This window comes from Crinia signifera, chromosome 6 (genome assembly GCF_055691185.1).
Source record: "Crinia signifera chromosome 6, ASM5569118v1, whole genome shotgun sequence".
Lineage (NCBI taxonomy): Eukaryota > Metazoa > Chordata > Amphibia > Anura > Myobatrachidae > Crinia > Crinia signifera.
In genome coordinates, this window is record NC_139222.1 from 291,736,943 (window position 1) to 291,809,031 (window position 72,089).

The 72,089-nt window shown below is 50.0% G+C and overlaps 1 protein-coding gene across 1 annotated transcript; it reads left to right on the forward strand.

Annotated features, from left to right (window-relative positions):
* Window positions 1-4,073: 4,073 nt before the first annotated feature.
* Window positions 4,074-29,989, forward strand: CACUL1 (CDK2 associated cullin domain 1). Its single transcript, XM_083149932.1, has 9 exons — window positions 4,074-4,358; window positions 5,577-5,703; window positions 5,800-5,902; window positions 6,927-7,022; window positions 9,587-9,689; window positions 10,233-10,322; window positions 12,298-12,436; window positions 13,067-13,110; window positions 28,233-29,989. Exons 1-9 carry the CDS (start codon window positions 4,205-4,207, stop codon window positions 28,250-28,252), a joined length of 876 nt encoding a protein of 291 aa, XP_083006058.1. The 5' UTR covers window positions 4,074-4,204; the 3' UTR covers window positions 28,253-29,989.
* Window positions 29,990-72,089: the final 42,100 nt, after the last annotated feature.

Sequence of the window (72,089 nt, forward strand, 5' to 3'; positions counted from 1 at the left end):
ACGCTGTAACGGAATCTGCTGCGCTATATAAGACACTGTAACAGAATCTGCCGCTCTATATAAGACACTGTAACGGAATCTGCTGCGCTATATAAGACACTGTAACGGAATCTGCTGCGCTATATACGACACTTTAACGGAATCTGCTGCGCTATATAAGACACTGTAACGGAATCTGCTGCGCTATATACGACACTTTAACGGAATCTGCTGCGCTATATAAGACACTGTAACGGAATCTGCTGCGCTATATAAGACACTGTAACGGAATCTGCCGCTCTATATAAGACACTGTAACGGAATCTGCTGCGCTATATAAGACACTGTAACGGAATCTGCTGCGCTATATACGACACTTTAACGGAATCTGCTGCGCTATATAAGACTCTGTAACGGAATCTGCTGCGCTATATAAGACGCTGTAACGGAATCTGCTGCGCTATATAAGACACTGTAACGGAATCTGCTGCGCTATATAAGACACTGTAACGGAATCTGCTGCGCTATATAAGACACTGTAACAGAATCTGCTGCGCTATATAAGACACTGTAACAGAATCTGCCGCTCTATATAAGACACTGTAACGGAATCTGCTGAGCTATATAAGACACTGTAACGGAATCTGCTGCGTTATATAAGACGCTGTAACGGAATCTGCTGTGTTATATAAGACGCTGTAACGGAACCTGCTGTGTTATATAAGACGCTGTAACGGAACCTGCTGCGCTATATAAGACACTAACGGAATCTGCTGCGCTATATAAGACCCTGTAACGGAACCTGCTGCGCTGCATAAGACACTGTAACGGAATCTGCTGCGCTATATAAGACACTGTAACGGAATCTGCTGCGCTATATAAGACACTGTAACGGAATCTGCTGCGCTATATAAGACACTGTAACGGAATCTGCTGCGATATATAAGACGCTGTAACGGTATCTGCTGCGCTATATAAGAAACTGTAAATAAATAAGGTGGTGGAGGTCCTGGAACGCCACGGCTGGATCATCAATTGGCCCAAATCCTCCATGCTTCCAGCACAATCCATAATCCATCTGGGTGCTCAGTTGGATACTGTGTGTCAGCGGATATATCTGCCAGAAGATCATCGCAGGACTTTGCAGTTCCAGGTCCGGCGTCTCCTCTCCCTCAGGTGGGTATCCATTCATGCCTGCATGAGGGTCCTGGGATCGATGGTATAGGCCTCCGACATGGCGGAATATGCGCAGTTGCACTTGCGCCCTCTCTTGCAGGAGATACTCACCAAATGGTCAGGATCCTACTCCAATATCCATTCCCACTTGATTGTCTTATCACCGGCTGCAGAGATCTCCCTGTCCTGGTGACATCTAGACCAGAACCTCACAGCGGGGAGACCGTTTTGGGCTCACCAGTGGACTCTTCTCACTACAGACGCCAGCCTCCACGGTTGGGGAGCGGAGACTTGCCAACGATCTTTCCATGGATTATGGAATGCACAAGTATCCTGGCTTGCTATCAATGTCCTCGAACTGAGGGCTGTCTTGCGGGCCTCGGCCTGGCGGAACCTTGGCTCCGACGTCACTCTGTGTAGATCCAGTCGGACAATGCGACGACAGTGGCTTATATCAATCACCAGGGGGGCACTCGGAGTAGGGTGGCTATGGCAGAGACTTCCCGAATCTTTCAATGGTCGGAGGGGAAGATCCTTGCTCTCTCAGCGATCTTTATCCCGGGAGTTCTCAATTGGGAGGCGGTCTTTTGAGCCGTCAGACTCTGGATGCCAGCGAATGGGCCCTCCATACGGAGGTGTTCCAGATGTTGGTACACCGTTGGGGCAGACCCAAGGTGGACTTGATGTCAGCCCCGTGGCCGTTTGCTCTGATGTACGCCTTTCCCCCCCCACCAATCTTGCTCCTCCTCATAGTCCGAAAGTTGAAAGAGGAAGGTGGTAGATTGACACTGGTGACCCAACATTGGCCCAGATGGATCTGGTTCTCGGATCTGCGGCCACTGTCAGTAGCGCCTCTGATCCGTCTACCTCTATAGCTAGCGCTAAACACTGGTACTTAAAAATAATAGCATATTTTAATCAAATTATATTAAAATCAGTACATACTAAATGTTAATAATAATAATAATAATTAAAAGAATAGAAAGTATATATTCACCCACTGGTTCCACATATGATTGCTGTAGTGTAGTTCTTGTGTAGGAGTCTGTTCCATTAGAGCCAAATTTTGTAGGTCGACAATGGTGTATCCAGGTACCTTGTGACTTGGAGCCACGTGTGTGGGGGGGGGGGTGTTGCACCCCTTATGCAGTGGTGAGAGTCCAGATCCTCAAACCGGATGCCACAGGGGGATAGCACACCCCTGTCCTCCGGAGATATGCACAGTTGGAAAGTGACCAGGTGATTAAGGAAGTATCCGGGTGCGCAACGTTTTGAGGGCCGCGGGGAAATTACTCAGCCCTCTGACATATGGTCAATGCCAGGGGGAATGCCACCACAAGAGTAGTGTATCAGCACATACATAACTGCATTGGATAAACTAGCGGGTGCGGAGATGCTCGGGAGCACTAGAAGATGCAGGGATAAGTTACAGATGACTGATGTCCAGGTGGTGGTACCTGCCCTTGAGTGGCTCTGTGATGGAGCGGTGGCAGTTGGCTACAGAGCTGTGACGTAAAGCCAACGCCAGCAGCTCATAGCCTGGACAACAAGGTGAGGTAGTAAGGACAGGACGTGTAACCCTGCTGCCAGCGGCACCTTCCCGGCTGCCTGTAACAAAGCAGGTTCCTACATGGTAGACAGAGAAGTAATCTCAGCATAACCAGTAGTCTATCCCCCTATGTGCCAGTGATGCCCCACAATTACACCAAACCTTTACAAGTAGAAAGTACAAGTGACCGGATGCCTTCCCTGCGCTCTGGCTACGTCCCCCGGGTCCACAGATGGTCTCACGGGACCTGGCCAATAGGGAATTCCCTGTTAATGTCAATAACCGCCCATTACTGACTCCACCCACTACGCAGTGGGTGGGGATATTACTGCCACCACCACCAGACTCCTGGAACCACAGATTCTTCGTCAGGCCCACGCGCTGGCATCTGAGTACTTTCTGCTAGGGTGTATGCGTCAACACGCTGTTGACACCCCCTCGCGCAATTGGCCTCAGCTGGTGCTCCACTTTTCACTGACCTCTGTAGCAGGCAGAGTGGAGCGGGGAGATGCTGGAGGTCCCTGGGGTCAGAGGTTATATTGGTGTAGTGGGTAATGTATACCCCAGGGGTCAGTGTAAACTTGGTATGAGGGTATAGGGGTCACTGGGACCAGTGTAATAATTATTCTGGGTTAATAACAGGAAATAAACAGTTCACAGAAGCAGGGTAACAATTGTATAGTGCTAATAGATGTACAGGGGTAATAGGGGTCTAAGGGGAATAGGGGTACAGGGGTTATAATGGTATAGGGGTTCAGGCAGAGGCAGAACTCTAGGAGGCAATGGAGTCATCTGCCACAGGGCTCCTGCTCCCAAGGGGGCACCTCTCCTCCCCCGTGAGTTTGAATTAGCTAATTGAAAGCTGCTGATATGGCTTCTGTGGCTGTCTCCTCCTCCTAGCAGGACCATAGACGTCACACTCTTTATTCTAATCATAATATCCATAACATACATCCACGTATACATATATTTATATAAGATGGTGTGTGTGTTGGGGCGGCACCAATATTTATCTCGCCTCCGGGCAACTGGGACAAACTTACGCCACTGGGTACAGGGGTAATAAGGGAATAGGGGTCTAATGGGAATAGGGGTAATAAGGGTAGAGGAGTAAGGGGAATAGGGTCTAGCAGTAATATATGTAGAGTGGTAATAAGGGCACAGGGGTAATAAGGGCACAGGGGTAGAGGAGTAAGGGGAATAGGGTTTAGGGGTAATCAGGGAATAGGGGTACCAGGGTCCACGGGAGCAGACAGAGGTGAGTCAGCAATATGGAGAACATGTGGGAGGAGCCAGAGGGTAGGACACGTGACCCAGAAGACTACAGTTCCCGGCATGCCGCCAGTAACTTGGTCGGAAGCTCCTAAAGGAAAGCGCGTAAGGGCGGAAGTTCCCGGCGTGCTGCGCGGTGAGGGCGGAAGTTCCCGGCGTGCCTGTCAGCTGCTGGAGCCGGGCTGAGGATGCTCGGAGTCCGGGGAGAGCGGTGAGGGAGCCGGGTAGATGGAGGCGGAGAGCATGGAGGAGGACCCCAACCACAACCACTGGGAGCTGCGCCCCGAGTCCCCCCCGGACCCCGAGTACTGCCGGAGAGCCCGGGACTGCGGCCCCGGCAACAAGGGGCTCCTGGGGATCAGCTCCAGCACCTCCAAGTTCTGTGAGTGGCCCTCATCCGTGTTATCTATGTGACCCCTAGGCTCCTGTGTGTGTATGTACCCGGACCCAGCTGTCTGTACATGGTGACATTAGCTGCAGGTTACTCTCAGGCACAGGAGTACCTCCCTTTATCCTCAGTGTGTGTATATGTGGCCCCCGGGGCCCTGTGTGTGTACATACCGGGCCCCAGCTGTCTGTACATACCAGGCCCCAGCTGTCTGTACATGGTGACATTAGCTGCAGGTTACTCTCAGGCACAGGAGTACCTCCCTTTATCCTCAGTGTGTGTATATGTGGCTCCCGGGGCCCTGTGTATATATACCGGGGCCCTGTGTCTGTACAGGGTGACATTAGCTGCAGGTCACTCTCAGGCACAGGAGTACCTCCCTTTATCCTCTGTGTGTGTATATGTGGCCCCCCGGGGACCTGTGTGTATATACCGGGCCCCAGCTGTCTGTACAGGGTGACATTAGCTGCAGGTTACTCTCAGGCACAGGAGTACCTCCCTTTATCCTCAGTGTGTGTATATGTGGCTCCCGGGGCCCTGTGTGTATATACCGGGGCCCTGTGTCTGTACAGGGTGACATTAGCTGCAGGTCACTCTCAGGCACAGGAGTACCTCCCTTTATCCTCAGTGTGTGTATATGTGGCCCCCGGGGCCCTGTGTGTGTGTATATACCGGGCCCCAGCTTTCTGTACATGGTGACATTAGCTGCAGGTTACTCTCATGCACAGGAGTACCTCCCTTTATCCTCAGTATGTGTATATGTGGCCCCCGGGGCCCTGTGTCTGTACAGGGTGACATTAGCTGCAGGTCACTCTCAGGCACAGGAGTACCTCATATATTTTGAGTTGTATAATTCTGTAACTCCCCCGGCCCACCGCGCCTGACCAGCGATTCGGACCATCTGTCATTCAAATGCAATTAATCACCACAATCACAGGGAAAGCTCCCAAATTGCATGTGAATTTCCCAGTATATTGGGGCTCTTCCTCGGACCCCAGTGATGACCGCATACCCCCCAGTGTCCCGTCCCCTCGCACTGCCCCGGTGATGACCACATGCTCCCCAGTGTCCCCTCCCCTCGCACTGCCCCGGTGATGACCACATGCTCCCCAGTGTCCCCTACCCTCGCACTGCCCCGGTGATGACCACATACCCCCCAGTGTCCCGTCCCCTCGCACTGCCCCGGTGACTATCTCCTGTCCTCTCTCCTAGTAATGAATGTGATTACCGTGGACGATTACAAGAGCACGTACTGGCCCAAGCTGGAGAGCGCCATTGATCAGCTGCTGACGCAGTGTCCTGGAGACTATATACCCATTTCCTATGAGCAGATATACAGGTGATACTCCCGGGACTGAATGTGGGGTGGGATTCTGCCCCTGAGGATATAATTTGTCATACAATGTCAGTGATGGTGTCCTGTGTTTCCTTTCAGCTGTGTATATAAATGTGTCTGCCAGCAGCACTCCGAGCAGATGTACGGTGACCTCATGTGCAAGATAACTGGTCATCTAGAGAGGGTTTCTCTAGAGCTCCAGGTGAGTAACCCCATAATCCTCTCCTCCGCTCCAATGTCTGTCTCCTCCTGGTGACTGGATAGGCTGCGCTCTCAGTGATGTCACTGGCTCCTAGTGACTGGATAGGCTGCGCTCTCAGTGATGTCACTGGCTCCTAGTGACTGGATGGTCTGCACTCTCAGTGATGTCACCGGCTCCTAGTGACTGGATAGGCTGCGCTCTCAGTGATGTCACTGGCTCCTAGTAACTGGATGGTCTGCACTCTCAGTGATGTCACCGGCTCCTAGTGACTGGATAGGCTGCGCTCTCAGTGATGTCACTGGCTCCTAGTGACTGGATAGGCTGCGCTCTCAGTGATGTCACTGGCTCCTGGTGACTGGATAGGCTGCGCTCTCAGTGATGTCACTGGCTCCTGGTGACTGGATAGGCTGCGCTCTCAGTGATGTCACTGGCTCCTAGTGACTGGATAGGCTGAGCTCTCAGTGATGTCACTGGCTCCTAATGACTGGATAGGCTGCGCTCTCAGTGATGTCACTGGCTCCTAGTGACTGGATAGGCTGCGCTCTCAGTGATGTCACTGGCTCCTAGTGACTGGATAGGCTGCGCTCTCAGTGATGTCACTGGCTCCTAGTGACTGGATAGGCTGCACTCAGTGATGTCACTGGCTCCTAGTGACTGGATAGGCTGCGCTCTCAGTGATGTCACTGGCTCCTGGTGACTGGATAGGCTGCGCTCTCAGTGATGTCACTGGCTCCTGGTGACTGGATAGGCTGCGCTCTCAGTGATGTCACTGGCTCCTAGTGACTGGATAGGCTGCACTCAGTGATGTCACTGGCTCCTAGTGACTGGATAGGCTGCACTCAGTGATGTCACTAGCTTCTGGTGACTAGATAACTGTACGATCTGTGGTGTAGCTAATTGTAAGGGTCCATGTATTTGTGTTCTGCTTCGTTCGTCTCCCCTCGCTCTGAGCCAGTATAACGATATAGTTAAATTAGTATATATTTCATACACTGCAAACACTTTATTCTCCCCTTTGTTTCAGGCGAGTTCTCCTGATCAGTATATTGAAAAGTTTAACCTTGCCCTAGGCCAGTATATGGGGGCACTGCACAGCATTGTCCCACTGTTTATCTATATGGTGAGTATGTGCGCTGACTGCGCCTATATCCTAGTGACCTCCCGCTGCTCAGGGTGCATGACGGCATCACTTCCTTGTGGGCGTGGCATAATCTACATCCTGGTGGCACTGACTGGGAGCAGCAATGATGTGGGCGGGGCAGTCTCCTGCACTGGCGCAGAGGAGAGGGAGCGGGGCAGTCTCCTGCACTGGCGCAGAGGAGTGGGCGGGGCTGTCCCCTGCACTGGCGCAGGGGAGTGGGCGGGGCGGTCTCCTGCACTGGCGCAGGGGAGTGGGCGGGGCTGTCTACGGCGCAGGCGAGTGGGCGGGGCTGTCTACGGCACTGGCGCAGGGGAGTGGGCGGGGCTGTCTCCTGCACTGGCGCAGGGGAGTGGGCGGGGCTGTCTACGGCACTGGCGCAGGGGAGGGGGCGGGGCTGTCTCCTGCACTGGCGCAGGGGAGTGGGCGGGGCTGTCTCCTGCACTGGCGCAGGGGAGTGGGCGGGGCTGTCTCCTGCACTGGCGCAGGGGAGTGGGCGGGGCTGTCTCCCGCACAGGACGGGATGAGCAGGTAGTGTGTGACGCACAGAACCCTTCCCTTCATCTAGAGAACAGTCGCACAATGTCATCATCCTGAGGACATATTGTGGCATGCTCACGGGATAATACAGCTGGATCTGCTGCTTAGGTTGCAGTAATATTGGTGTTTTTGTCAATCACCAACATAAAATAAATAGGTTTTAGTAAAAAAAGTATTCTGCAACCACTAGCGCTGTCCTTCGTTTCCATAAGGTGCACACCACATATGAATACATGACCTATTCATAAGGTAATCAGAAGTTCAATGGCCCATAGAGTTTTAATGAGACCTGAAACAATCCAAAAATCGTCTCCAAACACCCTCAAGCAGTCTGATGAAGGACCAAGCAGTCCGAAACGCGTTAGGTGTGTGACTCCTCACTGTGGACCTTGCTGCTGTGTCCCTCCTGAGGTTGGCGATTCCTGAGCCGGCATCTGGACCTCCCTGATACCAACATGGGTGAGAAGCAGAGATTTGTGGCAGCATTTGCCCAGTGGGATTGTTTTAGGCCTTATATACTTCAATTGTTTGTGAGTGTATTTTTAGGAATAAATGACTTGTGCTTTTAATCAGACGACGTGTCTGTATTGTCTCCAATCACCAATATCTCTTGCTTGAGGGTGTTTGGAGATGATTTTGGATTGTTTCAGGTCTCATTAAAACTCTATGGACCATTGAACTTCTGGTTACCTTATGAATAAGTTTTGTATTCATTTGTTTTTCACCTTAAAATTGTGGTGTGCACCTTATGGAAACTAATGACAGCGCTAGTGGTAGTTATCTTATGTAGTGTCTCGCTGCGCTCTGAGACACCGCCATCGGCACAGTTGGAGATTGGACTTCCTTGTCCTAAAATGAGGATCCCATATTGCTCCTCCCTGCCCGATGTGTCCAACAATACCATATTGTGAGGCCTGCGTCCTGTATGGTAGCTGTAGGATTATTATTTATATGGTGCCACAATGGTTCCGCAGCGCCCAGTGACACACAATCAAACTGATGGCAGGAAAATGACGCAGGGGAGCAAGCTGAGAATCACTAACTCCTGCAGCAGGCACCGTCCCTTTCTACACGTCTCCATTCTATAGCACAGAAAGTCCATCCATGTGTAAAGTAAATAAAAACTAGTCTCTTCACAGTGCAAATTTGGGAGAACTCCACCCCCCCCCCCCCCCCCCACACACACACCACCACCACACACCTTTTTTATCAGTGTCCAGATTGTGTGTGTCCTGGGGTGGTAAAGGTCCTTTGCAGATTTGGGTGCACATATAGAATGACACTGCTGCTGTTCTACCTAGCTGCCACGGGATCATCACATCTTATTCTGCGGATAACTATGGAATTCTCTAGTCAGATTTTATTCTTTTTGTTGCTGCTCCGTTGACGAACCTCTGCCTACTCCGAAACATCTTCATTACACTCCTGGAAAACTGAAGCTTTATTGGAGTAGGCAGAGGATTGTCAACGGAACAGCAGGCCCGCGGGTATTGCATGAAGGGTTACTCTGGATCCTGCAGAAGACCCCCTGACCCTCTCACCACCTCCTCCTGCTCCGTGTCTGATTGTGTCATAGGGGTCTGCGGGATGATGCAAACATCTCCCTTTCATTCCGGCTCACGTGCGTGGATCTTTTAAAATGTGTCAGTGATTAATGAGTGCAGCTGTGCAGCGGCTAGGTTGTCTGGAAAATGTGCACTGTTGGTAGCTCTCGAGGGCTAGGGTTGGCTACCACTGGCCTAGACCATGTCGCCCATCTGACCGGATCCCGGCCTTTGCTGTAGCTGGCAGCCTGCATCCTGTGGTGGTTACCGCTGACCTCTGTGCAGGTGTCTCCCAGATCTGGGAGTATTCTCATTTCAATCAGCAACTGGAAACCTGGGGCCTCTTCTATCCGCGGTCCCTGTGAGTAGGTGCTTCGCGGGGTCTGTTGTAAGGGGTGGTCTGTGCCTTTGGTCATTGCCTGCTGCCACCCCTACCTGTGTTCTCCTGTGCTTTTTTTCCAGAACAAGTTTTATATAGAAACCAAACTGAACCGAGACCTGAAGGACGACCTGGTTCTGCTCTTCACAGAGCACGTGGCGGAAAAGCACATTTACAGCCTGATGCGTGAGTAGATTTTAAGCTCTGTGCACGAGGAACACTTGGACATCCTGACTGGTGGGGCCACGGTGGTTGGAGGACGTTTGTAGGCGTGTCTCTAAACCTCCAATCGGGCTCTTGCCATTTAGGGGGAAATTTACTAAAGGAAATTTGTAAAAAATAGGTGTATTTGTATCCAGAAATACACTTATTTTTGGCATTTACTATCCCGAAAATACGGCAATTCGTATTTGCATTAATGTGCTATCAATACGAATACGAAGTGCCGTATTTTAGGGATAGTAAATGTCAAAAATAAGTGTATTTCTGGATACAAATACACCTATTTTTTACAAATTTCCTTTAGTAAATTCCCCCCTTAATGGCGGTGGCCCCATCTCCCATTCTGCATTTACCAGTACTGTCCCCCATTTTGTTTAGAGACCCCAGTCGTGGGCAATGTATTCCTGGTACTGACACCATAGATTAACCCTCTGTATGCTGGGGGGGAACACGGGCAGGACTGCTAGTAACTGGGTTCTTCTTATGTTTCCTGTTCCCTCCCTACAGCCCTGTTACTAGAGGCCCAGTCTACACCTTTTCAGATCACCCCGTCGACTATGGCAAGCATTGTGAAGGGCCTGTACACCCTGCGGCCAGGTAACTGCTCGCTCTTCCTGCCCTGTCCTTGCTGTATGTTCTGTAGTGCGGTGCCCGGAGATGTCTAGCGTGAGGCAGTGTATGTTCTGTAGTGCAGTGCCCGGAGCCGCCTAGCGTGAGGCGTTGTATGTTCTGTAGTGCAGTGCCCGGAGCCGCCTAGCGTGAGGTGTTGTATGTTCTGTAGTGCAGTGCCCGGAGCCACCTAGTGTGAGGCGCTGTATGTTCTGTAGTGCAGTGCCCGGAGCCGCCTAGTGTGAGGCGCTGTATGTTCTGTAGTGCAGTGCCCGGAGCCGCCTAGCGTGATGCGCTGTATGTTCTGCAGTGCAGTGCCCGGAGCCGCCTAGCGTGATGCGCTGTATGTTCTGCAGTGCCCAAGGCCGCCTAGCGTGAGGCATTGTATGTTCTGAAGTGCAGTGCCCGGAGCCGCCTAGCGTGGGGCTTTGTGTGTTCTCTAGTGCAGTGCCCGGAGCCGCCTAGCGAGGCGTTGTGTGTTCTGCAGTGCAGGGCCCGGAGCCGCCTAGCGTGAGGCTTTGTGTGTTCTCTAGTGCAGTGCCCGGAGCCGCGTAGCGTGAGGCGTTGTGTTTTCTGCAGTGCCCGGAGCCGCGTAGCGTGAGGCGTTGTGTGTTCTGCAGTGCCCGGAGCCGCGTAGCGTGAGGCGTTGTGTGTTCTGCAGTGCAGTGCCCGGAGCCGCGTAGCGTGAGGCGTTGTGTGTTCTGCAGTGCAGTGCCCGGAGCCGCGTAGCGTAAGGCGTTGTGTGTTCTGCAGTGCAGTGCCCGGAGCCGCGTAGCGTGAGGCGTTGTGTGTTCTGCAGTGCAGTGCCTGGAGCCGCGTAGCGTGAGGCGTTGTGTGTTATGCAGTGCAGTGCCCTGAGCCGCGTAGCGTGAGGCGTTGTGTGTTCTGCAGTGCAGTGCCCGGAGCCGCGTAGCGTGAGGCGTTGTGTTCTGCAGTGCAGTGCCCGGAGCCGTATAGCGTGAGGCGTTGTGTGTTCTGTTCTGCAGTGCAGTGCCCGGAGCCATCTAGCGTGAGGCGTTGTGTGTTCTGTAGTGCAGTGCCCAGAACTTTCTAGCGTGAGTGCAGTGCCCGGAGCCGCCTAGCGTGAGGCGCTGTATGTTCTGCAGTGCAGTGCCCGGAGCCGCCTAGCGTGAGGCGTTGTGTGTTCTCTAGTGCAGTGCCCGGAGCCGCCTAGCGAGGCGTTGTGTGTTCTGCAGTGAAGTGCCCGGAGCCGCCTAGCGAGGCGCTGTATGTTCTGTAGTGCAGTGCCCGGAGCCGCGTAGCGTGAGGCGTTGTATGTTCTGCAGTGCAGTGCCCGGAGACGCCTAGCGTGAGGCTCTGTATGTTCTGCAGTGCAGTGCCCAGAGCCACCTAGCGTGAGGCTTTGTGTGTTCTCTAGTGCAGTGCCCGGAGCCGCCTAGTGTGAGGCGCTGTGTGTTCTGCAGTGCAGTGCCCGGAGCCGCCTAGCGTGAGGCGTTGTATGTTCTGCAGTGCAGTGCCCGGAGACGCCTAGCGTGAGGCTCTGTATGTTCTGTAGTGCAGTGCCCAGAGCCGCCTAGCGTGAGGCGTTGTATGTTCTGTAGTGCAGTGCCCGGAGCAGTCTAGTGTGAGGCGTATGTTCTGTAGTGCAGTGCCCGGAGCCGCCTAGCGTGAGGCGTTGTATGTTCTGCAGTGCCAGGAGCCGCATAGCGTGAGGCGCTGTATGTTCTGCAGTGCAGTGCCCGGAGCCGTATAGCGTGAGGCGTTGTATGTTCTGCAGTGCAGTGCCAGGAGCCGTATAGCGTGAGGCGCTGTATGTTCAGGGACCAGTACTGTAATTACCCAGCCCTAGGGGATTATTCTCACACCTCATTGCTCCCCATGAGTTCTGGCTGTGTGCGGATGCCCTTTGCCGAGTGTGCCCATTATCTCCAGCCATGCCACACTGGTGGTCTGTGAGTGTTTCCCTGGCTAAGCGCCACTTACTCCTCTCTCCTGCTTTCAGAATGGGTCCAGCTTGCTCCGGCTCTCTTCTCCAAATTCATCCCCAACATTCTGCCACCGGCCATGGAATCGGAGCTGCCGGATTACGCAGCGCAGGATCAGAAGCTCCAGCAGGAGCTCATGCAGAATGGATTCAACAGGTGATTGCTATTACAGGGGCCGGCTGTGTGATGGGGACCTGGTGGGGGCGGAGGGGCTGTGTGATGGGGACCTGGTGGGGGCGGAGGGGCTGTGTGATGGGGACCTGGTGGGGGCGGAGGGGCTGTGTGATGGGGACCTGGTGGGGGCGGAGGGGCTGTGTGATGGGGACCTGGTGGGGGCGGAGGGGCTGTGTGATGGGGACCTGGTGGGGGCGGAGGGGCTGTGTGATGGGGACCTGCTGTGTGATGCGGACCTGGTGGGGGCGGAGGGGCTGTGTGATGGGGACCTGCTGTGTGATGGGGACCCGGTGGGGGCGGAAAGGCTGTGTGATGGGGACCTGCTGTGTGATGGGGACCTGGTGGGGGCGGAGGGGCTGTGTGATGGGGACCTGGTGTGTGTGTGACGGGCCTGGTTAGGGGTTCTGCGTGATGGTTCCCGGGGGCTGGTGCACGCTGTGTGATGGGGACGCGGTGGGGGCGGAGGGGCTGTGTGATGGGCGCGGAGGGGCTGTGTGATGAGGCGTGTGTGTGACGGGCCTGGTTGGGGGTACTGCGTGATGGTTCCCGGGGGCTGGTGCATGCTGTGTGATGGAGCTTTTCAATATTCATTTATTTTATTTTTCTGTGCAGAGGTGACCAGTCGCGTAAAAGAGCTGGAGATGAGTTATCCTACAGTAAGTTTGCGCATCCTCTATGATGCCTTCCTCTGTGCCACCCATCCTGCCTACCTGCCTATGTGCCTGGCTGCCTGCCTGTCTGCCCCACTGCCTGGCTGCCTGCCTCTCTGTCTTCCCGTCTGCCTGTCTGCCTGCCTCTCTGTCTTCCCCCTCTGCCTGGCTGCCTGCCTCTCTGTCTGCCGCTCTGCCTGGCTGCCTGCCTGCCTCTCTGTCTTCCGCTCTGCCTGGCTGCCTGCCTCTCTGTCTGCCCCTCTGCCTGGCTGCCTGCCTCTCTGTCTGCCCCTCTGCCTGGCTGCCTGCCTGCCTCTCTGTCTTCCCCTCTGCCTGGCTGCCTGCCTTTTTGTCTGCCCCTCTGCCTGGCTGCCTGCCTGCCTCTCTGTCTTCCCCTCTGCCTGGCTGCCTGCCATTTTGTCTGCCCCTCTGCCTGGCTGCCTGCCTGCCTCTCTGTCTTCCCCTCTGCCTGGCTGCCTGCCTCTCTGTCTGCCCCTCTGCCTGGCTGCCTGCCTGCCTCTCTGTCTGCCCCTCTGCCTGGCTGCCTGCCTGTCTGCCCCACTGCCTGGCTGCCTGCCTCTCTGTCTTCCTGTCTGCCTGGCTGCCTGCCTCTCTGTCTTCCCCTCTGCCTGGCTGCCTGCCATTTTGTCTGCCCCTCTGCCTGGCTGCCTGCCTGCCTCTCTGTCTTCCCCTCTGCCTGGCTGCCTGCCTGCCTCTCTGTCTTCCCCTCTGCCTGGCTGCCTGCCTCTCTGTCTGCCCCTCTGCCTGGCTGCCTGCCTGCCTCTCTGTCTGCCCCTCTGCCTGGCTGCCTGCCTGTCTGCCCCACTGCCTGGCTGCCTGCCTCTCTGTCTTCCTGTCTGCCTGGCTGCCTGCCTCTCTGTCTTCCCCTCTGCCTGGCTGCCTGCCTGGCTGCCCCACTGCCTGGCTGCCTGCCTCGCTGTCTTCCTGTCTGCCTGGCTGCCTGCCTCTCTGTCTTCCCCTCTGCCTGGCTGCCTGCCTGGCTGCCCCACTGCCTGGCTGCCTGCCTCGCTGTCTTCCTGTCTGCCTGGCTGCCTGCCTCTCTGTCTTCCCCTCTGCCTGGCTGCCTGCCTGGCTGCCCCACTGCCTGGCTGCCTGCCTCGCTGTCTGCCCCACTGCCTGGCTGCCTGCCTCGCTGTCTGCCCCTCTGCCTGGCTGCCTGCCTCTCTGTCTGCCCCTCTGCCTGGCTGCCTGCCTCTCTGTCTGCCCCTCTGCCTGGCTGCCTGCCTCTCTGTCTTCCCCTCTGCCTGGCTGCCTGCCTCTGTCTTCCCCTCTGCCTGGCTGCCTGCCTGTCTGCCCCACTGCCTGGCTGCCTGCCTCTCTGTCTTCCCGTCTGCCTGGCTGCCTGCCTCTCTGTCTTCCCGTCTGCCTGGCTGCCTGCCTCTCGGTCTTCCCGTCTTCCCGTCTGCCTGGCTGCCTGCCTCTCTGTCTTCCCGTCTGCCTGGCTGCCTGCCTCTCTGTCTTCCCGTCTGCCTGGCTGCCTGCCTCTCTGTCTTCCCCTCTGCCTGGCTGCCTGCCTGTCTTCCCCTCTGCCTGGCTGCCTGCCTGTCTGTCTTCCCCTCTGCCTGGCTGCCTGCCTGTCTGTCTTCCCCTCTGCCTGGCTGCCTGCCTGTCTGTCTTCCCCTCTGCCTGGCTGCCTGCCTCTCTGTCTTCCCCTCTGCCTGGCTGCCTGCCTCTCTGTCTTCCCCTCTGCCTGGCTGCCTGCCTCTCTGTCTTCCCCTCTGCCTGGCTGCCTGCCTCTCTGTCTTCCCCTCTGCCGGGCTGCCTGCCTCTCTGTCTTCCCCTCTGCCGGGCTGCCTGCCTCTCTGTCTTCCCCTCTGCCGGGCTGCCTGCCTCTCTGTCTTCCCCTCTGCCGGGCTGCCTGCCTCTCTGTCTTCCCCTCTGCCGGGCTGCCTGCCTCTCTGTCTTCCCCTCTGCCTGGCTGCCTGCCTGTCTGCCCCACTGCCTGGCTGCCTGCCTCTCTGTCTTCCCGTCTGCCTGGCTGCCTGCCTCTCTGTCTGCCCCACTGCCTGGCTGCCTGCCCCCCTCTCTGCACCCCTCTACCTGGCTGCCTGCCTCTTTGTCTTCACATCTGCCTGGCTGCCTGCCTCCCTCTATGCGCCCCTCTGCCTGGCTGCCTGTGGAACCACAATTTACATTTCGCATATTGGGGGGCTCATCTGTCTTTATTGGGGCTTTTGTGGCTGATGTTCTAATCCGTAGAGTACTTGTAGAATTGATTTATTGAATGTTATCCAGCTGTACGTCGGGCAATGTGCACAGTGCATTACATTTACATGGTCTTCTAGTAACCAATGTTCTTTCATCCAGCAGGGACACTGGAGATACTTACAGTGGGTATAGATTGGTAGTCCCTGGGAGCCGGAACATTAGGAATGTTAATCAGTGTAACTGCTCCGCCCCCTCTATACCCCTTCTACAAGCCAGTCTTCGATAAGTACCTCCTCCTGAGAGGGTTTTGTTATTAGTTATCAGCAAGAGGCTGACGGGGAGCTGCTGCCCCTGCCAGGGAGATAATGCCAGCACTGTTCTTTGGTGGTGGGGGAGAGAGCGTACTAGACTACCTCCTGGCTCCCAGCGGCCCTGGCGGTACCCTGTCACTGGCGGCCATTGTTGTCAGCAGCACATATTACAGGCTCATGGTGTCGTACACCGTTACCATTGTTAGTAAATACAGAGCTGTATAGCTTGCCAGGAGAGTTTGGAGCATTTGACTTGTATATTGTATATATAATTTGTATATTTGGGGTGAATCAGGTCGGTATGCAAAAGCAAACTCCTTTATTGGACAAAACTGCAGGTGGGGCAGATGTAACATGTGTAGAGGGTGTTAGATTTGGGTGGGTTATATTGTTTCTGTGCAGAGTAAATCCTGACTGCTTCATTTTTACACCGCAATATAGATCATTTTGAACACATCCCACCCAAGTCTAACTCTCTCTGCTCCTGTTACATCTGCCCCACCTGCAGTGCACATGGTTTTTGTATACAAACCTGAATCTCCCCCATTGTGCCTAGAGTGTTTAGCACTGCTATATAATTCTGGTTCACTCGCAAAGGCAAATTCCTTGTCAAATGGACAAAGCCATGCTGCACCGCAGGTGAGGCAGATGTAACATGTGCAGACAGTTCGATTTGGGTGAGTTATTTTGTTTGCAGGGTAAATATATTTTGCAGGGTAAATATTGGCTGCATTATTATTGCACTGCAATATAGATCTCACTTTGAAGTAAAACCCCACCCAAATCTAATTCTCTCTGCACAAGTTAAATCTGCCCCCCTGCAGTGCACATGGAATTGGCCCTTATTCTGATTCATACGCAAAGGCAAGAGAGTGTGGCTGTTCCTCTCTCTGCTCTTTCTGCTTTACAGCCTCATATGTCTCACTGTCACATAATGTATTGCTCAGTGTATAACCAGCATGGCTGGAGATGGCTCAGTCACTCGCTGTACTCAGGGACAATCCAATAACTCGCTATTCTGGGAGACGTGTATTCCTGGTGGTCACGACTCTCCCTGCAGCTCATGTGCAGTCTCTCAGCACAGAGAACCAGCTCCTGCAGGGCTTCGCGGCTCACTAGGGTTATGTGCAGTCTCTCCGCACAGAGAACTAGCTCCTGCAGGACGTCGCGGCTCACTAGGGTTATGTGCAGTCTCTCCGCACAGAGAACTAGCTCCTGCAGGACGTCGCGGCTCACTAGGGTTATTGTGCAGTCTCTCCGCACAGAGAACAAGCTCATGCAGGGCGTCGCGGCTCACTAGGGTTATGTGCAGTCACTCTGCACAGAGAACCAGCTCCTGCAGGACGTCTCGGCTCACTAGGGTTATGTGCGGTCTCTCCGCACAGAGAAGCAGCTCCTGCAGGACGTCTCGGCTCATGTGCAGTCTCTCAGCACAGAGAACCAGCTCCTGCAGGGTGTCTCGGCTCACAAGGGCTATGTGTGGTCTCTCCGAACAGAGAACCAGCACCTGCAGGGCTTCGCGGCTCACTAGGGTTATGTGCAGTCTCTCCGCACAGAGCACCAGCTCCTGCAGGACGTCTCAGCTCACTAGGGTTATGTGCAGTCTTTCCGCATAGAGAAGCAGCTCCTGCAGGACGTCTCGGCTCACTAGGGTTATGTGTGGTCTCTCCGCACAGAGAAGCAGCTCCTGCAGAACGTCTTGGCTCATGTGCAGTCTCTCCGTACAGAGCACCAGCTCCTGGAGGACATCGCAGCTCACTAGGGTTATGTGCAGTCTCTCCGCACAGAGAACCAGCTCCTGGAGGACATCTCAGCTCACTAGGGTTATGTGCAGTCTCTCCGCATAGAGAACCAGCTCCTGGAGGACATCTCAGCTCACTAGGGTTATGTGCAGTCTCTCCGCACAGAGAACCAGCTCCTGGAGGACGTCTCGGCTCACTAGGGTTATGTGCAGTCTCTCCGCACAGAGAACCAGCTCCTCCAGGACGTCTCGGCTCACTAGGGTTATGTGCAGTCTCTCCGCACAGAGAACCAGCTCCTGCAGGACGTCTCGGCTCACTAGGGTTATGTGCAGTCCCTCAGCACAGAGAACCAGCTCCTGCAGGACGTTGCGGCTCACTAGGGTTATGTGCAGTCTCTCCGCACAGAGAACCAGCTCCTGGAGGACATCTCAGCTCACTAGGGTTATGTGCAGTCTCTCCGCACAGAGAACTAGCTCCTGCAGGACGTTGCGGCTCACTAGGGTTATGTGCAGTCTCTCCGCACAGAGAACTAGCTCCTGCAGGACGTCGCGGCTCACTGGGTTATGTGCAGTCTCTCCGCACAGAGAACTAGCTCCTGCAGGACGTCGCGGCTCACTGGGTTATGTGCAGTCTCTCCGCACAGAGAACCAGCTCCTGAAGGGCGTCGCGGCTCACTAGGGTTATGTGCGGTCTCTCCGCACAGAGAACCAGCTCCTGCAGGACGTCGCGGCTCACTAGGGTTATGTGCAGTCTCTCCGCACAGAGAACCAGCTCCTGAAGGGCGTCTTGGCTCATGTGCAGTCTCTCCGCACAGAGAACCAGCTCCTGCAGGACGTCTCAGCTCACTAGGGTTATGTGCGGTCTCTCCGCACAGAGAACCAGCTCCTGCAGGACGTCTCAGCTCACTAGGGTTATGTGCGGTCTCTCAGCACAGAGAACCAGCTCCTGCAGGACGTCTCAGCTCACTAGGGTTATGTGCGGTCTCTCCGCACAGAGAACCAGCTCCTGCAGGACGTCTCAGCTCACTAGGGTTATGTGCAGTCTCTCAGCACAGAGAACCAGCTCCTGCAGGGTGTCTCTGCTCACAAGGGCTGTGCGCAGTCTCTCAGCACAGAGAATCAGCACCTGCAGGGCGTCGCGGCTCACTAGGGTTATGTGCAGTCTCTCCGCACAGAGAACCAGCTCCTGCAGGACGTCTCACCTCACTAGGGTTATGTGCGGTCTCTCCGCACAGAGAACCAGCTCCTGCAGGACGTCTCGGCTCACTAGGGTTATGTGCAGTCTCTCCGCACAGAGAACCAGCTCCTGCAGGACGTCTCAGCTCACTAGGGTTATGTGCGGTCTCTCAGCACAGAGAACCAGCTCCTACAGGACGTCTCAGCTCACTAGGGTTATGTGCCATCTCTACGCACAGAGAACCAGCTCCTGCAGGGCGTCGCGGCTCACTAGGGCTGTGCGCAGTCTCTCGGCACAGAGAACCAGCTTGTGCAGGACGTCTCAGCTCACTATGGTTATGTGCAGTCTATCCGCACAGAGAACCAGCTCCTACAGGACGTCTCAGCTCACTAGGGTTATGTGCAGTCTCTCCGCACAGAGAAGCAGATCCTACAGGACGTCTCGGCTCACTAGGGTTATGTGCAGTCTCTCCGCACAGAGCACCAGCTCCTGCAGGACGTCGCGGCTCATGTGCAGTCTCTCCGCACAGAGAACCAGCTCCTACAGGACATCTCAGCTCACTAGGGTTATGTGCAGTCTCTACGCACAGAGAACCAGCTCCTGCAGGGCGTCGCGGCTCACTAGGGCTGTGCGCAGTCTCTCGGCACAGAAAACCAGCTTGTGCAGGACGTCTCAGCTCACTAGGGTTATGTGCAGTCTCTACGCACAGAGAACCAGCTCCTGCAGGGCGTCGCGGCTCATGTGCAGTCTCTCAGCCCAGAGAACTAGCTCCTGCTGGGCGTCGCGGCTCGCTAGGGTTATGTGCAGTCTCTCCGCGCAGGGGACCGGCTCCTGCAGTCTCTCCGCGCAGGGGACCGGCTCCTGCAGTCTCTCCGCGCAGGGGACCGGCTCCTGCAGTCTCTCCGCGCAGGGGACCGGCTCCTGCAGTCTCTCCGCGCAGGGGACCGGCTCCTGCAGTCTCTCCGCGCAGGGGACCGGCTCCTGCAGGGCGTCTCGGCTCACTAGGGTTGTGTGCGGCCTCTCGGCACAGAGGCAAAGAAATAGTGAAAGAACCTGCGCCCTAAACAAAGGGTGCAGCCCTATCATAAAAGATAGTCACCAAAAACTATCCAACAATGGTAGATACAAAAAAAGGGGTTTTGATAGGGCGCTCCCACTTGGGATATGGATCTTTTCAATATCTGTCGGTCCTGTCGGAATGCGGTACCTCAAAAAGAGAAGAACAAACACATCGCCATCTTCATAGTGTGAGTATTAAAAATAAACATGAATAAAATATCTCTGGTCAAAAAATATTCTCCGTACCGCAAAAGAGCCTTCTCTTAGGCCACAAGATTTTTCGTGTAGTGTTGTCTGATACTGTTTGGGATAGTATTCCCCTTTCTCCTCTGCTTGTATACCTCGGTTAAAATTAAATGGTGCACATAGTGTAAAACTATAACAATTTATTCGAAAAAACAACAATTCGCATATAAAATTAGCATAGTACCGTGTCCGGCCTTATCATCAAGGCTATTGGTATCGCTTAATGGATAATCAAAGGAAAAGTTCCAGGTAGGATCCCGGGTGTCCACCAAGAAAAAATCCTCCCACAACAGCCTTAGTTGGTATAATGGCAAGTCCAGTCCATCGGCATCTATGCATATAATGAAATTCCACCAACGCGTTTCTGCTTGATCACAAGCCTTCCTCAGGGTGTGTATTCACTAGTGGCATGGTAGGGTTTTTATACCCATCATGCCTATTAGCTCCTCCCTCTCTCAATGTCACATGGGTGTATGTCCATAATTTTTTGGTGAGGGATTAGTAAATGTATGGAACCATTTAGGGAACTCCCTGAATGTAAAGAACTTGAAGAGGCATTAGAACCTAGAATCATAAGGAGAGAAAAAGAAATTATCTCACGAAAACAGAGAAAATTTGTGAGGGATAGGAATGAGGTTTTGGAGACTCAAAGACAAAAAGAGGATGAAGAAGAGATTTTTGTGGAGGATGAGGATGAATCAGACGTAGAGGCCCCTCTCGATGATCCTCCTTGTCCTATCCACAACACACCCCTCAATAGGTCACACATAAAGAATAAAAATTTAAGGTGGAACCTAAAACAGAAGGTATTTCAGACACATGATGAGGATTTGATGAGGAAAAATAATAGAGACAGGTACAGGACACTAAGTTATGAAAGGAGACCCCCAATAAGGAGAAATTATAGAAATAGATATAATTCCTATAATAATGTGTACTCCGAAAGAGAGAGAAGGCCGAACAATTTTTCCAGACCATACCGGAGACCCAATCACCATTTGGGTAATAGGTCTTTCAACAGGCACGATGATGATTGTTGGGAACCGACTCGTACTGAAAATAGATATGATCCCCTCACCAGACCATCTTTTTTAGAACGGAACTGGAGGAGGAATCGAAGATTCTAGTGACCAAAAATAAAAATAAAACTAAATATAAAAAAAGAGGGAAAAGGGGAAAAAAGAAAAAAACATTGAAACAAACAGAAACAGAAGGCCCTAATACAGACGCTGAAGTTAAAACGAAAATTTTTAACCTAAGCAGTCATGTACTAGAATCTGATGAGGAAAAAATATTGGAAAAAGGCCTTAAATTTGCCCCACAAAGCAAAATGAATAAATTTGAGACCTATATAAACATTCAAAAATTTGTGAGACAATTGAGTTTAAAAAGGTACTTTTCCAATCAAACATACAGTGAAAATGAGGGCGAGGCCAATACGGCAGACAGAACGTATAAATTCAAACCAAAATCCACGTTCAATCCTACTTTTAGTAGAGGTTGTTTCCTTGAAAGCTTCAATAAACTTGTATGTGCTGATTTAGAAAAAATCGAACCAAAGTACAAAGGAAAATCAAATATAAATAAAAAGGAAAGAGAAGCATTAAAAAAGTTAGAGGAAAATACGAGGATAACTATTAAGCCAGCCGATAAAGGCGGAGGAGTGGTCATCATGAATACAGATGATTATGACAAAGAAATACTCCGCCTACTAAATGATAGAGAAACTTACAAACCACTAAGAGGTAATCCAACCGAAAGAATTGAAAAAAACCTCATAGAATTGGTAGAAAAGTATAAAAACTTAAACACCATTAGTGATAAAGAAAGTAAGTACCTCATCAATAGTCACCCGGTCATGCCAGTTATCTATATACTGCCGAAAATCCATAAGGATTCACAGAACCCACCCGGTAGACCAATTATCGCGAGCACTGAGTCACTTTCAACTAATCTTAGCCACTTTTTAGATTCATTTTTACAACCGGAAGTTTTCAAATTAAAATCGTATGTGAAAGATACTATTGATGTCATTAAAAAGTTGAAAGACATCAATATTTCCAACCACTGCCATCTAGTGACAGCTGACGTAACTTCGTTGTATACGATTATTAAACATGATTTAGGGATCCAAGCCCTAGAACACACTTTTAATGCCGGTTCTGATGATCCCAATTTAATTTCGTTTATTAAAGATGCTTCCATGTTTTTATTAAATAATAACTTTTTCTGGTTCAAGGGTCAATTTTATTTACAGGTACAAGGTACCGCTATGGGGTCACGATTTGCCCCATCATATGCAAATCTTTTTATGGGATGGTGGGAGGACAATAACATATGGAATAATAACCCTTATCTACGGTATATTCCATTATGGATTCGATTCATAGACGATATTCTGTTTCTGTGGGAGGGAAGTCCAGAAGATCTTACAACCTTCTGTGAACAATTGAATCAGAATACCTCCAATATCAAATTAACCTTTACTATAAGTAAAGAAGAACTACATTTTTTGGATCTCACCATCTCTATTGAGGAAGGGATAATTTTCACTAGTAATTTTAATAAACCAACCGACAGTAATGCGTATATTGGAATAACCAGCCAACATCACCCTCAATGGCTTAAGAATATCCCTAAGGGCCAAGTTCAGCGCATACGTCGCAATTGCTCAAAAAAAGAAGTTTTTTTAGAACAAGTAAAAACCACTAAAAATAAATTCATAAACAAAGGCTATGATGGTGAGAATATCGATCTCTTAATCACTCAAATGGGAGAGATTCCTCAAAATGACCTACTAGTATATAAAGAGAAAAACCTGGAAGATAAACCAAAGGTCCCTTTTATATCTACTTTTAACTCACAATATAGATGTATGGAGAAAATCATAACAAAGCACTGGCACATTTCAAAAGCTGACCCCGTTTTAAAAGACATTGTACCAAATCAACCCAAATTCATTTATAAAAAGTCTGGTAACATAAGGAACAAATTAGTCAAGAGCGCGGTCCCAGATAAGAAATCAGATCGCATCAAAACAAAAGGATTTCATAGGTGCAGTTCATGTTTGGTCTGTAGGACCCATAAAAAACAAGAATTAAAACACACAGATTTTATATCTAATGCAAACAAAAAGAATTTTAAAATTACTGATTTTATGACTTGCAATAGCACGAATTGTGTATATTTAATTCAATGCAAATGTGATCTGCAATATATAGGACGCACCACAAGAAAATTAAGGGACAGATGGGGAGAACATCTGCGCAATATAAAAAAAGGGTTTCTTAATCATAGTCTCTCCAAACATTTTAAAGAAAAACATAATTGTTCCACAGATGGTATTAAATTAATGATAGGTATAAAAAAAATCGAAGGAAACTGGAGAATTAAAGGTGTGGAGAGTTTTCTTGCTAAAAATGAGATGAGACTTATATATGAGGTTGAGACTTTGGAACCATCAGGATTAAACAGCGATTTTGAAATAAAATGGTTTCTATGAAATAGTCCCATACATTGCAATGAAATTTTATATTATCCCCATTTTAACTATTTATTTATTTAATAAGCGGTTTTGCACAATATTGGTTACATCCATAGTGTACTCCGTGGACTTTGTGATATATATATAGCGCATTTATTAGTACCAGTAGACATAGATGAGCGCAGTGAAACGCATGAATATTTCCGGGTATGTGACACGCAAACACACACCCGGAAACAGGTATAGGAACCCAGGATGCTCCGTGTAGTAGCGTGGAACGCATAAAGTAATGGCTGCTGACACGCACGCGCACTTACGGTAACGAGTGCTAGCGCTGCGTGCAGCCCAGTGAGTATATCCACGATCCTCTAGAAAATGCGCTATGTGCCTACATAGCGCTGGTAGGAACCACATAGACTATAGATTGTTGGTGGACGGAGTTTTGTATATTTGTACCCGCACTTCCGGGTTAGATATCTGATGCTTTTCCGGTCACATGGGGCGCAAGTTTATATAAATATTAACACTATGCTCGTTTTTTTTATTCTATTAATGTAGATTTGTCAGTACCCACATAGAATGGAGTTGTATACCTTGGTTATCTTGTTTTATGAAAAATGACAATTATGGACATACACCCATGTGACATTGAGAGAGGGAGGAGCTAATAGGCATGATGGGTATAAAAACCCTACCATGCCATTAGTGAATACACACCCTGAGGAAGGCTTGTGATCAAGCAGAAACGCGTTGGTGGAATTTCATTATATGCATAGATGCCGATGGACTGGACTTGCCATTATACCAACTAAGGCTGTTGTGGGAGGATTTTTTCTTGGTGGACACCCGGGATCCTACCTGGAACTTTTCCTTTGATTATCCATTAAGCGATACCAATAGCCTTGATGATAAGGCCGGACACGGTACTATGCTAATTTTATATGCGAATTGTTGTTTTTTCGAATAAATTGTTATAGTTTTACACTATGTGCACCATTTAATTTTAACCGAGGTATACAAGCAGAGGAGAAAGGGGAATACTATCCCAAACAGAGTATCAGACAACACTACACGAAAAATCTTGTGGCCTAAGAGAAGGCTCTTTTGCGGTACGGAGAATATTTTTTGACCAGAGATATTTTATTCATGTTTATTTTTAATACTCACACTATGAAGATGGCGATGTGTTTGTTCTTCTCTTTTTGAGGTACCGCATTCCGACAGGACCGACAGATATTGAAAAGATCCATATCCCAAGTGGGAGCGCCCTATCAAAACCCCTTTTTTTGTATCTCGGCACAGAGGACCGGCTCCTGCAGGGCGTCGCGGCTCACTAGGGTTGTGTGCGGCCTCTCGGCACAGAGGACCGGCTCCTGCAGGGCGTCGCGGCTCACTAGGGTTGTGTGCGGCCTCTCGGCACAGAGGACCGGCTCCTGCAGGGCGTCGCGGTTTACTAGGGTTGTGTGCGGCCTCTCGGCACAGAGGACCGGCTCCTGCAAGGCGTCGCGGCTCATGTGCAGTCTCTCAGCGCAGAGAACCGGCTCCTGCGCTGTGCCAGCTGTGGTTTGTCTAAGCTTTAGGTCCCTGATAGTTTTCTCTTACACCGCCTCTGTGATGCTTCAGAGGATGAGGATCCCCCTACTGGAGGTGTCTGGGTTTACTCAGACCTCTGAGGAAGAGGATACAGATGTCATTTTATAGGGAACTAGCTGAGGTACCGGCGTTGTGCAATTAGCAATACTTGAACTTTATCCTTTTTTTTTGTTTTACTGCTCGCCATTCCCATGGGGTGATCGACATCCGCCTGTCTGGGGTGGGACCGGCATCCGCCAGTCTGGGGGAGAGAAGGAGTTTGCTGTTATGTCAGGGAGTCTCCTGCAGAATGCAGGAGGGGAGGTAACTATGATGTAACAGTGTAATTTGTCAGGGAGTCTCCTGCAGAATGCAGGAGGGGAGGTAACTATGATGTAACAGTGTAATTTGGGCTAGGTGACATGAAGGAGATTGCTAGACTAATGAGGGAGATTGCTGCTATGTCTGGGAGTCTCCTGCAGAATGCAGGGGGAGGTAACTATGGATGGAAATCTCTCTCTCTGTCTCTCCTCTCTCGTGTGTGTCTCTCCTCTCTCGTGTGTGTCTCTCCTCTCTCGTGTGTGTGTTCCCCAGCTCTCCGCGGGCATGGTTGTGAAGACTTGTAGGAGGGCTATAGAGGGGGAGGAGCAGTTACTGACTAACCCTCCTAATGTGCCAGCTCCCAGTGACTACCAATCTATACCCACTGTAAGTATCTCCAGTGTCCCCTGTGGATTCAGAGAGAAGGATTCACCAGTAAGTACCAAAATCCCATTTTACTATCAACTCTCAACCAAAACACAATTCCACCGATGTCATTTGAAATTTTTAACTTTTAAACAGACTTTCCCATGTAGATTCAGTACCAGACCTTCATATAATGAGCATCTAGTAACAAACATGTCCCATAGTACAAGATAGGTACGTGTACTAGAGGCGGAATATAATGTCACACGGAATGAGACGGGTAATGCGTGTACTGGAGGTGGTGTATGATGTCACACGGTATGAGACGGGTAATGCATGCACTGGAGGCGGTGTATGAGACTGGTAATGCGTGTACTGGAGGTGATGTATGACATTGCACGGTATGAGATGGGTAATGCATGGACAGGAGGTGGTGTATGACTTTGCACGGTATGATACGAGTAATGTGTGTACTGGAGGCGGTATATAATGTCACATGGAATGAGATGGATAATGCGTGTACTGGAGGTGGTGTATGACATGTAATGCGTGTACTGGATGTGGCGTATGACGTGTAATGCGTGTACTGGAGGTGGTGTATGACGTGTAATGCGTGTACTGGAGGTGGCGTGTGACGTGTAATGCGTGTACTGGAGATGGCGTGTGACGTGTACTGGAGGTGGCGTATGACGTGTAATGCGTGTACTGGAGGTGGCGTATGACGTGTACTGGAGGTGTGCGTACTGGAGGTGGCGTATGATGTGTAATGCGCGTACTGGAGGTGGCGTATGATGTGTGCTGGAGGCGGCGTATGACGTGTAATGCGTGTGCTGGAGGCGGCGTATGACGTGTAATGCGTGTGCTGGAGGCGGCGTATGGCGTGTAATGCGTGTGCTGGAGGCGGCGTATGACGTCGCACGGTATGAGACGGGTAATGCGAGTGCTGCAGGTAGTGTATAATGTCACACGGAATGAGATGGGTAACGCGTGTACTGAAGGTGGCGGCGTAAGACGTGTAACGCGTGTACTGGAGGCGGTGTAATGCGTGTACTGGAGGTGGCGTATGACGTGTAATGCGTGTACTGGAGGTGGCGTATGACGTGTAATGCGTATGCCGTGTGCTGGAGGCGGCGTATGCCGTGTACTGCGTGTGCTGGAGGCGGCGTATGCCGTGTACTGCGTGTGCTGGAGGCGGCGTATGCCGTGTACTGCGTGTGCTGGAGGCGGCGTATGCCGTGTGCTGGAGGCGGCATATGCCGTGTACTGCGTGTGCTGGAGGCGGCGTATGCCGTGTACTGCGTGTGCTGGAGGCGGCGTATGCCGTGTGCTGGAGGCGGCGTATGACGTGTAACGCGTGTACTGGAGGAGGTGGCGTATGACGTCTAATGCGTGTGCTGGAGGCGGCGTATGACGTGTACTGCGTGTGCTGGAGGCGGCGTATGCCGTGTGCTGGAGGCGGCATATGCCGTGTACTGCGTGTGCTGGAGGCGGCGTATGCCGTGTACTGCGTGTGCTGGAGGCGGCGTATGCCGTGTGCTGCGTGTGCTGGAGGCGGCGTATGCCGTGTGCTGGAGGCGGCGTATGACGTGTAACGCGTGTACTGGAGGAGGTGGCGTATGACGTCTAATGCGTGTGCTGGAGGCGGCGTATGCCGTGTACTGCGTGTGCTGGAGGCGGCGTATGCCGTGTACTGCGTGTGCTGGAGGCGGCGTATGCCGTGTGCTGGAGGCGGCGTATGACGTGTAACGCGTGTACTGGAGGAGGTGGCGTATGACGTCTAATGCGTGTGCTGGAGGCGGCGTATGACGTGTAATGCGTGTACTGGAGGAGGTGGCGTATGACGTGTAATGCGTGTGCTGGAGGTGGCGTATGACGTGTAATGCGTGTGCTGGAGGTGGCGTATGACGTGTAATGCGTGTGCTGGAGGTGGCGTATGACGTGTAATGCGTGTGCTGAAGGCGGTGTATGACGTGTAATGCGTGTGCTGAAGGCGGTGTATGACGTGTACTGCGTGTGCTGAAGGCGGTGTATGACGTGTACTGCGTGTGCTGGAGGCGGCGTATGCCGTGTACTGCGTGTGCTGGAGGCGGCGTATGCCGTGTACTGCGTGTGCTGGAGGTGGCGTATGCCGTGTGCTGGAGGTGGCGTATGACGTGTAACGCGTGTACTGGAGGAGGCGGCGTATGACGTCTAATGCGTGTGCTGGAGGCGGCGTATGACGTGTAATGCGTGTGCTGGAGGTGGCGTATGACGTGTAATGCGTGTGCTGGAGGTGGCGTATGACGTGTAATGCGTGTGCTGGAGGTGGCGTATGACGTGTAATGCGTGTGCTGAAGGCGGCGTATGACGTGTAATGCGTGTGCTGAAGGCGGTGTATGACGTGTAATGCGTGTGCTGGAGGCGGTGTATGAAGGTGCATGGTATGTGACGGGTAATGCGTGTGCTGGAGGTGGTGTATAATGTCACATGCAATGAGACGGGTAATGCGTGTACTGGAGGTGGTGTATAATGTCGCACGGAATGAGATGGGTAACGCGTGTACTGGAGGCGGTGGCGTAAGACGTGTAACGCGTGTACTGGAGGCGGCGTAAGACGTGTAACGCTTGTACTGGAGGTGGTGGTGTAACACGTGTACTGGAGTCTCTCTCTCGCTCTGATTCTATCACCCCCTGTGTTTTACAGATGGTTCCTGCAGCAGATAAGATCCCGGTGGCTCGTTTCCCGCAGCCTGACTGCGCTCTAGGATGGTGGCACCACATGGAATGAGTGCCGAGATTCCTCCTGACATGTTCCGCCACATGCCGGCTGACGTCAACGTTATTTATAACAGGAGTTTCTCTTGGGTGTATATATACACATAGAAATATATATATATATTTTTGTTTTAAAGAAAACTTGAACTTGCTGCTAATGACTGGTGATTGCTGAGAGGTTCCAGGCTAGCCGCAGCGCCATCTCCGCACCCGCCTCGGGCACTGGATGCTGCATCTTGTACATAGACATTGTGGTTCTGCAGCCCGTGTGCCACCCCCGGACCAGCTTCTCCCGGAATAAAGGGACGTTTAATCCTTTCATCTGGACAAACTGTAAAAAGGGACGACCCAGTCGGTGTTTTTATTTTTAAATCTATGTATGTATAATACTGTCATGTATGTCTGTTTGCGGAATAGGAGGGACATCGCATTGGGGACCCCCAGTGCTTCAGGAACACTTCCAGGATTATATCGCAGCTTTTATCATTTCCATTTTGTTTTGCTTTTGGAGAGTTTTTATGCCGCATTTCCCAGGGCGTCGGATTATGTTCCTTCCACAATACTTTATCTCTCTCTGGACCAAACTGCTGTTGTGCTCGATAACAATAGTTCTATATGCCCCTGATCTCAGACACTCCTCCTGTAGGGGACTGCGGCACACGTGACACTCCACCTGTAAGTGTGAGGAACTACACTCCCACCCACCAGTGTTGCAGAGGAAATGCCGGAGCGGACGGTGTACGCACATCTGGACACGTGGCCCTCACCCACGGTATCGGGATCATAGCTGTGGTTGACCTCATTACTGGCTGATCTTTTGGGTTCAGGGCTTCTGGCTGATTTACAGGAAACCACCTTTGCCAGCTCCATACTCCCTGCGGCTGTGGGCAGTCAGGAACCATGGAGATGGCTGGTATTTATCAGGTAACTAGGTAATAGTGCACCCCCTGAACAGTCTGGGGTGGTTGGGTACAGGTGTCCCCATTTCTGGGGAATGCCTATGGTTGATCTGTGACCCTGGCTCCTGCTGTCTATATAGGAGGTAGCGTCTCTGAGTTAGGACGTTGTGTCTTCCAGCTGCCCTTCAGCCAGAATGCAGGGAGACCATAATGTGTCGGGTGACTCGCCTGGGCCAATGCCAGCGGGTGGGTGATGGGTTCTCTGTAGGGCTGCCATGGAGCTTGACCAAATCTGCTGTCCCAGGTTTGGCAAACACGGAGAAGATTTGTCGTCTCTGCGGAAAATGAGACGTCCGGGCCGTGTGATGCTTGGTTTAATCAGTGTTTTTCTATATCGGACATAAACCCTCAGAGATCCATCGTACTAATCCGATGCTTCGATGTGCAGGGAAACATCTGGCGTATTAGTGCTCTGCGGCATTGGGCCATGCCTGGCGCTGCGTGGGATACCTGGGATGGTGGTGGATCTGGAGCGATGCCACCGCTGCTCTGAGTGCGATAATAAGACACACACGGTCCTGTAAGAGATGGGTGGTGGCACTGCATGAGCGCTCTTCATGCAGCTGAGTGCGGAGCTGCAGAACCGGGTGCGAAGTCTGTAGGTGGGTGGCTCTGCGCTGGTTACCCCAGAAAACTCAGAATTTGTTCTTTGAGATCTATATTTGTTACATTTTGTGCACTATTTCTGTAACAATGATAATAATAAATGTTTATAACATGGAAACAATGGAGGTATCTAGCTGTGGAGACGGACAATGCTGCATGGGCAGAATCTCCCAGGGTGGGGGAAGGGTGAGACAGGCGGCTACTACTACAGGGGCTACTAAGCAGTATCCTGCCACTTACCTGCACCAAGCACTTCATCCTCTGACCCCCCCCTCCCCCCCAGTGTCTGGGCATTGACTTTATCTTCTGACTTACCCCCCCCCAACAGTCAGCCGGCAACAGAAATCTTGGGGCACTGTACAATGATATTTCTGGGGCCTCTCATTGAATCCCAAATCCACACAACGCTCTTCTGAATGAGCCTCATTTTACCTTTCGCTGCTCCAGATCCTGCTTTCAGGTGCGGACTTCTCTCGTTCTCAGTCCTGCTGGCCTGGCTGCTGGCTCCCGGCTGCTGCTTCCTGCCGGCTCCCGGCTGCTGCGTCCTGCCGGCTCCCGGCTGCTGCTTCCTGCCGGCTCCCGGCTGCTGCTTCCTGCCGGCTCCCGGCTGCTGCGTCCTGCCGGCTCCCGGCTGCTGCTTCCTGCCGGCTCCCGGCTGCTGCTTCCTGCCGGCTCCCGGCTGCTGCTTCCTGCCGGCTCCCGGCTGCTGCTGGGCTGTCACTTTCACAAAAGAACTCTGAGCACTACGAGCAGGCAGAGCAGGTCTTTTGCAGAGCTTGGAACAGACGACCCGTACATGTGCAGTAAAAGTACAGGAGCCAGAGACTGAGGCTACAGTCCTAGTGGCAGGTATGGTTGTGCGCTTGCGGCTCCAGGCCGTGCGCACACAGAATAGATGGCTCAGAGCGCTGATGGGCCGGGCGCACACACAGTAGATGGCAGTGGCACACAATGAGTCAGTCAGACTCAGCCACACACAAATGGTGCACAGTAGGCGGCAGGGCCACAATGGTCACTGATAGGCCAGCTAGTACAGGAAGTGGCTGTGCCGGGGCATGGAAGCTCTGGGGCCCTACATATCACTGGGGCCCGTCACACTTGACACCCCCCCCCTGTCGTCGGCCCTGCCAACAGTGCCTGGTTATGGAACTCATCCTCTGGCCCCCTAACACACACAGTGCCTGGACATGGACTGGACTTCATCCTCTGACACTCCAGACCCTCCCCCCCCCCCTCCCTACACACACACAGTGCCTGGACATGGACTTCAGTCTCTGAACCCCCAACCCATATGCCTGGACATGGACTGGACTTCATCCTCTGACACTCCAGACCCTCCCCCCCCCCTCCCTACACACACACAGTGCCTGGACATGGACTTCAGTCTCTGAACCCCCAACCCATATGCCTGGACCATGGACTTCATCCTCTGACTCCCCCATGTGCCTGTACATGGACTTCATCCTCTGACCCCCCCTCCACACACACACACACAGTTCTAGGACAAGGACTTCATCCTCTGACACCCCCACCCACAGCACCTGGACATGGACTTCATCCTCTGACACCCACAGTACCTGGACAAGTACCTCATCGTCTGACACCCACCCCCACAGTGCTGCCTGGACATGGACTTCATCCTCTGACACCCACCCCCACAGTGCTGCCTGGACTTCATCCTCTGACACCTCCCCCCACAGCACCTGGACCTGGACTTCATCCTCTGACACCTCCCCCCACAGTACCTGGACAAGTACCTCATCGTCTGACACCCACCCCCACAGTGCCTGGACATGGACTTCATCCTCCTCTAGCATCCTTGGCCTTCCTGGCCTCAGACGAACACTTTACTCCCCTGTCCATGGTATGCGCGCTGTGGGTGTACCTCTTCCCAAACTCGGCCTTTAGAACCCCACACAGGTCAGGTTTTCCAGGTCACCTGTGGATGTATACAACGTGATACTGATAATAAAGTGCAAATGCCAGGTGATCTGGAAAAACATGACCTGTGTGGGGTCCTGAAGACAGTGTGAGAACCACAAGACTAGAACTTTTGGGCGTTTCACAGGGGTGCGCGCCCCAGTGACCTTATTCTCCATACCACCCTGCTGGGTTTGGGACTTTCTGAGCCTGAGCAAGTTAACCCCTTACCGACACAGCCTGTTTTTTCAAATCTGACAGGTATCACTTAAGTGGGGATAACTTTTTTTTGCTTTTACTTATCCCAGTGATTTTGAGATTGTTTTCTCGTGACACATTGTACTTCAAGTTAGTGGTAAATTTTGGTCGATACAGTTTGTTTTTTTGTGAAAAATACCGTAAAAAAATTGAAAATTTTGCAATTTGCAAAATGTTAAATTTTCTGCTTGTGAGACAAATAATCATACCACTCAAAATAGTTAATAACTAACATAGACCATATGTCTACTTTATGTTGCCATCATTATTTCAACCTCCTTTTAATTTTTTTGGACACTAGGAGGCTTAAAATATGAATAGCAAATTTTCAAGAAAATTTCAAACACTGATTTTTTTAGGGACCAGTTCAGTTCTGATGTGACTTTGAGGGACTTGTATGTGAGACACCCCCATAAATGATGCCATTTCAAAAACTGCACCCCGCACAGTATTCAAAACAGCATTTTGGAAGTTTGTTAACCCTTTAGGTGTTTCACAGGAATTAAAACAAAGTGTAGGTGAAATTTCAAAATTTCATTTTTTTTGCAGATTTTCAATTTTAATACATTTTTCTAAGGAACACAGTAGATTTTACTAGAGAAATGTGACTAAAAATTGATTCCCCCAATTCTTTTGTTTTCATAAATATCCTATATGTGGCCCTAGTGTGCACGTTGACCAAACCACAGGCTTCATAATAGAAGGAGCACCTACTTGATTTTGGAGCCTCCTTTTTATGAGATTATTTTTTAGGCACCATGTAGGTTTCTAGGCACCATAAGATGCTAAAAGTTAGGAACCCCCCACAAGTGACCCCATTTTGCAAACTACACCCCTCAGGGAATTTATCTAGGGGTATAGTGTACATTTCAAACCCCCAGGGGTTTCACCAATTGTGGTACAACTGGGCTGTGAAAATGAAAAATTACATTTTTTACACAAAAATGCAGTTCTGGCTCAAAATTTTTCATTTTCACAAGGAATGAAGGAGACAAAGCACCCCAAAATCTGTGCCCCAATTTCTCCCGAGTACGGCAATGCCTCATATGTGACCAAAAAATACCATTTGGGTGCATGGCAGGACTCAGAAGGGAAGGAGTGATATTTGGATTTTGCCGCACAGATTCTGGTGGAATGAATGGTGGGTGCTATGTCGCATTAGCAAGACCCCCGAAGCACCAATACAGTGGAACCCCCCCACAAGTGACCCCATTTTGCAAACTACACCCCTCAGGGAATTCATCTAGGGGTATAGTGTACATTTCAAACCCCCAGGGGTTTCACCAATTGTGGTACAACTGGGCTGTGAAAAAGAAAAATTACATTTTTTTACTCAAAAATGCAGTTCTGGCTCAAAATTTTTCATTTTCACAAGGAATGAAGAAGACAAAGCACCCCAAAATCTGTGCCCCAATTTCTCCCGAGTATGGCAATGCCTCATATGTGACCAAAAAATACCATTTGGGTGCATGGCAGGACTCAGAAGGGAAGGAGTGATATTTGGATTTTGCCGCACAGATTCTGGTGGAATGAATGGTGGGTGCTATGTCGCATTAGCAAGACCCCCGAAGCACCAATACAGTGGAACCCCCCCACAAGTGACCCCATTTTGCAAACTACACCCCTCAGGGAATTCATCTAGGGGTATAGTGTACATTTCAAACCCCCAGGGGTTTTACCAATTGTGGTACAACTGGGCTGTGAAAATGAAAAATTACATTTTTTACACAAAAATGCAGTTCTGGCTCAAAATTTTTCATTTTCACAAGGAATGAAGGAGACAAAGCACCCCAAAATCTGTGCCCCAATTTCTCCCGAGTACGGCAATGCCTCATATGTGACCAAAAAATGGCAGGACTCATAAGGGAAGGAGTGATATTTGGATTTTGCAGCACAGATTCTGGTGGAATGAATGGTGGGTGCTATGTCGCATTAGCAAGACCCCCGAAGCACCAATACAGTGGAACCCCCCACAAGTGACCCCATTTTGCAAACTACACCCCTCAGGGAATTCATCTAGGGGTATAGTGTACATTTCAAACCCCCAGGGGTTTCACCAATTGTGGTACAACTGGGCTGTGAAAATGAAAAATTTCATTTTTTACACAAAAATGCAGTTCTGGCTCAAAATTTTTCATTTTCACAAGGAATGAAGGAGACAAAGCACCCCAAAATCTGTGCCCCAATTTCTCCCGAGTACGGCAATGCCTCATATGTGACCAAAAAATACCATTTGGGTGCATGGCAGGACTCAGAAGGGAAGGAGTGATATTTGGATTTTGCCGCACAGATTCTGGTGGAATGAATGGTGGGTGCTATGTCGCATTAGCAAGACCCCCGAAGCACTGTGAAATGATGAACCTAATAATCCATAGATGTGTGGTATATTTTAAAACACTCCTTCATACATAGGCCGGGTTTGTCGGGGCAAGTTTCACAGTGGAAAATAGTATCCTTTCTTATTCCCTTTTTATAGCAAACTTTGCACCTTTTTTGTGTCCTGCCCTTTTTTCCAGTGGAGGGGATTTCGTTAGGAAAATGCTGCCCTGATACAATACGGGGGCCAGTACTAGAAGTACTGGGGCCCTCTGCCTGCTGGTTCCCAAATATTAGGCCCTTTATGACTTCCTCTTGAAAGTGCATAAATGTCCCCGTCTGGCTGGTAGAACGGAATAGTACGTAAGCGTTATACAGTGCCATCTGGATGATATACACGGCCAGCTTCTTATACCAGATTTTTGTTTTCCGCAGGGCACTGTACGGCTTCAGTACCTGATCTGAAAGATCCACTCCGCTCATGTACTTATTGTAATCAAGGATACAAATAGGTTTTGAGGTGTGGGTACTGGTACCTCGTACAGGGACGGAGGTGGTACTGTCTCCGTGAATTGTTGTCAGTATAAGGACATCCCTCTTGTCCTTATATTTGACCAACAACATATTTTCGGTGCATATTCCCCTGCTTTCACCCTTTCTCAGTAATTGGGCAACGTGCGTTTTTGGGAGGCCTCTTTGGTTCTTGCGCACAGTACTGCAAGCTGCTGTACCTCTTGAACCAAGGGCCTTAAACAGGGGGATGCTGGTGTAAAAGTTATCCACATAGAGGTGATAACCCTTATCCAGGAAGGGGTGCACTAAATCCCAGACAATCTTTCCACTAACACCTACGAGGGAGGGGGGGGCATTCTGGCGGTTCAATTCTTGTGTCCTTCCCTTCATATACCCTAAACCTGTGGGTGTACCCTGAGGTACTTTCGCACAGCTTATACATTTTTATGCCATACCTTGCCCTCTTATTGGGAAGGTACTGGCGGAATTTAACCCTTCCTTTAAAATGTATAAGTGACTCGTCTACACAAATGAATTTTTGGGGGATGTACATCTCAGCAAATTTGGCGCTGAAATGATCAATGACCGGCCTGACTTTGAATAGCCGGTCAAAGGTGGGATCATCTCTGGGTGGGCACTGTGCATTATCGTTGTAATGCAAAAATTTAAGGATCGTCTCAAAACGAGTCCGGGTCATGGCCATACGATGAAGTGGGGTGCTGTACAGAACATCTGTACTCCAATATTGCCTAATTTCTGGCTTTTTAACTATGCCCATATGTAACACCAGACCCCAAAACGTCATCATCTCTACTGCATCTACAGGGGTCCACCTAGCAAATGATGACGTGGGGTTTTGGGCAATAAACTGCTGGGCATATAAATTACTTTGGTCCACCATTAAATTTATAAAATCATCAGAGAAAAAGACTATGAAAAAGTCAATTTCTTTGAGGCCTGTACTATCAAATTGGATTCCTGGGTTGGCCAAAAACTCAGGAACCTGGGGCTCAAAATTGTCTGGTGGTGGGGTCCATACGAGATCAATCATTGGGGGGGGGGGTCTCAGCTGCTCTACGGGGGCGTCTTTGAGGGGAACCCTCATCACTAGAGGAGGAAGAGGAGCTTAAGACAAATGCCAATTCATCGCTTACTTCACTGGCTGTGTCAGTGTCAGAGGCAAGAAGGGCATATGCCTCCTCCGCTGAAAACAGTCTTTGCGATGATTGGGACATTTTTATTATTTTTAAGTGTAGTGTTTCAACACGTGTATAGTGTAGGGGGGGGGGTACAAACTTTATTTCAACACGGGGGGTATGTAGTGTGTATGTAGTGCTTTAACACGTGTAAGTTAAAAGAAAAAAAAAAACTCCAGCGACAAAAATTGAGCACAGATGTTGGTCAGTAACGTCCGTCACTGATCAGCGCTCAGCGGGCACAGGACACCCACAAAAGCACCGTGGGTGTAAAAAAAATTAAAAAAAAAGACTCCACAGCACCCTCCAAAAAAAAAAAATTTAAAAAAACTTCTGATGAGTCAAAGACAACAGGAATTTGACCCCAAAAAAAAAAATTAGATAAAAAATGCTGATCAGTGATGTACGTCACTGATCAGCGCTCAGCGGGCACAGGACACCCAAAAAAGCACCGTGGGTGTAAAAAAAATTTTAAAAAAAGACTCCACAGCACCGTCCCAAAAAATAAAATAAAAAAAAAATGCTGATGAGTCAAAGGCAACAGTAATTTGATAAAAAAAAAAAAAAAATAGATCAACCCTGTGCCAAAAATGCTGATCAGTGATGTACGTCACTGATCAGCGCTCTGCGGCCACAGGACACCCACAAAATCACAGTGGGTGTAAAAAATTAAAAAAAAAAAAACCCCACAACACCCCCCCAAAAAAAAAAAAAACTGCTGATCAGTGATGCAACTGATTAGCAGTGAGGGGCAGCAGGCACACAACTGTGGGTGCAACCTGACAGGGTATATATATAAAAAAAAAAAAAACCCTGCACCCCAAAAAAGGTGCTGATCAGTTAGTTTATACTGATCAGCACAAAAGGGGGGCAGCAGATACAAAATGATATCACACAATTTCTGACACAATGACGCTGCTGCAGCAGCAGCAGCAACACAAGCACCAGGAAGTCACAGGAGCTGGCAGCACGGATGCCACCAACGCTGATCGCTGATCAGGTAAGTATAGGGCACAGATGGGCACGGAGACCGCTCTGCACGCTGTTCCTGACCGGAATGGCGGCTGCAGAGCTGTCTCTGGTATTTTCTATGTGGTGTAATGGCTGTGATTGGTCCGTCGTTCCGACGGACCAATCACAGCCTTTTGGGGGCAGGTGGGGTGAGGTGGGGTGACACCAGTGTCACCCTTACACCCGGTGGTGATTGGTGCTGTACTTAACAGCACCAATCACCAACGATCCCTGTGTCACCGGCGAACGTTATTCGCCGGTACACAGAAAACGCTGTAATTGGCTGTTCACATTGAACAGCCAATCACAGCGATCGCCAATGGCGGGGGGCATCGCTGCCCCCCCTGGGCAATGAGGGAAGATGTCTGCTGTCAGGGACAGCAGACATCGTCCCTCTGTCACCGCGTCTATAGACGCGGTGACAGTTTGAACTCATGACGTACATTTATGCCATGTGTCGGGAAGTACATCCCGACCATGACGTAAATGTACGTCAAATGTCGGGAAGGGGTTAATGTTTCTTTCCCCCAATAAAGTGTGTACTGTTAGCCCCGGTGAACAGGAGAGAAATGATATATACGGTTATTTGGGGATCATAGATCTGGAGAGCGGAAGTTGGATAAAGTTGCATGGTCACAGTAATACATGGGGCATCTGGCAATCCGGTTGTAGTCTCTGCCCTCGGGCACCAGCTGTAAATTGTGACCTGAATATTCTAATTCCTGCAAGGGTAAGAATGGGCACGGTTCTCTATTCCCTGGTTTTAGGGCTCCCTGGCTGCAATGACTGGATCCTCACCTCAGTAGGGATGATGTAAGTCACAGGTTCTCAGAGTCGGTCCTCAGGACCCCACACAGTGCAAGTACAGGTCTCCTCACAGAATCAAGTGAAAGAATTAACTCCACCTGTGGATCTTTTAAAATGTGTCAGTCACTATTGAATGCACCTGTGCACCTGCCGGGTGACCTGGAAAACATGAACTGTGTGGGGTCCTGAGGACCGAGTTTGAAAACCACTGAACTAAGTTGCTGCTCCTTTATACACCATAGGGCAGGGATGGGGAACCTTTGGCCCTCCAGCTGTTGTTCAACTACACATTCCAGCATGCCCTGCTTCAATTTTGCGATTTGGCTATGTTAAAACTGTTGCAGGGCATGCTGGGATGTATAGTTCAACAACAGCTGGAGGGCCAAAGGTTCCCCATCCCTGCCATAGGGTATGTGTTCCTCTCCTGGGGTAAGTGCCTACTATCCAGCTCTCCGTGTATTACAGTGTGTCCACCCCACTAATCCATGATATAGGACAAGAAGGTGGGATGTACCTTAGTCTAGCACAGTGGAGAATACAATTATTTTTATGCCAGCTACTAAAATCATTTAAAGTGATAACCAATGTAGTTAGTTCAAACACTGTCAGCTCAGCACAATAGCAATTAATCCTTTACCGAAACTGCTGGAAAAGCAGCTAGAAAAGCTGAAGAAAGAGATGAACCCATCTGCAAAGGATGTTGGACTTGTACAGGGAAGGATGTGTTTAAGACCACAGGGTTCAAAAATAATAGGCACCTATATGGGTGTGATGTCAAGCAGCTCCAACTAGGGGGTGTCAAACCCCAATAACACCAATTGTATCTGGTATTTTGTATTTCTCCTTCATCCACTAAGTGTCACTGGAGTAACAGTGGGGATAGAAGGGCGACCACAGGGAGCATGGGCACTTTAAATTTAAATGAGTGTGGCCAACTCCTCCCCTTCTACTCCCCCTTCTAGGTAGTCTTAGAATGTGCCCTATGGGAGCTGGTCACACTCTGGCTTGCTCCAGGGAAAAGTTTAGGCATAGATAGAAAAAAGAAGATGATTTCTTCCAGAACAGACAGGCAGTCTGCCGCCACCGCCCCGGATGCAGATGACAGAATGACAGCCGCCACCGCATGCGGTGCGCACCCCGTCCTCCCTCAGCCTGTACCGCCTCCGGCCAGCACGCCTATCTGGTATGTATGCTTGACCCCCCGGCGAGCCACGGGGATCAGTTTAAACATGGCGGTACTGCAGGGTCGGTGTCCAGACCTGCAACAGCTTCCGCAGGTTCTGCATGCAGACAGTGGGGTTAGAGCTGGGTGAGACAGATTGGGCTGTATGCAAATTAGGCTATAGCGCTCCCTGGTATATACCATAGCGCTGTTGTTAGCCTGTGGCAGCTTCTACTTCTTATACTGTCTCTCCTGTCCAGTGCTTTCACTCTGGTTTTGTCTGTACTATCATCTTGTGTATATGTACAGTTATAACTTGCTGATTGTTGCAGATATATTTATACTGTATATCAATCGCAGTTACAATGGCAGGAGGCAGCTCCAAGAGGTCTTGCAAAAAGTGTAATACTAAGCTTACACAATCTGCTGTGTGTAATACGTGCACCCCAGATCCCTCTCGGCCACAGGCCTCCCTTGCGTGGGCATTACAGCTCACTGATGTGATGTCACGCCCATCCTCTGAGCTTACAGCTTCGCAGAGGGACAGAGAAGCCTCCAGAACACAGCAGCATGATTTTGCCTTAGCTGTGGAGGGTTTAACAAAAGCCTTGACCCCAGAAATGCTTCAGCCCACTCTGAGGCCCAGTGCACGTGACTCACAGCCTCCAGTGCTCACGCAGGTCTTAGACACTGACACAGATGATGACATGCCTGACCTAGAGGAGAACAGGCTGTTTAGGGGTTAGATTACCTTATTGATATGGTCAAACTAGCTCTCGATATTGATGACGGGGTTGCTGCACCCAGTCGCTCCTCCTTTTTTGGTAAAAACAATACAGGCGACCTCTTTTCTTCCTGCAGAGGAACTAGATGAGCACGCTTTGTTGGCAAGGAAAAACCCTGATAAGAAATTTCAAATTTCTCGCAGACTGTTGGCATCATACCCCTTGTCTGCCCAGGACAGAGGTTGATAGAAACATCCCCGGTGGTTGACCCTTCAGTCACGCGTCTTTCAAAGAAGATGGTTCTCCCGGTACCGGGGGCCACCACTCTTAGAGATACCTCGGACCGTAAACTTGAGCTTACCCTTAAGTCCATTTATACCTCGGCTGGTGTAGTACAGCTCAGGTTTGATGCTGGGTCAACAAGGCCATCGGGGATTGGGCTTCTCAGATGGTTACGCATCTGAATCAGGGTGCTGATGTTGACGTCCTGCTGCAGTTAGCAGAACATATACGTGAGGCCTCAGCATATATGGTGGTGGCCTCTAATGATGTCTGCATCATAGGTGCCCGCATCTCTGCACTCTCTATTTCAGCACGCCGATCACTCTGACATCGCCAGTGGCAAGCTGATGCAGAGTCCAAGCGTGTGGTGGAGGCTCTCCCTTTCGCAGGAGATGTCCTGTTCGGGCCCGAATATCGCAGGCTACCGGGTGTAAATCCACGTACCTTCCTTCCACTGCTCCTCCTCCTGCTCGCAGGACCTTTCAAGGTACATCGTTTCGGTTATTTTGCCCACAAGCAAAGTTCCGAGGATGTTCCAGAGGGGGTGCTGCCTCTCACAGAGGCTCCCGAGGTCATGGCAGAGGTGCTTCCTCCTCTGCCCTAGAGGCTAAAGCCTCCTCTAAGCCCTCAGCATGACAGGTTTCAGGCCCACCTGGGGGACCCCAAGGTGGGAGCTCTTCAAGACTACAGACACGTGTGGCTGTATCACTCGATATAAAAGATGCCTATCTCCCATATACCCATTTGGCCACCCCATCAGGCGTTCCTATGGTTCCCGGTCCGCAACCAGCATTGGCAGTTTCAGGCCCTTCCATCCGGCCTCTCCTCTGCCCCTCGCATCTTCACCAAGGTCATGGCGGTGATGATGGAGATTTTGCGGACTCAGGGGGTGATGGTAATACTGTATCTCGACAAACTTCTATTGAAGGCTCCGTCCAGGGAAGCTTTGTTGGCAAAAATCGTTCTGACACATCACGGATGGATCCTGAATTTTCAGAAATCCCAGCTTTAGCCCTCTCAGTGGCTACAGTTTCTGGGAATGATCTTGGATACGGCCTTTCTGTGAGTGTTCTTGCCAGATGACAAAATACAATCACTCCAGGCCTAAATCCGCCTAGTGCTTCTGACCCGGCAATTGTCGGTCCTCACATGCACCAGGTTACTGGGAAAGATGGTTGCCTCTTTTGAGGCAATCTAATATGGTCGGTTTCGGTCGAGACCGTTCCAACGTTGCCTACTGCGATAGTGGTCAGGCTCTCACCTGCGAGAGATGAGTCGCCGCTAGCAGGACCCTGTTGTGACATCTAGTGACACTCACCATCCTACACACTGTCAGAGTAATTGAGAGGGCATAGGTTTAAATACCTATGTGATTGTAAGGGGGAATCGCTCTAAGCCAAAAAGGCACCTCACCGTTCACTTATCCTACCAGACTGTGAATCCATATCCTTCCTCCACAAATCACCAGGAGAGACCGTAGGTCCTGGGCTCAGGACCCACGGCAGCTAAAGAAGTCTAGTAAAGACATTCTTAAAACCCATTTGGGAATCTCCCCTGGTGACACTTGTCCAGGAACATTCCCACATAGTGGGGACCCCATATAGGTGTACACAAACACCACGTAATACCACAAAAGGTACATACCCATAGGGTATTAGTTTCCATTTCCAATCATACCATAGACTGGTCCACACTGCTGTACTCAATTGCATTTAAATACATTTCCTTTTAACCATCCATCTTTGCACTCTTTCCTATTCTTGTACACTGACACCACCCACATTTCAAACGCAAGTAGGACAGCGCTTTCTCCCCCAAATCTATACCATTAAGGCTCTCGCCTGCACCTACATCACAGGTTGAGGTTGTCGGTGCGGGCACGACACTCTCTCCTGTGGTGGCTGAATTTCAGCAACCTCAGGGAAGGAAAGAGATTCGGCATCTGGAATTGGATAATGCCTACCACGGATGCCAGCCTTCACGGTTGGGGAGCAATCACCCTGGATTACCAGTTCCAGGGACATTGGACTCAGCAGGAGGCTCTTCTTTCAATCAATGTATTGGAGCTCAGTATTATGCTCTCCTGCAGGCTCGTCATCTCCTTCAGGGTCAACCCATCGGGGTACAGTCCGTCAATTCCACGGCCGTTGGACAAGCAGGGCAGCACACATAGTCGCGCAGCCATGAAGGAAGTGAGTCGTATCCTCCTTTGGGCTCAGGATTCTCGGCCATCTTTATACCCGGCGTGGACATTTGGGAGGCTGACTTCTTAAATCGTCAAGATGTACACCAAGGAGAATGGTGTCTCCAGCCCCAGGTGTTTCAATGCCTGGTTCGCAAGTGGGGGTGTCCTCAAGCGGATCTCATGGCGTCTTGCCACAATTATTAACTGCCCTGGTACTTCACAGGGACGATGGATCCACAGGCGGTGGGAGTGGATGCTCTAGTGGCACCTTGGCCGTTCCACTTTGTATACATCTTCCCTCCATTTCCACTGTTACCTCGGGTGCTGCAGAGAATTTGGAGAGTGGAGGTCACGGTCATCTGATAGCTCCGGATTGGGTGCGCAGGTCGTGGTACACCAGCCTCACGTCTCTGCTAATCGACGAACCATGGCCCCTGCCTCTTCAAGAAGATCTACTCCGTCAGGGGCCTCTCATCTTTCCAGACTTGAGTCGGCTTCATTTGACGGTGTGGCTGCTGAATAGTCCATCCTAAGGCAGGCAGGTATTCCAAGGGCTGTTATACCATTTACCATGATAAAAACGAGGAAAGACGTTACCTCCAAGCATTACCACCACATCTGGCGAGCTTACGTGTCTTGGTGTGAGGGACATGGGGTTTCCACTACTCTTTTCAAGAAGGCTCGTCTTCTTCTTTTTCTGCAGGCCGGCTTAGCTGCAGGGTTACGTCTGGGTACCCTGAAGGTGCAAGTGTTGACTTTATCCATCTGTTTTCAGAGAAAGTTGGTCTTTTGCCTGAGGTACATACTTTTTTTTTCAAGGAGTATTGCAGCTGCAACCCCCTTTGTCCACTTACGGCTCCATGCGACTTGGACCTAGTCCTAGGTTTCTTGCAGTCTGCGGTTTTTGAGCCGCAAGAGGTGGATCTTAAGTACCTTACATGGAAAAAGGTTCTCCTCCTGGCCTTGGCATCGGCCAGAAGGGTCTTGGATCTGGGGGCTCTTTCGTGTCGTCCTAAATGTTTGGTGTTCCATCCAGACAGGACGTATTAGCCGCTTCATTTTACCTAAGGTAGTATCGGCTTTCCACATCAATCAGCCGATTGTGGTGCCGGCATTTCAGGAGGATTCTCCTGAGGACAGTACTCTAGACGTGGTCAGAGCTCTGAGGATTTATGTGTCTAGAACGGCATCTCTAAGAAAGTCTGATGCCTTATTTGTCACATATGATTCGGTCAGGCAGGGCTGGCCGGCCTCAAAACAGACGTTGTCTCAGTGGATTAGTCTTACCATCCGCCATGCCTATATCGCAAATGCTCAACATCCTCCTGTTTCCAATACGGCGCATTCTACGCGCTCGGTCGGACCCTCTTGGGCAGCTGCTCGCGGGGTCTCTATTCAGCAGCTCTGTAGAGCTGCCACTTGGTCTGGTCGTCAGACTTTTGTCCGGTTCTACCGGTTTGACACCTTTGCGGCTCCAGCTTCGCAGTTTGGATGCTTTGTGTTACCGGGGTCTCAGCACCATCCCACCCATGTTGGGAGCTCTGGGACATCCCCACTGTTACTCCAGTGACACCTAGTGGATGAAGGAGAAAACAGGGATTGTGTACTTACCGTAAATCCTTTTCTCCGAGTCCACAGGTGTCACTGGACTCCCTCCTCTGCGCTGTTCCTTACTGTAGGGAATACCCAACCAAAAACTTTTGCAGTTTCTTCTGCCAGGTTAGGTTCAGGTCATGTTTTTTGGACCTGCCTTGTATGTCTTGTGTGGTGTGTATTGTTCAGTGTTCTTCTCACAATTCATTTTTCAATCTACAGTATATTGGTTGATTGTTGCGGTGTGTTGTATTAACCTCCTCTGGGAAGTGTGTTCTTTCTTCCAGCTCCCTTCAGCACATCCTTGTGACTGCCTAGGTGGGGAGTAGAAGGGGGAGGAGTTGGCCACACTCATTTAAATTTAAAGTGCTCGTGCTCCCTGTGGTCGCCCTTCTATCCCCACTGTTACTCCAGTGACACCTGTGGACTCAGAGAAAAGGATTTACGGTAAGTACAAAATCTGGATGTTGGACTTGAACATCAAGTTTTTTTTCTTTAATTCACTTCACCAGGACCAAAGGGACGTTGGCATCCTGCAATCAGAGCACTAGGTTTAAGGTGTGAGAAAACTGGGTGACCCGGGGTTCAGGGATCACACAAAAGAGCGGATTATAATGAAAACTTTATTCAGGGAGACCCAGAAATTGAGAGAACAGCAGCAGGATTATACTGACTAAGGGGGTTGTTCTGGTTGACATGCAGTTCGCCTTCTGCCTCCAGTACCGTGCACCGTGCCGCCCCCGCACGGTGCGATCCCTGCGCAGCTTTGAATGGATGTTTTGCATAAATTTACATACGCAGCCTATGGGGCCGACCATCGAATGGTGTGGTGGGTACACTCTCAGGTGTCTTAGCTTTGCGTGTGTTCTTGTGGGGAACATGGCGGGCAATGAGATCCGGTGATATCAGCTGCCACCTCCGCGCACCTACTTAGCCGGGTGATTACCATGGGAACGCCCCTGAAACACTGGGCTGGTTGCTGCACCTGATTCTGAGTGATTTGTCAATGCCCACTGAAGATGTACCCGGGAGCAATGCGTCTACCCCATGGCATAATGCCCATTAGAGAGGAGGGGGCACATGGCTTATATCACCCTGATAAAGAGCAATGTCTATATCTAAGGATTCCCGACACGGCCGCCTGCATTCGCACGGGGGTGATGGTTGTCTTTGGGCAGCGGAGCGCGGCAGGCCAGCCTGTAGCATATGGGAATGCCCAGCATTTCATGGGCCGATGAGGCGGGGGCGGGCAACTGACATCACACTTCCCTCGGAATGTGCTCTGAGCATCCTCACATCGGCGACCATCGAATGATGTGGATGTTCCCCCGCAGGCTGCGAATGGATGGCGGCCAGGCCAGAAATGTTAATAGCCAGAGTTATAGAACATAGAAGACTGACCTGTGGCCATAATTCTCCCCTCATCCATTATCATCAAACAATTAATTAATATGAACTAGTTCTTTATTAACAGTTTGTTATATAGCGCGTACATATTCCGCAGCGCTGTACAGAGTACCATTAATCCTACTTCTATATACATAGTCCACCTCCATTTCCCTGCACTGCTCTGTGGCCGTTTCTTTGTAAAACATTCATAGTATTTGGTTATATTGTTTATTATTCTGCCTCCCATCTGCCCCTGCTCTGAGGACATGGGGAATTAGTCGTGTATTGGTTCATTAGGATCCAAACACATTTATAGATCAATAAATAAAAAGTAATGCTTTACTGGCAGCCTAAATGGAACCATTCAACAAGAGCCCCCCCCCCCCCCCCCCTTCCTCAATATATTTGGGCAGTCTGCTTCATACATATGGCTATACCAGCGCTGACTGAATAAACCAATACGTAAAGTCTCTCACAAAGTCTGATGTCCCTTCCTAGCCTGCTCACACTCACTGACCGGTACAGTTAGACCCTTCCTAGCCTGCTCACACTCACTGACCGGTGCAGTAATGCCTTGCCTAGCCTGCTCACACTCACTGACTGGTACAGTAATGCCTTGCCTAGCCTGCTCACACTCAATGACCGGTACAGTAAGGCTCCGCCTGGAATGCTCACACTCACTAACTGGTACATTAAGACTCTGCCTGCCCTGCCCTGCTCACACTCACTGGGCAGTATTCAATGAGGATAATTCGCCCTGTTTCACTACGCATTTGTGCTATTTTCGTGTTGGAAGGTGATTTTTTGGGTCAGAAAGCGAATCACCCTATTCAACGTGCAGTTCTCGACATCTTTCTTAGTGATTTTCGCCGTGTGTCACCGTGTAGCAAATCGCCATCTTTTCATGGTGAAGTGGAAAGTGAACTTTTAAAATAAAGTTGTTGTTGTTTTGTCAAAAAATCAGGAATTTTATTCTTAGAAGGGGCATGCTATTTTTATTCATGTGCTTATAGCACACGAATATATATTTAATAAAAAAATATATATTTTTTTACACATAGCAGCCAGCAGGGGGCCGGGAGCTGAGAGCCGCTCATTAGATATTCATATATTCACTGCTCCCGATCATTACATATGCACGATCGGGTGCAGTGAATACCTGGTCCCCTGCTGGCTCTCCCGGGGGGCAGCCTGTGCAGCCTGGCTCCCAGGGAGCCCCCCCCACATACGTTCTGGGGCAGGCAGGGAGACTTCCATCTCCCTGCCTGCCACCGTCCTCAGGCTCCCTGCGGCATCCACCGCAGGGGTTCACACTCGCCGTCAGGGGCAGCGAGCCCCTGTGACGTTGAATAGGGGGGATAGCGAGGCTCCGGAACACGGCGGGCAGTGGCGAGTGTGCAGCGAATCCTAAACAGGATTCGCTGCATGCCGTCAATATTCTCATTGAATACGGCCCACTGACTGGTACAATAAGGCTCCGCCTGGCCTGCTCACACTCATTGACTGATACTGTAAGGCTCTGCCTAGCCTGCTCACACTCACTGACCAGTACAGTAACATACCTCCCAACAGTCCCGATTTTATCGGGACAGTCCCGATTGTCAGGGCCTGTCCCGCTGTCCCACCCGCGAGCGGCAGTGTCCCGCGGTGTGGGGGGGCTGTTGGGAGTCCCCCCGTCAGATGCTAAGCAGCGGGGAATAAACGCTGTGCGCACAGCGTCTATTCCCGCAGCCAGGGGGCTGGGGGCATGGCTAGAGGCTCACAGAGCCTCTGGGTCATGCCCCCATAGCGGCAAAATGGGGGCGTGGCCACGCGGGGGGAGCCGCGAGTATAGGCTACGCCCCCAAATTAGGCCACACCCCCGAAAATTTCAACGCGCCTATGGCGCGCAGCAGCAGCGTCCCGCCTGCTAACCGGCCAAAGTTGGGAGGTATGCAGTAAGGCCCTGCCTAGGCTGCTCACACTCAATGACCGGTACAGTAAGGCTCCACTAAGCCTGCTCACACTCACTGATTGTGAGCAGTATGGGCGGAGCCCAATCACTGAGTGTGAGCAGGCTGGGCAGAGCCTTACTGTACTGGTCAGTAAGTGTGAGCAGGCTAGGCAGGGCCTTACTGTACCTGTCAGTGAGTGTGAGCAGGCTGGGTGGAGCCTTAATGTACCACTCTCTGACCAGTACAGTAAGACCACCTAGCCTGCTCACGCTCACTGACCAGTACAGTAAGGCCCTGCCCGGCCTGCTCACACGTAGAGAAAAAAAAGGTTTTAGGTGATACTTTCTGCGCACTATTTAAGCTGAGAGATCCCTAGCTGCCCTCTGCTGGACAAAGAAGAGAGTAACACCCACTAATTCACAGAAAAAAGCACAATGTCTAGTGAAATGGCACATAGGACTCTCAGCTGATATGTGAAATAAAATCTGGACCCGTTTGGGAAATATATTGACCAGATATAAATCTCTATTACATAAAAAATGAACATACAATAAAAGTGCAAGTGCAAGTCAGTACGGATAGTGTAATTGTTAGCATTACTGCCTCACAGCACTGGTTCAATACCCACCATGGCTCTAACTGTGCGGAGTTTGTATATGCTCCCCGTACTTGCGTGGGTTTCCTCTGGGTACTCCGGGTGAGCAGGCCGCCTGGCCTGCTCACACTCATTTACTGATACAATAAGGCCCTGCCTAGCCTGCTCACACTTACTGACTAGTACAGAAAGGCTCTGTCTAGCCTGCTCACACTCACTGACCAGTACATAAGGCTCCGCCCACCCTGGTCACACTCACTGACCAGTACAGTAAGGCTCCACCTGGCCTGCTCACCCTCATTGACTGGTACAGTAAGGCCCTGCCTAGCCTGCTCACACTTACTGACCGTTACAGAAAGGCTGCCTAGCCTGCTCACACTCACTGACTGGTAAATTAAGGCTCCGCCCAGCCTGCTCACACTCACTGATTGGTACATTAAGGCTCCGTCCAGCCTCCTCACACTCACCGCCCTTACAGTAAGACTCCACCTGGCCTGCTCACACTCATTGACTGGCACAGTAAGACTCCACCTGGCCTGCTCACACTCACTGACCGGTACAGTAAGGCCCTGCCTAGCCTGCTCACACTCACTGACCAGTACAGTAAGGCTCCGCCCACCCTGGTCACACTCACTGACCGGTACAGTAAGACTCCACCTGGCCCGCTCACACTCATTGACTGGCACAGTAAGGCCCTGCCTAGCTTGCTCACACTCACTGACCGGTACAGTAAGACCCTGCCCACCCTGGTCACACTCACTGACCGGTACAGTAAGGCACTGCCCACCCTGCTCACACTCACTGACGGTACAGTAAGGCTCCACCGGTCTGCTAACACTCACTGACTAGTACAGTAAGGCTCCACCTAGCCTGCTCACACTCACTGACCGGTACAGTAAGGCCCTGCCTAGCCTGCTCACACTCACTGACCAGTACAGTAAGGCTCTGCCCACCCTGGTCACACTCACTGACCGGTACAGTAAGACTCCACCTGGCCTGCTCACACTCATTGACTGGCACAGTAAGACTCCACCTGGCCTGCTCACACTCACTGACCGGTACAGTAAGGCCCTGCCTAGTCTGCTCACACTCACTGACCAGTACAGTAAGGCTCCGCCCACCCTGGTCACACTCACTGACCGGTACAGTAAGACTCCACCTGGCCTGCTCACACTCATTGACTGGCACAGTAAGGCCCTGCCTAGCTTGCTCACACTCACTGACCTGTACAGTAAGGCCTTGCCCACCCTGGTCACACTCACTGACACCGGTACAGTAAGGCCCTGCCCACCCTGGTCACACTCACTGACCGGTACAGTAAGGCTCCACCGGTCTGCTAACACTCACTGACTAGTACAGTAAGGCTCCACCTAGCCTGCTCACACTCACTGACCGGTACAGTAAGGCCCTGCCTAGCCTGCTCACACTCACTGACCAGTACAGTAAGGCTCCGCCCACCCTGGTCACACTCACTGACCGGTACAGTAAGACTCCACCTGGCCTGCTCACACTCATTGACTGGCACAGTAAGGCCCTGCCTAGCTTGCTCACACTCACTGACCTGTACAGTAAGGCCTTGCCCACCCTGGTCACACTCACTGACCGGTACAGTAAGGCCCTGCCCACCCTGGTCACACTCACTGACCGGTACAGTAAGGCCCTGCCCACCCTGCTCACACTCACTGAACGGTACAGTAAGACTCCACCTGGCCTGCTCACATTTATTGACTGGTACAGTGACTTTTACATTTTCTGTTTTTTTTTGGTGGTGTGGTGGGGGGGGGGGGGGGGGGTGTTGCCAGTAGCCCTGATCTTCAGCTTTCCTTTCTGTTTAGTTTTATCATCACTTTTCCATTGCGAGAGGGGTAGAACAGTTACTTCTGTTACCAATGTTGCTATTGCAAGGCTTTTGGCTACACAACACAAACCTCCATTCCCATCAGTTATATTAGTTCATTGATTTATGGTTAATTCCGGTCATTAAACTTTCCGAATCTAACTGGTGGCAGGCGCAGGACAACTACATGTCACATATCTGGCCAAAGCCCACCAACGGGAACCATAACCCCTAGTGTGTCTTATCGGATCCAATGGGAATACCCCAAATCCATCCAGTGCCCAGAACAGGCTCCACGGGTCAAAGCATTGCTCAGAATACACTAACGGCGGGGCCCAATGGATCCTGAACCTGCTTCAAACCTGACAGGATAAATCTGGATCACCCACATTGGTTTCATCCCAATTGGTGCAAGAGTGTCCACACATGTGTGTGTGTATATATATATATATATATATATATATATATATATATATATATGTACATACACAAACAGACATAATATTGCCCTCACGTGTCGATCAATGTGAGCTGGCATGTTACCCCACTGTGCCCCTCTGATACCCCACTGTGCCCCTCCGATACCCCACTGTGCCCCTCTGATACCCCACTGTGCCCCTCCGATACCCCACTGTGCCCCTCCGATACCCCACTGTGCCCCTCTGCTCCATATAATATCATTACATTCATGTTTTGCTGCCATCTGATTTATAAACTTCTCTAACGTGTTTCATCATTCTCAGAGCAATTTGTCCAGAAATCGCTGCGTTGTTCCATCACTGTCATCCGCACTGCGACTGTTCTCTCCCAGAAACCAGAGACGGATTACTGGATGATGTGCAGAGGGAGCTCATACACTTTATAAACTCATCCGTTAAAGTACAAGTTGTGCACAGTAACGTGAGAAGAATTCTGAGGGTTTCTGTCCTGACCTCTGACCAAGTCTTCTGCAGCCGTCCCTGCCTGCGCTCAGGCCTCTGACAGACCATGCAGTGCGCAGTGGTGTCCTGCACCTCCGGGCCTGATCACAGGTGTGGGCCAGCTTCCACCATGGACAGAAGAGCAGATGACTGCATAAAGGGCCTGATTCAGACCTGAGCCAATTTGCACAGTGGCTGATTATCAATAGACACGTTTTCCAGCACCAATGATGCAATGAACTCCTGGAACCTTTTCTGCGCGCTGCTGGTTCACGTTACTGATGAGTTTATAAAGTGTATGAGCTCCCTCTGCACATCATCCAGTAATCCGTCTTTGGTTTCTGGGAGAGAACAGTCGCAGTGCGGATGACAGTGATGGAACAACGCAGCGATTTCTGGACAAATTGCTCTGAGAATGATGAAACGTTAGAGAAGTCTATAAATCAAGTAAGTCCTGGGCTACGTGCCGGCTGCGATCACCGGTGCCCAGTGTAAAAATCATCCCATGCCTGTTACCATGGGTTTTGGACATTTTTGCTCAGGTGCACATGGATGTGCAGCTGTCCACCTCCATTCACACAGCCAGCGCTGAAAGGCGGGACTTCATTGGAGCGGGGCGGAGGATAAACTGATTTCTGACTGTACGAATCCGCAGTCGTGCTTCAGGTCTGAATCAGGCTAGCACCAGGCTAACCGTGGGAGGTCTTCCAAATCGAGTCAATGATGAACTGGCCACTAAGAACCACCATCTACCTGTGCCGCTGATTTGGCACCCGAGACACTTTAAGGCATATTATTATTATTATTATTATTATTATTATGGTTTATTAATATGGCGCCACAAGGGTTCCGCAGCGCCTGACAATACACAGATGAGCAAAGAACAAAACAAGAAAATAGAAATGACAGTACAAATGCAAATTAGGACAAGTGCATTCTAAATAAAAGACAGTTGCAGCAGCGACAAAATTATAACAGAAATATATCCTAAGAGAAGCACATGAGGAGAGAGGGCCCTGCTCGTTACAGCTTACATTCTAAAGGGGAGGGTTAGACAGACAGGGGTGACACAGCAGGGATAGGAGTGAGCATAAACATAGGGTTAGGATGAGACATGGTTAGATTTAATCAAGAAGTGGGCCTTGAGAGCCTGTTTAAAGTTTTGTAGGGAGGTGGCAAGTCTGATAGGGAGGGGTAGAGAATTCTAGAGATACGGAGCACAACGGCCAAAATCCTAGAGGTGGGAATGGGAGGAAGTAACCAGTTTGCATTTGTGGAGCGGAGAGGGCAGGTGGGAGTGTAAAGAGAGACAAGGTCAGATATGTAGGTGGGAGAAGAATGGGTGATGGCTTTGTAAGTGCTGGGACAATCGAGAAGAGATAGCGGAGAGACAGTTAGAAATACGAGTGAGGAGTTCAGGAGAGAGGTCAGGAGAGGAGAGATAATTCGAGTATCATCAGCATAGAGGTGACATTGGATGTGGAATGAGCTCACCTAGCGATGACTTATACAGAGAGAAAAGGAGATGACCAAGAACAGAGCCTTGGGGGACAACTACTGTCAGAGGAACTGCAGGGGAGGTGGAGTCATGACAAGAAACAGAGAAGGAACGGTCAGAGAGGTAGGAGGACAGCCAAGAGAGAGCAGTATCACACAGACCAAGGGACTGAAGGATTTGGAGGTCAACAGTGTGAAAACCAGCAGGAAGGACAAGAACAATAAGTAGAGAGTAGAGGCCTTTAGATTTGGCAGCATCATTGCAGACTTTTGTGAGAGCAGTTTCAGTGGAGTGGAGGGGATGGAAGCCAGACTGGAATGGATCAAATAGGGAGTGGGAGGAAAGAAAGTCGGCAATTCGGAGTTTGGAGGCAAAAGGGAGGAGAGAGATGGGTCGGTAATTAGTGTGAGAATTAGGATAGGAGAGATAAGAGCATGCGTGGAGGCAGAAGGGACAGTTCCCGGTGACAAAGATAGATTGAAGAGATGGGCAAGATAGGAACAGGCAGAGGGAGGGGATAGGTTCAGATGGGGGAGTGGTTAGGGGGGAGGAACAGAATAGTCCCAAGACTTCCTCACCAGATACATGGGAGAAGGATGTCAGAGTTGGTAAGGGGGCGGAGGAGTGATCGGGAGGGAGAGGAAGTGCTAGGTTGCGGGTGGTCTGGTTGGATGTAAAGTAAGTGGCAAAGTCAAGAGCAGAGAGTGAGGAGCGGAGGAGTAGGAGGAGGGCAGAGGAGGAGGAGGAGGGCAGAGGAGGAGGAGAGGAGGAGGAGGAGGGCAGAGGAGGAGGAGGGGAGGAGGAGGAGGGCAGAGGAGGAGTTGACAGTGGCAAAGAGGTGTCGGGGGTTTTTAGACTGGGAGGAGATAAGGTTCTTGAAGTATGACTACCCCATTTACACCAAGGAATAACCCAGGTTGGACCCAGGTCGGACCCAGGTCAGCGTTGGTGTAAAAGGGGTCAACCCAGGTCCAGTAACACTGGTCTCCTACCCAGGTCCTGACCAGGGTTGAACACTGGTTGGACCTGGGTCGTGGGCGGTGTAAATGGTCCCAACCCAGGTTGGGACATCTGGGTAGTACTGAAAGGATACCAGAAGTGCTGGTCGCCTTTCCACAGTGCACTGCAGTGGCAAAAGACAGCAGCCAGGAAGGATACGGGCAGTGCACACAGAAATCATAATTGGATATAGTATCATTTATATTATTATATTTTTTTGGGGGGGGGAGCACATGCAGGGTGGAAGGGGCTGAGGAAGCACATGGGTGATGCTGCACTTTTATACCGCTATGTAGGCTTGAGCAATGAAAAAAAACTTTTTGAAAAATATTTTACTAAATAAACAAACCAACATTTTTCAATGCTAACTTGTCATGTCTTTTAATTTTTATTTTAAATCATTGAGGGAAGGTTGGATGCCAGTTTATCCTAAATGGACATTTTTAATGTCATCCATAGGGAAAAGCAGTGCTGACCCAGGTTCAGTGTAAACGGCACAGACCTGGGTCTGACCTGGGTCACAGTGCTGTGTAAATGGGCTATGAAGCTGGGTCCAACCCTGGAAACTCCCATGTTCAAAGACCAGGGTCCGACCAGGGATTTTGGTGTAAAAGGGGTAAGCATAAGTGTGATATGGAGGAAGTCTGTCTTGGAGCGTGATTTCCTCCAATGTCGTTCAGCGGCATGCGAGCATTTTTGCAGGTGTCTGGTGTATCTGGTGCAGGTATCTGGTGTATCTGGTGCAGGTATCTGGTGTATCTGGTGCAGGTATCTGGTGTAGGTATCTGGTGTAGGTATCTGGTGTATCTGGTGCAGGTATCTGGTGCAGGTATCTGGTGTAGGTATCTGGTGTAGGTATCTGGTGTATCTGGTGCAGGTATCTGGTGCATCTGGTGTCTGGTGTATCTGGTGTAGGTATCTGGTGCAGGTATCTGGTGTATCTGGTGCAGGTATCAGGTGTATCTGGTGCAGGTATCTGGTGTATCTGGTGCAGGTATTTGGTGTAGGTATCTGGTGCAGGTATCTGGTGTATCTGGTGTAGGTATCTGGTGCAGGTATCTGGTGTATCTGGTGCAGGTATCTGGTGTATCTGGTGCAGGTATCTGGTGCATCAGGTGCAGGTATCTGGTGCAGGTATCTGGTGTATCTGGTGCAGGTATTTGGTGTAGGTATCTGGTGCAGGTATCTGGTGTATCTGGTGCAGGTATCTGTGCAGGTATCTGGTGTATATATCTGGTGTAGGTATCTGGTGTATCTGGTGCAGGTATCTGGTGCAGGTATCTGGTGCATCTGGTGCAGGTATCTGGTGTATCTGGTGCAGGTATCTGGTGCAGGTATCTGGTGCAGGTATCTGGTGCAGGTATCTGGTGTATCTGGTGCAAGTATCTGGTGTATCTGGTGCAGGTATCTGGTGTAGGTATCTGGTGCAGGTATCTGGTGTATCTGGTGCAAGTATCTGGTGTATCTGGTGCAGGTATCTGGTGCAGGTATCTGGTGTATCTGGTGCAGGTATCTGGTGTAGGTATCTGGTGCAGGTATCTGGTGTATCTGGTGCAGGTATCTGGTACAGGTATCTGGTGTATCTGGTGCAGGTATCTGGTGCAGATATCTGGTGTATCTATCTGGTGCAGGTATCTGGTGTAGGTGTCTGGTGCAGGTATCTGGTGCAGGTATCTGGTGTAGGTGTCTGGTGCAGGTATCTGGTGCAGGTATCTGGTGCAGGTATCTGGTGCATCTGGTGCAGGTATCTGGTGTATCTGGTGCAGGTATCTGGTGTATCTGGTGCAGGTATCTGGTGTATCTGGTGCAGGTATCTGGTGTAGGTATCTGGTGTAGGTATCTGGTGTATCTGGTGCAGGTATCTGGTGCAGGTATCTGGTGTAGGTATCTGGTGTAGGTATCTGGTGTATCTGGTGCAGGTATCTGGTGCATCTGGTGTCTGGTGTATCTGGTGTAGGTATCTGGTGCAGGTATCTGGTGTATCTGGTGCAGGTATCAGGTGTATCTGGTGCAGGTATCTGGTGTATCTGGTGCAGGTATTTGGTGTAGGTATCTGGTGCAGGTATCTGGTGTATCTGGTGTAGGTATCTGGTGCAGGTATCTGGTGTATCTGGTGCAGGTATCTGGTGTATCTGGTGCAGGTATCTGGTGCATCAGGTGCAGGTATCTGGTGCAGGTATCTGGTGTATCTGGTGCAGGTATTTGGTGTAGGTATCTGGTGCAGGTATCTGGTGTATCTGGTGCAGGTATCTGTGCAGGTATCTGGTGTATATATCTGGTGTAGGTATCTGGTGTATCTGGTGTATCTGGTGCAGGTATCTGGTGCAGGTATCTGGTGCATCTGGTGCAGGTATCTGGTGTATCTGGTGCAGGTATCTGGTGCAGGTATCTGGTGCAGGTATCTGGTGCAGGTATCTGGTGTATCTGGTGCAAGTATCTGGTGTATCTGGTGCAGGTATCTGGTGTAGGTATCTGGTGCAGGTATCTGGTGTATCTGGTGCAAGTATCTGGTGTATCTGGTGCAGGTATCTGGTGCAGGTATCTGGTGTATCTGGTGCAGGTATCTGGTGTAGGTATCTGGTGCAGGTATCTGGTGTATCTGGTGCAGGTATCTGGTACAGGTATCTGGTGTATCTGGTGCAGGTATCTGGTGCAGATATCTGGTGTATCTATCTGGTGCAGGTATCTGGTGTAGGTGTCTGGTGCAGGTATCTGGTGCAGGTATCTGGTGCAGGTATCTGGTGCATCTGGTGCAGGTATCTGGTGTATCTGGTGCAGGTATCTGGTGTATCTGGTGCAGGTATCTGGTGCAGGTATCTGGTGTAGGTATCTGGTGCAGGTATCTGGTGTATCTGGTGCAAGTATCTGGTGTATCTGGTGCAAGTATCTGGTGCAGGTATCTGGTGTATCTGGTGCAGGTATCTGGTGTATCTGGTGTATCTGGTGCAGGTATCTGGTGCAGGTATCTGGTGTATCTGGTGCAGGTATCTGGTGTATCTGGTGCAGGTATCTGGTGTATCTGGTGCAGGTATCTGGTGTAGGTATCTGGTGCAGGTATCTGGTGTATCTGGTGCAGGTATCTGGTGTATCTGGTGCAGGTATCTGGTGTAGGTATCTGGTGCAGGTATCTGGTGTATCTGGTGCAAGTATCTGGTGTATCTGGTGCAGGTATCTGGTGCAGGTATCTGGTGTATCTGGTGCAGGTATCTGGTGCAGGTATCTGGTGCAGGTATCTGGTGCAGGTATCTGGTGTAGGTATCTGGTGCAGGTATCTGGTGTAGGTATCTGGTGCAGGTATCTGGTGCAGGTACCTGGTGTATCTGGTGCAGGTCTCTGGTGCAGGTATCTGGTGCAGGTCTCTGGTGCAGGTCTCTGGTGCAGGTATCTGGTGCAGGTATCTAGTGTATCTGGTGTAGGTATCTGGTGCAGGTATCTGGTGTAGGTATCTGGTGCAGGTATCTAGTGTATCTGGTGTAGGTATCTGGTGCAGGTATCTGGTGTATCTGGTGTAGGTATCTGGTGCAGGTATATGGTGTATCTGGTGCAGGTATCTGGTGCAGGTATCTGGTGCATCTGGTGCAGGTATCTGGTGCATCTGGTGCAGGTATCTGGTGCATCTGGTACAGGTATCTGGTGTATCTGGTGCAGGTATCTGGTGCATCTGGTGCAGGTATCTGGTGCATCTGGTGCAGGTATCTGGTGCATCTGGTGCAGGTATCTGGTGTATCTGGTGCAGGTATCTGGTGCATCTGGTGCAGGTATCTGGTGCATCTGGTGCAGGTATCTGGTGCAGGTATCTGGTGTATCTGGTGTATCTGGTGCAGGTATCTGGTGCAGGTATCTGTGCTAGGGTTGTGGTGTTCATTTGTGAGGGTGGAAAGTGGCTGGTGGAGCGACAGAATCAAGAGCAGAATTAAGGAAGGCATTATATAGGGAAGTGGCCTGTTCAGGACATGAGAGAGATACTAGGAGAGAGAAGTGAGTCAGAGAGGAGGACAGGGAGGTGGTGTCAGTAGCCTTGATGTTACGCTTGGTGATTGTAGTATTGGGAGGGGGAGATGGAGAAGCAGAGATGCATAAGTTAAAAGAGAGAAGGTGATGGTCAGAGAGGCGGAGTGGAAAGTTGGAGAAATCGGAAATATCACAACGATAGGTAAAGACCAGATCAAGTGAGCTTCCATTCACATGAGATGGAGAGGAGGTCCACTGGGAGAGACCAGGAGAAGATGGGAGGTTAAGGAATTTTGAGGAAGAGGTTTCTGTAGTAATGACTACACCTTTGCACCAGCTAGGTGATCTGGGAAATGTGACAGTTAGTAATGACTATCTGGGGCAGTACGGATGGTGTAATGGTTACATTACTGCCTCACAGCGCTGAGGTCATGGGTTCTATCCCCACCATGTGTTATGTATACGGGGCAGTACGGACGGTGTAATGGTTACATTACTGCCTCACAGCGCTGAGGTCATGGGTTCTATCCCCACCATGTGTTATATATACGGGGCAGTACGGACGGTGTAATGGTTACATTACTGCTTCACAGCGCTGAGGTCATGGGTTCTATCCCCACCATGTGTTATATATACGGGGCAGTATGGATGGTGTAATGGTTACATTACTGACTCACAGCGCTGAGGTCATGGGTCCTATCCCCACCATGTGTTATATATACAGGGCAGTACGGATGGTGTAATGGTTACATTACTGCCTCACAGCGCTGAGGTCATGGGTTCTATCCCCATCATGTGTTATATATACGGGGCAGTACGGATGGTGTAATGGTTACATTACTGCCTCACAGCGCTGAGGTCATGGGTCCTATCCCCACCATGTGTTATATATACAGGGCAGTACGGATGGTGTAATGGTTACATTACTGCCTCACAGCGCTGAGGTCATGGGTTCTATCCCCACCATGTGTTATATATACGGGGCAGTACGGATGGTGTAATGGTTACATTACTGCCTCACAGCGCTGAGGTCATGGGTCCTATCGCCACCATGTGTTATATATACAGGGCAGTACAGATGGTGTAATGGTTACATTACTGCCTCACAGAGCTGAGGTCATGGGTTCTATCCCCACCATGTGTTATATATACGGGGCAGTACGGATGGTGTAATGGTTACATTACTGCCTCACAGCGCTGAGGTCATGGGTCCTATCCCCACCATGTGTTATATATACAGGGCAGTACGGATGGTGTAATGGTTACATTACTGCCTCACAGCGCTGAGGTCATGGGTTCTATCCCCACCATGTGTTATATATACGGGGCAGTACGGATGGTGTAATGGTTTCATTACTGCCTCACAGCGCTGAGGTCATGGGTCCTATCCCCACCATGTGTTATATATACGGGGCAGTACGGAAGGTGTAATGGTTACATTACTGCCTCACAGCGCTGAGGTCATGGGTTCTATCCCCACCATGTGTTATATATAAGGGGCAGTACGAACGGTGTAATGGTTAGCATTACTGCCTCACAGCGCTGAGGTCATGGGTTCTTCCCCAACCATGTGTTATATATACGGGGCAGTACGGACGGTGTAATGGTTAGCATTACTGCCTCACAGCGCTGAGGTCATGGGTTCTATCCCCACCATGTGTTATATATACGGGGCAGTACGGACGGTGTAATGGTTAGCATTACTGCCTCACAGCACTGAGGTCATGGGTTCTATTCCCACCATGTGTTATATACACGGGGCAGTACGGATGGTGTAATAGTTACATTACTGCCTCACAGCGCTGAGGTCATGGGTTCTATTCCCACCATGTGTTATATATACGGGGCAGCACGGATGGTATATTGGTTAGCATTACTGCCTCACAGCGCTGAGGTCATGGGTTCTATCCCCACCATGTGTTATATATACGGGGCAGTACGGACGGTGTAATGGTTATAGCATTACTGCCTCACAGCACTGAGGTCATGGGTTCTATCCCCACCATGTGTTATATATACAGGGCAGTATGGATGGTGTAATGGTTATATTACTGCCTCACAGCGCTGAGGTCATGGGTTCTATCCCCACCATGTGTTATATATACAGGGCAGTACGGATGGTGTAATGGTTAGCATTACTGACTCACAGCACTGAGGTCATGGGTTCTATCCCCACCATGTGTTATATATACAGGGCAGTACGGATGGTGTAATGGTTAGCATTACTGCCTCACAGCACTGAGGTCATGGGTTGTATTCCCACCATGTTTTATACAGTATATACTGGGCAGTACGGACGGTGTAATGGTTAGCATTACTGCCTCACAGCACTGAGGTCATGGGTTCTATCCCCACCATGTGTTATAAATACACGGGGCAGTACGGATGGTGTAATGGTTAGCATTACTGCCTCACAGCGCTGAGGTCATGGGTTCTATCCCCACCATGTGTTATATATATGGGGCAGTACGGATGGTGTAATGGTTAGCATTACTGCCTCACAGCACTGAGGTCATGGGTTCTATTCCCACCATGTGTTATATATACGGGGCAGTACGGATGGTGAAATGGTTACATTACTGCCTCACAGCACTGAGGTCATGGGTTGTATTCCCACCATGTGTTATACAGTATATACTGGGCAGTACGGACGGTGTAATGGTTATAGCATTACTGCCTCACAGCACTGAGGTCATGGGTTCTATTCCCACCATGTGTTATATATAAAGGGCAGTACGGACAGTGTAATGGTTACATTACTGCCTCACAGCACTCAGGTCATGGGTTCTATCCCCACCATGTTTTATATATATACGGGGCAGTACGGATGGCGTAAATGGTTACATTGCTGCCTCACAGCGCTGAGGTCATGGGTTCTATTCCCACCATGTGTTATATATATGGGGCAGTACAGACGGTGTAAAGGTTAGCATTACTGCCTCACAGCACTGAGGTCATGGGTTCTATCCCCACCATGTGTTATATATATGGGGCAGTACGGATGATGTCATGGTTAGCATCACTGCCTCACAGCACTAAGGTCATGGGTTCTATTCCCACCATGTGTTATATATACAGGGCAGTAAGGATGGTGTAATGGTTACATTACTGCCTCACAGCGCTGAGGTCATGGGTTCTATCCCCACCATGTGTTATGTATATGGGGCAGTACGGATGGTGTAATGGTTAGCATTACTGCCTCACAGCACTGAGGTCATGGGTTCTACTCCCACCATGTGTTATATATACGGGGCAGTACGGATGGTGTAATGGTTACATTACTGCCTCACAGCACTGAGGTCATGGGTTGTATTCCCACCATGTTTTATACAGTATATACTGGGCTGTACGGACGGTGTAATGGTTAGCATTACTGCCTCACAGCACTGAGGTCATGGGTTCTATCCCCACCATGTGTTATATATACGGGGCAGTACGGATGGTGTAATGGTTAGCATTACTGCCTCACAGCACTGAGGTCATGGGTTCTATTCCCACCATGTGTTATATATACGGGGCAGTACGGATGGTGAAATGGTTACATTACTGCCTCACAGCACTGAGGTCATGGGTTGTATTCTCACCATGTGTTATACAGTATATACTGGGCAGTACGGACGGTGTAATGGTTATAGCATTACTGCCTCACAGCACTGAGGTCATGGGTTCTATTCCCACATGTGTTATATATACTGAGCAGTACGGACGGTGTAATGGTTATCATTACTGCCTCACAGCACTTAGGTCATGGGTTCTATTCCCACCATGTGTTATATATACGGGGCAGTACGGACGGTGTAATGGTTACATTACTGCTTCACAGCGCTGAGGTCATGGGTTCTATCCCCACCATGTGTTATATATACGGGGCAGTATGGATGGTGTAATGGTTACATTACTGACTCACAGCGCTGAGGTCATGGGTCCTATCCCCACCATGTGTTATATATACAGGGCAGTACGGATGGTGTAATGGTTACATTACTGCCTCACAGCGCTGAGGTCATGGGTTCTATCCCCATCATGTGTTATATATACGGGGTAGTACGGATGGTGTAATGGTTACATTACTGCCTCACAGCGCTGAGGTCATGGGTCCTATCCCCACCATGTGTTATATATACAGGGCAGTACGGATGGTGTAATGGTTACATTACTGCCTCACAGCGCTGAGGTCATGGGTTCTATCCCCACCATGTGTTATATATACGGGGCAGTACGGATGGTGTAATGGTTACATTACTGCCTCACAGCGCTGAGGTCATGGGTCCTATCGCCACCATGTGTTATATATACAGGGCAGTACAGATGGTGTAATGGTTACATTACTGCCTCACAGAGCTGAGGTCATGGGTTCTATCCCCACCATGTGTTATATATACGGGGCAGTACGGATGGTGTAATGGTTACATTACTGCCTCACAGCGCTGAGGTCATGGGTCCTATCCCCACCATGTGTTATATATACAGGGCAGTACGGATGGTGTAATGGTTACATTACTGCCTCACAGCGCTGAGGTCATGGGTTCTATCCCCACCATGTGTTATATATACGGGGCAGTACGGATGGTGTAATGGTTTCATTACTGCCTCACAGCGCTGAGGTCATGGGTCCTATCCCCACCATGTGTTATATATACGGGGCAGTACGGATGGTGTAATGGTTACATTACTGCCTCACAGCGCTGAGGTCATGGGTTCTATCCCCACCATGTGTTATATATAAGGGGCAGTACGAACGGTGTAATGGTTAGCATTACTGCCTCACAGCGCTGAGGTCATGGGTTCTTCCCCAACCATGTGTTATATATACGGGGCAGTACGGACGGTGTAATGGTTAGCATTACTGCCTCACAGCGCTGAGGTCATGGGTTCTATCCCCACCATGTGTTATATATACGGGGCAGTACGGACTGTGTAATGGTTAGCATTACTGCCTCACAGCACTGAGGTCATGGGTTCTATTCCCACCATGTGTTATATACACGGGGCAGTACGGATGGTGTAATAGTTACATTACTGCCTCACAGCGCTGAGGTCATGGGTTCTATTCCCACCATGTGTTATATATACGGGGCAGCACGGATGGTATATTGGTTAGCATTACTGCCTCACAGCGCTGAGGTCATGGGTTCTATCCCCACCATGTGTTATATATACGGGGCAGTACGGACGGTGTAATGGTTATAGCATTACTGCCTCACAGCACTGAGGTCATGGGTTCTATCCCCACCATGTGTTATATATACAGGGCAGTACGGATGGTGTAATGGTTATATTACTGCCTCACAGCGCTGAGGTTATGGGTTCTATCCCCACCATGTGTTATATATACAGGGCAGTACGGATGGTGTAATGGTTAGCATTACTGACTCACAGCACTGAGGTCATGGGTTCTATCCCCACCATGTGTTATATATACAGGGCAGTACGGATGGTGTAATGGTTAGCATTACTGCCTCACAGCACTGAGGTCATGGGTTGTATTCCCACCATGTTTTATACAGTATATACTGGGCAGTACGGACGGTGTAATGGTTAGCATTACTGCCTCACAGCACTGAGGTCATGGGTTCTATCCCCACCATGTGTTATAAATACACGGGGCAGTACGGATGGTGTAATGGTTAGCATTACTGCCTCACAGCGCTGAGGTCATGGGTTCTATCCCCACCATGTGTTATATATATGGGGCAGTACGGATGGTGTAATGGTTAGCATTACTGCCTCACAGCACTGAGGTCATGGGTTCTATTCCCACCATGTGTTATATATACGGGGCAGTACGGATGGTGAAATGGTTACATTACTGCCTCACAGCACTGAGGTCATGGGTTGTATTCCCACCATGTGTTATACAGTATATACTGGGCAGTACGGACGGTGTAATGGTTATAGCATTACTGCCTCACAGCACTGAGGTCATGGGTTCTATTCCCACCATGTGTTATATATACAGGGCAGTACGGACAGTGTAATGGTTACATTACTGCCTCACAGCACTCAGGTCATGGGTTCTATCCCCACCATGTTTTATATATATACGGGGCAGTACGGATGGCGTAAATGGTTACATTGCTGCCTCACAGCGCTGAGGTCATGGGTTCTATTCCCACCATGTGTTATATATATGGGGCAGTACAGACGGTGTAAAGGTTAGCATTACTGCCTCACAGCACTGAGGTCATGGGTTCTATCCCCACCATGTGTTATATATATGGGGCAGTACGGATGATGTCATGGTTAGCATCACTGCCTCACAGCACTAAGGTCATGGGTTCTATTCCCACCATGTGTTATATATACAGGGCAGTAAGGATGGTGTAATGGTTACATTACTGCCTCACAGCGCTGAGGTCATGGGTTCTATCCCCACCATGTGTTATGTATATGGGGCAGTACGGATGGTGTAATGGTTAGCATTACTGCCTCACAGCACTGAGGTCATGGGTTCTACTCCCACCATGTGTTATATATACGGGGCAGTACGGATGGTGTAATGGTTACATTACTGCCTCACAGCACTGAGGTCATGGGTTGTATTCCCACCATGTTTTATACAGTATATACTGGGCTGTACGGACGGTGTAATGGTTAGCATTACTGCCTCACAGCACTGAGGTCATGGGTTCTATCCCCACCATGTGTTATATATACGGGGCAGTACGGATGGTGTAATGGTTAGCATTACTGCCTCACAGCACTGAGGTCATGGGTTCTATTCCCACCATGTGTTATATATACGGGGCAGTACGGATGGTGAAATGGTTACATTACTGCCTCACAGCACTGAGGTCATGGGTTGTATTCTCACCATGTGTTATACAGTATATACTGGGCAGTACGGACGGTGTAATGGTTATAGCATTACTGCCTCACAGCACTGAGGTCATGGGTTCTATTCCCACATGTGTTATATATACTGAGCAGTACGGACGGTGTAATGGTTATCATTACTGCCTCACAGCACTTAGGTCATGGGTTCTATTCCCACCATGTGTTATATATACGGGGCAGTACGGACGGTGTAATGGTTAGCATTACTGCCTCACAGCACTGAGGTCATGGGTTCTATTCCCACCATGTGTTATGTATACGGGGCAGTACGGATGGTGTAATGGTTACATTACTGCCTCACAGCACTGAGGTCATGGGTTGTATTCCCACCATGTGTTATACAGTATATACTGGGCAGTACGGACGGTGTAATGGTTAGCATTACTGCCTCACAGCACTGAGGTCATGGGTTCTATCCCCACCATGTGTTATATATACGGGGCAGTACGGATGGTGTTATGGTTATAGCATTACTGCCTCACAGCGCTGAGGTCATGGGTTCTATTCCCACCATGTGTTATATATACGGGGCAGTACGGATGGTGTAATGGTTACATTACTGCCTCACAGCGCTGAGGTCATGGGTTCTATCCCCACCATGTGTTATGTATACGGGGCAGTACTGACGGTGTAATGGTTACATTACTGCCTCACAGCGCTGAGGTCATGGGTTCTATCCCCACCATGTGTTATATATACGGGGCAGTACGGACGGTGTAATGGTTACATTACTGCTTCACAGCGCTGAGGTCATGGGTTCTATCCCCACCATGTGTTATATATACGGGGCAGTATGGATGGTGTAATGGTTACATTACTGACTCACAGCGCTGAGGTCATGGGTCCTATCCCCACCATGTGTTATATATACAGGGCAGTACGGATGGTGTAATGGTTACATTACTGCCTCACAGCGCTGAGGTCATGGGTTCTATCCCCATCATGTGTTATATATACGGGGCAGTACGGATGGTGTAATGGTTACATTACTGCCTCACAGCGCTGAGGTCATGGGTCCTATCCCCACCATGTGTTATATATACAGGGCAGTACGGATGGTGTAATGGTTACATTACTGCCTCACAGCGCTGAGGTCATGGGTTCTATCCCCACCATGTGTTATATATACGGGGCAGTACGGATGGTGTAATGGTTACATTACTGCCTCACAGCGCTGAGGTCATGGGTCCTATCGCCACCATGTGTTATATATACAGGGCAGTACAGATGGTGTAATGGTTACATTACTGCCTCACAGAGCTGAGGTCATGGGTTCTATCCCCACCATGTGTTATATATACGGGGCAGTACGGATGGTGTAATGGTTACATTACTGCCTCACAGCGCTGAGGTCATGGGTCCTATCCCCACCATGTGTTATATATACAGGGCAGTACGGATGGTGTAATGGTTACATTACTGCCTCACAGCGCTGAGGTCATGGGTTCTATCCCCACCATGTGTTATATATACGGGGCAGTACGGATGGTGTAATGGTTTCATTACTGCCTCACAGCGCTGAGGTCATGGGTCCTATCCCCACCATGTGTTATATATACGGGGCAGTACGGATGGTGTAATGGTTACATTACTGCCTCACAGCGCTGAGGTCATGGGTTCTATCCCCACCATGTGTTATATATAAGGGGCAGTACGAACGGTGTAATGGTTAGCATTACTGCCTCACAGCGCTGAGGTCATGGGTTCTTCCCCAACCATGTGTTATATATACGGGGCAGTACGGACGGTGTAATGGTTAGCATTACTGCCTCACAGCGCTGAGGTCATGGGTTCTATCCCCACCATGTGTTATATATACGGGGCAGTACGGACGGTGTAATGGTTAGCATTACTGCCTCACAGCACTGAGGTCATGGGTTCTATTCCCACCATGTGTTATATACACGGGGCAGTACGGATGGTGTAATAGTTACATTACTGCCTCACAGCGCTGAGGTCATGGGTTCTATTCCCACCATGTGTTATATATACGGGGCAGCACGGATGGTATATTGGTTAGCATTACTGCCTCACAGCGCTGAGGTCATGGGTTCTATCCCCACCATGTGTTATATATACGGGGCAGTACGGACGGTGTAATGGTTATAGCATTACTGCCTCACAGCACTGAGGTCATGGGTTCTATCCCCACCATGTGTTATATATACAGGGCAGTACGGATGGTGTAATGGTTATATTACTGCCTCACAGCGCTGAGGTCATAGGTTCTATCCCCACCATGTGTTATATATACAGGGCAGTACGGATGGTGTAATGGTTAGCATTACTGACTCACAGCACTGAGGTCATGGGTTATATCCCCACCATGTGTTATATATACAGGGCAGTACGGATGGTGTAATGGTTAGCATTACTGCCTCACAGCACTGAGGTCATGGGTTGTATTCCCACCATGTTTTATACAGTATATACTGGGCAGTACGGACGGTGTAATGGTTAGCATTACTGCCTCACAGCACTGAGGTCATGGGTTCTATCCCCACCATGTGTTATAAATACACGGGGCAGTACGGATGGTGTAATGGTTAGCATTACTGCCTCACAGCGCTGAGGTCATGGGTTCTATCCCCACCATGTGTTATATATATGGGGCAGTACGGATGGTGTAATGGTTAGCATTACTGCCTCACAGCACTGAGGTCATGGGTTCTATTCCCACCATGTGTTATATATACGGGGCAGTACGGATGGTGAAATGGTTACATTACTGCCTCACAGCACTGAGGTCATGGGTTGTATTCCCACCATGTGTTATACAGTATATACTGGGCAGTACGGACGGTGTAATGGTTATAGCATTACTGAGGTCATGGGTTATCACAGCACTGAGGTCATGGGTTCTATTCCCACCATGTGTTATATATAAAGGGCAGTACGGACAGTGTAATGGTTACATTACTGCCTCACAGCACTCAGGTCATGGGTTCTATCCCCACCATGTTTTATATATATACGGGGCAGTACGGATGGCGTAAATGGTTACATTGCTGCCTCACAGCGCTGAGGTCATGGGTTCTATTCCCACCATGTGTTATATATATGGGGCAGTACAGACGGTGTAAAGGTTAGCATTACTGCCTCACAGCACTGAGGTCATGGGTTCTATCCCCACCATGTGTTATATATATGGGGCAGTACGGATGATGTCATGGTTAGCATCACTGCCTCACAGCACTAAGGTCATGGGTTCTATTCCCACCATGTGTTATATATACAGGGCAGTAAGGATGGTGTAATGGTTACATTACTGCCTCACAGCGCTGAGGTCATGGGTTCTATCCCCACCATGGCCCTTATTCTGATCTGTGCGGAAATTCCCGCATTCTTACGGAGCGGTCCGCACGCCACGGTGTTTTGCCGCATGCGGCCATCGTCCGTAGAAACGCCCACGTGTCCTCCGCATTCGGACGGACTCACTCTTTAAGAACAGGGCGTGTTTACGGACGACATACAAACCATGCGTGTGCGGGAGAAACACTCCGATTCGGCACGGTATTACAGAGTATTACAGAGTATGCTCGGGAATACCGCATCCGAACGGGAGCCAAGCGGTGCTACCGCACGTAAGCGGAGGATTTACGCCAAACAACCCACTATGAAGTATCTTCTGCAATACATCACATGACCCACTTATTCAATTACCTATCCTCATAAAAAACTGCTTATTTGGAATTGGAATCAATTAGATTCCAATATATCCTTACAAGCATGCCTAACACATGCATTGCACACATTAACCCTTACAGCAATGTAAGTGCAATGCTTTGTATTACACCCTGTGTAAAAGATTATAAACAATCTACACATATACTATTTAAAGTGCAAATAAAACCAACAACTGTGAACTTGCATAAAGAATTTTATTAACGACACAATTAACATAAATAAAAAAATATAAAATTAGAAATTAAAGAAGAAGGTCTTTCAGGTCCTGCAGGTCTGCTTGCGCCAGCCGCAGATGGTGCTCCAGTCGCCGGAGGGCCCCATGCACACCCTCATCTGCCGGTGTGGTGTCATCTGTGGGCATGTCAAAGGGGCAACAATTAGTCATGTTATTCTTGCATACATTTCACATACTGCGACATAAATTGCACAAATGCTAGGTGACATGTGTGTATATATATATATATATATATCTATGTAGAGCATGGCTCCTCAAACTGCGGCCCTCCAGATGTTGGGAAACTACAAATCCCAGCATGCCTTGCCACAGTTTTGCTATAAGGAAGTGTTAAAACTGTGGCAAGGCATGGCGGGATTTGTAGTTTCACAACATCTGGAGGGCCGCACTTTGAGGACCCATGATGTAGAGAGATAGAGACACACATAGATAAATAGATATGACACATATATACATACATGCTAAGTTATTTACTACATACTGTATTTTTTGGCCTATACACTTTACTCTGCAGAAGACATAACAGTCATATTGTTTCTTCTCAGTCACAACCCACCCATGACTAACCAATGACAAGCAGGTCATGGGCTCCGTCAATAAGAACTTGTCACAATCTGCTCAGTCTAAGTTCAGTGATGGTTCGTGGCATGGGAGTTATGCAAATGTCAGGAATGCACAGTACACATCCTCAAAATCATAATTCTGTCTAAACCAACCTACAATTCTGTGACGGCCAAAAAAAAAACTGAAGTACAGGGGGTGTTTAGGTAGAGGAGGCTCCTGGGACACTGGCAACTTCTGACTCCATTCCAAGGTAGGCCGGGCCATACTCCATTTATAGCATACATCCTAGAGTTTATAAATAACATTCACCAACAATATAGATTCCACTATTTGATGGGTCATAATCCACGCTTGCAGCAGGTGAATTTAAGCCACAAATGATCCACTCATCCCTTTACTCCAGGATCCTGTTTAACTACAACGGTTATGTGGCAGTCAAAATGGACCTCCAACCCATCCCACAAACCGGTGTAATTCAGAGGTGTCCTGGATGAAAGGGATGCCTTGGACACCCCATCTAACCCGTACCTGTATCTGTAGCTACCCACTTTGGGGTCTATATGAATAGTATGGCAAAAAAATTTTTAACCAACAGTGCTACATAACAAATACCAGTACAACTACTTCATGAATGATGCATTATGTTAACATACCGATCTGCTCATATTCCGGGGCCTGGCACGCCTCCTCCCCATCGTCATCCGACTCCTCCGGGGCAACCGTGGCCTCCTCCGACCCCTCCTCCGCAAGCTCCTCTCCACCAACAACCTCCTCCTCCAACTCCTCCTCCTCCAACTCCTCCTCCTCCAACTCCTCCTCCTCCTCCTCCTCCACCACCACCACCTCCTCCACCTCCTCCTCCGCCACCAACACCTCCTCCTCCGCAACCAACTCCGCTTCCACATCCTCCTCCACCACCTCCTCACGCACCTCCTCCTCCTCCACCACCATCTCCTCCTCCTCCACTTCCTCCTCCTCCACCATCTCCTCCTCCTCCACTTCCTCCTCCTCCACCATTTCCGACACCTCCTCCTCCGGGTCTTGGGCCTCCTCATGTGCCAGGGCTGCCTCCGCCTCTTCCCGGGCCTGTTGTGCTTGGGCTCGTGCTGTGTGTTAGAAAAAAACATCATGGTCAATGTGGGGTCATTGGGGCACATGTATTAATCCATAACAAGACATACATGGAAGGGTGATAATGATGGCAAACGATGCAGGAAAGTAGCTCCTTACTGTTAATGGATTCCAAATAGTGACATTTAAATTAGTATGTGATTGGTAGTAATTTGTTCACACATTACAACCCAGGCATTTATCAATGTGTAACACATATTAGATCTGGCACATTGTATGCATCAGAATCCTCAATGCTCTGGCATTACATATAAAAGCCACATGACTGCATGTTAACCAGGAAGAAGCACACATAACAGTCTATGGACTTTTAAACCCATGGACACCCACTTATCATGAGACACATTTTATTGTTTATATATGCTATGTTGTAAGTGCGAAATTTCATAGCTAAAATACTCACACTCAGCTATTTCGCCCCTGAGTTGCTGAAGCAGCTGGGGCTGGCGCCTGCGGAGGTCCGACCACCGCCTCTCCAGCTGCCCGAGGGACCTCCGCACCCGAGTGCGGGCGTAAATTCGGCGCCCTGCCGCAGCATAGGCCCTCCGCTTGTGCCTGTTGGTTATAAAGGGCCCTGCACGGCCCAGCCTTGTCTCCATGACGGAGACAAGAACCCGCAGCTCCGCATTTGTGAAGGGTTCTGCCCTTCGTGTCTCCGCCATGTTGACAATGGCATCTATCAACCAATCAGCTGGTGGCATTGGTTGATCACAGTTATTTGTGTTAATAACTTTATTGTTCATCTTTACATGAACAGCGTCTCTGCGCCAACACAAATGGTGACAAATTCGCATGCCTTCAAAACCGTAGTGTGGATGTATGCCAATGAACAAATCTGATATATATAAAACACAGTGTGTATGCACTTAGCAAATCCAATGACGCCTCGCTCCGCCAAGCAACGCGTGCTATAGCTTAGCAACGCATAGCTGTAGTTAGCATTACTTACTCTATGCATATATGTGTATGCGTACATTTATGTGTAAAAGACACATACACACACTTGCAGGTATCCTGAAACCAGCATTATACACCAGCCCTGCCTGCCTGCCTGCCTGCCTGCCTGCATGCTCCTTGAAATGTTGAAACATGTGAATAAATTCCAACATCATATATAGATATATATCTATATATGCAAACAAATCATACATCAACACAGGAAATAATCCCCAACACATGATAGAATAAATCAATGTACTCACCAGTCATCAGGGATAGTATCAACTACAATAATGAAGATATAACAAACACATAAGATCCCTTGTCCAAGGTATAATAATTAGCACCTATATTGAACTTCCCCCAAAACTAAACACATATGCTAAATATCTCCTATTTCTTTGCCATTAGGAGGGCAGGCTGGCTAATGTTCGTTTTGTAACACTGACAACTAACACACTGGACTTATTTGAAGGGGTGATTGTGACTAAAATGGGTGTGTTATGTCAACTCAATAACATGTACCTGAAGTATCTTTGCGCCACAGAGTCCCGCAGCTGGTATCCCCTCCGGCATTCAGGGGCGCGGGATGGGCGCATGGGCGGATCTTGCGGCTCAGATGGTACCTCCCACTCATCAAAGGGTATCTCACGCCGCACAGCAATGTTGTGGAGAAATATACACAGGCCCACGATCCTCGACACCATTTCAGGCGCATATTGCAAGTCACCACCAGTGCGGTGGAGCACTCTAAATCGACCTTTTAAAAGGCCAATTGAGCGCTCCACCACTTGCCTGGTGGCAACATGCGCCCCATTGAATGCCTCCTGTGGGCCCGGTGCTGGGTAGCTGTACGGCGTAAGTAGCCAGGGCGTACATGGGTAACCGGAGTCACCCAGAACCCACGCATCACGGCCTTCCAGCTCTTGGAGTCTTTGCCATATCCCGGTTTGTCGGATGACATGAGAGTCATGGGCACTTCCGGGAAACTTCGAGTTGAAGGCGAGAATTTCCATGGATGGGCCACATACCACCATCACGTTCAGTGAGTGGAACAATTTGCGGTTCCTATATATCTTCTCACTTCGAGATGGAGGCACAAATGGTACATGGGTGCCATCCACAGCCCCTATCACATTAGGGAAGCCAGCAATTTGTTGGAAGGCGTGCTGGCTTCTGCGCAGGGTCTCGGGGGCAAATGTCATGGCCATGAAGTGCCCCTTGCGCCTGAACATGGCCGACGTCACACGCCTCAGGATTCGGCAGAAGGCCGGCTGAGATATTCCAGCAAGTACTGCCACTACTTGTTGGAATGATCCTGAGGCGCAGAAATGCAACACCGCCAGCAGCTGTGTGTGAGGCGGAATTGCTGTCGTGATCCCGTGTAGAGGTTCCAAATCGCTCTGAATTAGGGTGAGCAGATCCAGAATAACATGTGGGGGTAACCGGTACCTAGTAAGTACCTCATCATCGGGCATAGCAAACAGAGTCACCCGTGTGCGATAGATTCTAGCACGTCCTGGCCTCCTTGGCCGACGAGTGGGGAGAGCCGCAAGTGCCCTTAGCCTCCTCTCCATGTAGCGCAGAATAGCTTCTGCAACCTATAAAGAAATGAACATAAATACTGCGGCACCTATGCACATAATGGCCATATCCCACTACAAATTGATTTGTAGCCTTCAATACGTACAATAGATGGCCGCCCCGTGTAATCCCGCAGATCCATTTGACTCTCTA

Bases quoted from the DNA above. Each gene is read 5' to 3' on its own strand.
- CACUL1 (XM_083149932.1), top strand. From the start codon at position 4,205: ATGGAGGCGGAGAGCATGGAGGAGGACCCCAACCACAACCACTGGGAG. The intron at 5,903-6,926 runs GTGAGTAACCCC...CCTTTGTTTCAG, and splicing joins GGGTTTCTCTAGAGCTCCAG to GCGAGTTCTCCTGATCAGTA. The intron at 12,437-13,066 runs GTGATTGCTATT...TTTTCTGTGCAG, and splicing joins ATGCAGAATGGATTCAACAG to AGGTGACCAGTCGCGTAAAA.